The sequence below is a fragment of the Nanorana parkeri genome, unplaced genomic scaffold (genome assembly GCF_000935625.1).
Source record: "Nanorana parkeri isolate BGI_ZX_2015 unplaced genomic scaffold, ASM93562v1 scaffold16, whole genome shotgun sequence".
Classification (NCBI taxonomy): domain Eukaryota; kingdom Metazoa; phylum Chordata; class Amphibia; order Anura; family Dicroglossidae; genus Nanorana; species Nanorana parkeri.
This window is the reverse complement of record NW_017306284.1, coordinates 2,650,148-2,722,236: the sequence shown is the minus strand read 5'-3', so window position 1 is coordinate 2,722,236 and position 72,089 is coordinate 2,650,148. Positions and strand designations below refer to the sequence as shown.

At 44.2% G+C, this 72,089-nt stretch overlaps 1 protein-coding gene across 2 annotated transcripts; it reads left to right on the top strand.

The window, feature by feature from the left end:
- The first annotated feature begins 37,835 nt into the window (after window positions 1-37,835).
- On the top strand, window positions 37,836-69,559 carry AZIN1 (antizyme inhibitor 1). Of its 2 annotated transcripts, none has more exons than XM_018559384.1 (12): window positions 37,836-38,150; window positions 46,987-47,117; window positions 55,003-55,196; window positions 56,655-56,828; window positions 57,765-57,937; window positions 59,919-60,053; window positions 61,199-61,280; window positions 61,883-61,954; window positions 62,056-62,232; window positions 64,077-64,178; window positions 67,414-67,628; window positions 68,911-69,559. In XM_018559384.1, exons 3-12 carry the CDS (start codon window positions 55,095-55,097, stop codon window positions 68,978-68,980), a joined length of 1,302 nt encoding a protein of 433 aa, XP_018414886.1. In that variant the 5' UTR covers window positions 37,836-38,150; window positions 46,987-47,117; window positions 55,003-55,094; the 3' UTR covers window positions 68,981-69,559. The 2 variants fall into 2 exon arrangements, with proteins under 2 accessions (XP_018414886.1, XP_018414877.1); XM_018559375.1 differs by having other exon boundaries at window positions 37,837-38,150; window positions 62,056-62,218; window positions 64,072-64,178.
- The last annotated feature ends 2,530 nt before the right edge of the window (window positions 69,560-72,089 follow it).

Genomic DNA, 72,089 nt, shown 5'->3' with positions numbered 1-72,089 from the left:
CATCACATATTTGGAAAGAACGCCGGCTCAGTGAAGTAAAAAGGTTTTTTGGGAGATTTATGCCCCTTGATCTGCCACTCTAAAGTAATATAGCGTCATTATCCATACTTTACTGTGGCTTTGTCACCCTTTGTGAGGCCATACAACGTACGGATTCCAAAGATAGTCAGACCAATTTCATGTAGAACTCCAACTTTTTATTTCAGTTTGGATAGAGAGGGTCAGATTTGTATTTTAAAACCCACAAAAAAAAAAAAATGTGCAAAAACAATACACAAAAATGAAGACACAAAGAGCAATAATAGCATTTTGCTTCTTTTAGAAGAATGGTGACGTTTTTGTACCTCGTTGCTCCCTTACTTCCATCTAGGTACCTATTCTGCCTAATTCCCGGTGTTGTGTCTAGATACAGCATGGGCAATAGCAAGGGGATGCATTCTGCACAAAATGCACTGTCCTGCGCAAAGACCAGCTACAGGAACCGCTGGCTTCCGCAAACAAAGGGGAAGGACCCTTGCATTGCATAAGTCTGTCCTGGAAAATGTCTGTTGGATGCGGACATGGGGTTTAGGGCAGCCTTACGCAACACCGAGGTCCTTCTCTGCATACCTGAAAGCCGGCAGGTCCCGCAGCAGGTAAGGGCACCGGCTCAGGCTAAACAGATTTCCATTCGTGCCTACAGCAATCCGGCCCTGGTCCTGTGACCTCTTTCACAGGGACAGAAAATGAAGGCAAATCTCTCCAACAAATGCACAGACAGAAATAACACATTTTATTTTACCAGAATGTGGAAGGGATAAACCACTCCTTCTTTACAGCATGCTGGCAGGGGACAGGCCTTTCTACTCAGGCTGTGGCTGCTTTCTGAAGAAAGAAAAACTTTTGCTGTGATGCATCTGGTAAGTATATTTAGCACATTTAAACGAAAGGTTCATGGATCTTTACAGTCAAGATGAACCAAAAAAGTGAATATGTGCCATGTTAAAGGGAACATCTTGAAGTGCCTAAGCAGAGCCCTGAATCGTATACCCTTTGTCTGAAATTCCTCCTGAAAATAGCAGAGCACGTCTTGGTATATGAGTGTGCCTAGACACCCCTGTACCTACAGCTTCATAGCTGTATATCTGCAGTGTTAGATCTAAGGCATCATTGCCTAGTCTCTGGGGATTTGTAGTGAGATTTGATGTCTCCACTGTACTTCTCACTGTTTTCTTTGCTGGAGGCTATGACATGAGGAAGCAAAGCCCTGTCTCTACCAAGATGTGTGACCCCACATAGGGACACAGTGCAGTGCAAGGCATATCAAGTCAGTAATGGGAAAAATATCACCACAGGCAATACTGGTAATAGGTTTTTTTCTTTTCTGTTTCAGGCACAGCTTTCACAATTTGGATCCTTTTTAAACATTAGGATAACAATAGTCCTCGGTACAGGTAATGGGGAGGGGGGTTGCTTAGTGTGAATTTCTTTGTTCCTGCTGCCAAATGTCAGCTGGATGTACTGTGGTGGGTTTCAATGCAATGTACACAATGTTTGGGAGTGCTGGTTCAGGGAGAGAAGATCAAGTTTAATCTTTTTATCATCAAGAAGGATCAGAAGGGCACTGGATACATTTACAGCAAAACGAGAAAACCCATGTAACCATTATTTTCTGTGATAGGAATACTAATTGCCATTATTATTCCTTTTGTCCTTCTATCTGGCCCGAAATAGAACAGTGTGCATTTTTTACAATTGGTGTGGTGCCGGCTGGATACAATGGAGAACTTGTTAGATAACAGATTATTCCCACAGCAATAAAAGCCGAGTTACAGCACAGACTGTACCCTGAAAATGACCTTTTCAGTAATAACTGGCCTAAAGAGCTGTTCAGGAAAAGGGAAACCCATTCCTCCAACACTTGCCTGTGTGTGTTCTCTTTCAGATTTCCTTTGATGATTTTAATCTGAACCTTAAAGTGGAACTGTCAAAGGTAATTTTAAAAATCTCCCATGAATGCAGGCCATGTTACAGCTACGGACTAAGTAAGAGCAGGGGTGTGATATGTATTTAAAGGGACACTAAACTCAGGAGTTAAATCTTAAAAGTTAATTCAAGTCCCTTGACTATTAATAAAAATGTATCTTATTTGTTTATCACTCGGCTGTAGATCATCAAATCATCTCTGAATTGATGCTGACACTGTCCTTCCTTCTGGAGGGTGGCTACTTTAGTTCCTCATGGTCCCTGTGTGTGTTGAAAAGTAGCCACCGCTCCAAAGCTCACTCCTGTGATGTCATACAATCTCAATACAAATTAGTAAACTAAACGTGAGATTGTAGTCCATCACGGGAGTGAGCTTGGAGCGGTGACTACTTTACAACACATGGGGAACAAAAGTATGTTAGGAATGTTAGGAGGGACCCCATTTTTTTTTAAAAGCGGGATATTCCCCCCAAAAGTCATACCAGGCCCTTAAGATCTGGTAGGAATGTTTTGGAGGGACCCATGTAAAAGAGCAAGAGTTGTTATAAATGGAAGTGCATATTTACAGGGCTGAGTGAAATGGTGTCAGTGCATTGAGGAATTCCATCCTATCAATAAGTAAGTTTACAAACTTCTAGATGGAGATCGTTAATAGGAGTAGCATAGAACATATGGAAATTTAACACAGAAACACATATTTATTTGAGATTTTTTACTATAGATACCCTTTAAAAAACTTGTTATTCTTATTCTGATTACTTAATTCTCAATGCTGATATTTCTTACGTGTGTCAGATTTTTTGATAACATTCTACTTATGGCTTTATCTACTGATATACAAGTGTTATAATATTTTACAGCCTGCAGAATAGCATATGATTGTTTTACCTGAATAGTTAAATGGCTTGTTGTGTTTTTAACTCCTCTTTCAAGGAATGGGTTGAATGCTTGCTTCCAGTTGTAAAAAAAAAAAAAAAGAAAAGATATGGAGGAAGCAATTATTAGACATGTGTGATTCATTTTGTTCCGAATTGAAATTCGGATGAAATTTCGAAGATTCGGATGTATCCGAATTACAGATAGAACAAATGCAAACTAATGAATTGCCATTTCGTTTCGTTCGTTCGTTGCATATGAAAAGTATTATAACACCTCTGCTCACAGACCCGAATGGCATTGGGGAGATCGCGAATAGCATAGTAATATTTGACAGCTGAGAATGTCAAATGGGCAGAGCGAGCCGTGATGTCACAGCTCACTCCGCCCATCTGTTTACTTTCGAGCAGGAGATGTCATTTTGCGGCGAGTTTTCATCGGGAGCAAAAATTGTCGCTCAGATTGGAGCCTGATTCTGAGCCTGATGAAGGGGTACTTTCGAGACCCCGAAAGTGCTTGTAACTAAATGGCAATTTGTAATTAAAGGACTTTTTGCTGAATTTCTCTTTGGTGTGCTGGTGACAATTTTTGCTACAAATGTTATTTTGCTGCAACGAACGTACGAAACATAAACATAAGGGCAATTCGTACAGACTACCGCTAACGAATTTCTTCCAAATCCGAATCCCAAAATTAATTGACTTTCGGACCCGAATGCCGAAAAACAAAATAACGCAAAATCCAAATTAAAACGAAACAAATTTTTTGCCGGTGCACATGTCTAGCAATTATTTTGTTGGCTCAGGACACAGATCTCACTGAACAGTTATGCTCTGCTTGCACTGCAAATGATAAATGCTTGTTAAAGTGATATTAAAGTCAAAATGTTCTAAACTATTACAAATAGTGATTAAATCACTTACAATGGAGGTTGTTCCTTGCAGTGTTAAAGAATAAACCTTTTTCTTTGTGTATGACTACTGCTAGCAAGCATATACTTGTGTCTCTGCCGCTCGCTCCCATCTGAAGATCTGAAAAATTCTCGAGCACCCGTAAAGAATCATGGGGCGGGCGCATGCACAGTACAGATCTTCGGCTGGGAGAAGAGGAGAGACTCAGTGTAAGGCCTTGTTCACACCAAGCGCGGAGCAGATCCGGACCAGAGCAGGTGCAGACCGGATCAAAACTGCGTCCAATGTATTCCTATGGTATTTTGACCTCCAGTTCACATCGCAGCGTGCGGATCCAGACCAGATCCAGACCGGATGAAAAAAATGCGGCAAGCCCTATTTTACCTGCTCTGGATCTGGTCTGGAACGCATGAAAAACTCATCTAAAATGCAAAAACGCATCAAAAACGCATGCAAGTGCCTGAAAGCCCATGTTAAACTTTAAAAAAAAAATGTTATTTTTTTTACCAAAACCGGCCCTAAACGCATCAAAAACGCGTCTAAAACGCGGCACAACCCACTACACTGCGTGTGCAGAAACCTGACCGGATCTGGTCTGCATTTGGTGTGAACAAGGCCTTAGTCAATGCACGCAGCCCGGCATCCGTGGGATATGGAAGACACAGCAGTCAGCGCTGGATGAGAGACCGGCACCAACGCTGGAGGGATTCCTGAAAGTCCTGAAAACTACTGCAAAGAAGAAGACGATCGGATCAAGAAGCATCATTTAAGGTAAGTCCTTGTACCAGCATTGGGGGGAGGGGTGGGTTGGGGAATGTTATCCTTTAGGCCTGGTTCACACCTGAACGTTTTGTAGCGCGTTCAACGCTCGACGAACGCTCTACAAAACGCTCAAACATCTAAATCCCATTGTATTCAATGGGTCTGGTTCACATCTTGCCGTATTTCCGCCCGTTCGAACGTGATACAAAACGGCCTACGCCCAAAGAAGTACATGTACTTCTTTGGGACATTTTGGTCTCGCGTTTCCATTGGGATACAGCCAAGTAGCCCATGGAAACGCGCGTTTGTCGCGTCGTGGTAAAAACGCGCGACAAACACGCATATTCAATACGCCTAGGTGTGAACCCAGCCTTAACGTCACTTTCATTTTGACAGCAAATTTAATTTTAGTCTCAGATTTAGTCCTTTAAGAGAGAACTATGAGGTGAGTGCTTTTCACTCACCTCATAGTTCTAGCCGACCTGTGACAATGAGACTGTCACAGGTCGGCTCAGTAGATCGGGAGGGGAGTGAACACATACCTGCGTTCGCTCACCTCTCAATCCTGTCACGGCTCTCTGCCGTGACAGGGGAGGGGCTGGATCCCCCCCTTCCCGCTCAGATCCGCCAGCGCTGACTGGCGGAACGGACAGGGGAGGGGCGGGCGAGATAGGCAGAGCCAGCTGTCGGTCACGCAGCTGGGCGGATCCCGGCACAATTGTCGGGATCCGCTTCAGCTGCGGCGTCTCAGTATACCGCGAGCAGCTAGTTTGTGTCCTCCCGTTACCCTGAGGAGAACTATGGGGAAAAGCCTTAACCCCATAGTTCTCCTTTAACTAAAATTATTTTTTATTTTTAGTCGTATTTTAGTCATCTGAATAATTTTAGTTGTAGTCTAGTTTTAGTCGACTAAAATCGAATGGGTTTATTTTTAGTGTAATGTATTATTTAAGCAATTCTCTAGGATTTCCAAACTCATTTCACTATATATTCCTGGAGTAAACCTCTATTAACCTGTTATTACCTATGGTATTAAGGTTTGAACGTGCAATACGGACACAGATTTAGCCGTTGTGATATAGAACGTCTTCATTTATCTTAAAATTAAAACCAAGTTTCATAAACAAACAAGAATATTACTTTTTCACAAACAGACGTGCAACTTTATATATAAAAAAAATAAAAAACTTTATTGACTTTAACTCCGTCGCACATATTACCTGAATATAACATATTTTTATGAAGGTTTTATTAGGCCTGAAGCCTACAAATTCTAAATTGACAGGAAGTCAAGTGCTGTGTTTGCTGGTGTCCCGCTGGGTAGATCAGTTTGTTGAATTGTGCATGTCTGCCTACGGCCAGGAAAAGGAAGAGCTCAGGGAACCGGAAGTTGTCAGGCAATCGTCCGTCCGATTTCCGTTTTGATTTAGTTCGTCTATGAAAATTTGCCAAATTTTCGCCATCGTTTTTGTCCAATTAACTGCTCTAGTAATTAATTTTCGTTTCCTTTTCGACATACAGAAAAACAGCCAAATGACGAAATAAAAACCAAAATATTTTGTTTTGGCGAAATTAGCACTGGTTCCTTGATGTGTGAGGTTGCTCCTTGATGTTTAAAAATGTTTAGCTTCCTGCAGAATCAGCTGGTCCCCTGAGCACTGGCCCTAAAATCCTGTTGTAGGGTGACTCTTTTATCTTGCAGGGTCCTAGTGAGCCCCTGCATTTTCATTAAATACCCTATTTTAAATCTAGTGATGTCATCACAGGGTCCTTGTGCTTCTCTGTGCAATGCAGGCAGATCATGGCTGGTGGAAGTGGCTAGTAATGTGGAGTACAGAGCTTGTGGAAAACATCACAGGATCATGCCTCAGCACATCTCTCAAGAGCCCTAAACCATCATGCAAGCAGTGGGCTGGCTCTTGGGAGGTTTTATGCTTATACTGAAAAGCCTTGATAGGTGGGTATTAATCTTGGACTGGGGGTTCCATTTGTATGCAGACCCCCCAAAACAATACCAACGTGTGCTGCTGAGCCCTCACGATTGAAGGGGGGGCATTCACTGGATTAAAATCCAGTGAATGAATGGCGGGGGGCATAGACAGTAAGCCCGGGGAACAAGCTGGAAGCTAGATGAAGCATGGGCATCACTTGTAATGCAGGACAGAGGAGCCTGTACAAGTGTGTAAGCCTGAAGGTAAGGCTGGAGTTCAGCTTTATGATGCACACAGGGGGCAACACCTGTTCAGTGCTTCTGTTTTTCATCCAGACATTTCTGTACCGCAGTCGAGCTATTCCCAGACAGAACCATAGCAGGCTTTTCCCTATACATAAGGCTTTATATTAGAGAATTAAAGTGTACGTCGTAAACCAAACTATGATTTTGTCTCATTTGCTCCCTTTTGGTCCATTAAATATACCTTTGTAAGCATTTTTTTATATTTGTTCAATAAGTGGATAAAATACCTATTGATTTACCCAGAAATCTAATGAGCAGATAACTTCCTGTGCTATCTGCCTGTGCACAAGGAGGGGCTATAAAGATATAAAGGGAGGGAGGAGATGGGAATATTGATTGTAGTTAATCAGAAATTAAACAGGCAGGGCTGACACCATGTACATAGGAATTAAGAGTTGAGTTGTCATGTCAAAGAGGAAGGTAGGGCCATACTGCATTTTTCTGTATTTACAGTGAAGAGAATTTATCCAAACTGGAGCAGACGCAATCTGGAGCAGCTGTGCATGGCAACCAATCAGCATCTCTCTTTAGATGGCCATACACCTTACAACCATCGCAAGACTTCCATCTTGTGATGGTTGTAAGGTAATTTAAAAAAATACTATCTGCCCATCTTGGACAGGCAGATCGTATTTGCGAGGGGCGTTCTTCCGATGACTGCAATGCTGAACGGGCAGTGTGCGCTTGCGTACACCTGCCCGTGCGGCATTTGTCTTAGTCTTAAGACAAAAGATGTTCTTAAGACAAAAGATGTGCGACCGTACAGTAGAAACGGTCGCACACCTTCCACACACCTGCCGATTATCGTACAATCGCGGGATTTCCCGCGATTAATGTACGATAATCGGCAGATGTATGGCCACCTTTTCATTTCCAAATCGCAGCTGAACAAACTGAAGAGAGAAGCTGATTGGTTGCCATGCACAGCTGCTCCAGATTTTGTCTGCTCCAGTTTTGATCAGTTCCTCCCAGTGTTTTTAAAGGGATGAAATATATTAGGATATAATGGAGCATACAGAAGGTAGAAGAGCTTACAATCTATTAGGGTATAATGGAGCATACAGAAGGTAGAAGAGCTTACAATCTATTAGGATATAATGGAGCATACAGAAGGTAGAAGAGCTTACAATTTCTCTAAATAGGATTAAGCCTGATGGAGCATTTGTTTCAGGGAGGACACTCCCAGCTACCCTGCAAATGGTGTGTGCTGTGTCTGCAGTGAATTACGGCGAGATTAGGTAACCGGAAAGAACTTTTTGCCTTCAGAATAGTCGCAGCATTTCCAGTATAGCAATATAAGCGTACTGATTGCTTTTACCTGTTGCCTGGAATTTATTTTTAAAGGAAATACAGATGTTGCATAGAAACAAAAACCTGTCCACATAACCCCTTGTAGAGGACCAATCTTTGTAATATAATGCTTGCCTTCTATAGATTCAGGGACTTAGAAATGCCAAAAATGCGTTTACTATAGAACCCCCACCGTTCTGGGTCTGGGTGAGCCTAATAAAAGGGGACTTCTTAAGATGTACCATATGGATTGATTTATTTAAAGTGGACCTTCCAGTAACTTTATATGCCTGCGTGAATATATTTCGCACATGTCACAATATACAGCATCCTATACACAGCATCCATATCATATTAAAAAAAAAAAAGGCTGCTTCTTTTATATTGTTAAAAAGCAGTCCCTGATCTCCAGTCAAGTGACTTTGTCTAGGTTGAGATATCATCAGTCTGCAGCAGACGGAGGCATTTCTTCAGTCTCCTCTCCCTCAGTGATCTGATTGCAACATTGCAACTCTGTAGTGAGTTACAAGGTAAGAGAATGCAGCAGGCAGCTGACTTGTGTCAGACATCTGTGAACACAGCTAGGAACTTCTTAAAGGAGAACTATGGGGTCAGTGTTTTTCTCCATAGTTCTCCAAAGGGTAACGGGAGGACACAAACTAGCGTCCTCCCGTTACCCTAAGCTCAGTATACCGCGAGCTACAGCTCGCGGTATACTGAGACGCCGCAGCCGGGAAGGATCACGACTCTTTTGACGGGATCCGCCCAGCTGCGTGAGTGACAGCTGGCTCTGCCTATCTAGAGGCAGAGCCAGCTGTACCCGCCCCCTCCCCCGTCCGTTCCGCCAGTCAGCGCTGGCAGATCGGATCGGTGAGAGGGGAATGCAGCCCCTCCCCCTGTCACGGCAGAGAGCCGTGACAGGATCGAGAGGTGAGGGAATCCGGTATGTGTTCCCTCACATCCCGTTCTACTGAGCCGACCTGTAACAGTCTCATTGTCACAGGTCGGCTTAGAACTATGAGATGAGTGGAAATCACTCATGTCATAGTTCTCCTTTAAGCGCCAGAATGTATGTGCTTGTGAAATGGCATGCCAGGAAGTAGATCAGGAATAGGCATCCCAAAGCACATGCAAGGAAGTAGATCATGGATAGGCATCCCAAGACACATGCCAGGAAGTAGATCAGGGATAGGCACCCCAAAGCACATGCAAGGAAGTAGATCAGGAATAGGGATCCCAAAGCACATGCAAGGAAGTAGATCAGGGATATGCATCCCAAGGCACATGCCAGGACGTAGATCAGGGATAGGCATCCCAAGACACATGCCAGGAAGTAGATCAGGGATAGGCATCCCAAGACACATGCCAGGAAGTAGATCAGGGATAGGCACCCCAAAGCACATGCAAGGAAGTAGATCAGGAATAGGGATCTCAAAGCACATGCAAGGAAGTAGATCAGGGATAGGCCTCCCAAGGCACATGCCAGGAAGTAGATCAGGGATAGGCATCCCAAGGCACATGCCGGGGCAGGCACGCAATGACATTTGGCATGTGCATGCGCACAGGCACAGACTGTCCCACCAGAAGACCCCAGTATTCACGGGCTGTAACTGACAGCTCACTAGGCAGTCCATTACAGAGCCTGGCTTGCCCCTTTGCAGCTGTGGCCCAGCCACCTCCATAAGGTTTCAGAGAGTCCCATCTAACATTCAGGTGCAGGTCCTCCTTCCAACAACAAAGTCTAAGCTGCTGAACCAGTATGGCTATGATGCTTTGTTCCCATAATTATGTTGCTGTAAACACGGAGCTGGTGCTACAACTCTGGCTGACCCTTGGCCATATGTAGCCTGCCCTGAAGTAAAAAACAATCAAACAAACTGTCATTATTATTGCCAATGCAACAATTATGGTTCAGAAGGTGATCAGAAGATGCATGATACAAATCCAACGCTTCCTGACAGAGCAGCTTCAGAACAAGTATAACATGATAGCCTAGACCAGGGGTAGGCAAACTTTGGCCCTCCATCTGTTGCACCAAAGCTGGGGGGACAGAGTTTGCTTACCCCTGCCCTTTTTGTGGGACATGGACAAGAAAAATTAATTTACTCATATTGGAAATTTTCCAAATTATGAATTCTCATTTTTAAGTCTCAAAGTCAAAATATGATTTAGCCAATCAGCATCTATCTTTTAGTGGAGTGACCATTTACTTCCAGCTTCTATGTGCCTTTCTGCTGAGACACTGATCCCTATGACCGCAGAAGAAAATACTGGTAGTGTGCTGAGATGTCAAGCAGATCATCGCCCAATGTAATCTTACATGTAAATGGAAAAGCTGCACATTTTTACTGTGTTTCAGGCTAGCCAATGTGCCAAAAGCAGAAGCTAGCAGAGATATATTTGTTCCTGAACAACACAGGAGGCCATATTGTAGACCAGGGGTAGTGAATTAAAACTCCAGGAGGTCCGGTGAATAACATTTTTATTGAGCCGTGGTCCAAATCGCGATCCGGACAGAATGGTCACTCTCTCGTAGATTAGAGTAAGGGCCACACTATACAGAGAAGCCTTGACGAGGTAGTGTGGCTTACACGTATTTTGCAAAATACGTGTAAACTTCTGATTTTAACACAAAGTGTTAGACAGTGTAACTTTTTTTTTTTTTTTGCAGGCTAGTTGGTAAGTGTGCTGGGAAATTCTTGTCTTTGTAATGTGGAAGGCCCTTTCATGTGGCACCTTACTTAGAAAACTGGTTACATAGTTACATAGTTACATAGTATTTGAGGTTGAATAAAGACATTAGTCCATCAAGTCCAACCTATTAGGATCTCATTCTAGGAGTACCTGTACCCCTCGACAATTTTTAGATGCAGCTTTTCACAGATTGGTGATCCTCTGACAATCTTTACTTCTGAGACACTGTGACTCTCTAAAGGTGCCCATACACCTTACGAATATCGTCCGATTTTCGTATGAGATTGCGTTTTCGTCCGATATTGGTAAGGTTGATGGGCAGTGTACAACCGCAAATACTGTACAATCGATCGACTTTTGACTAACCGGTAGGTTAGAAAACTTCAGTCGATAGTACGATTTTCACAAGTTTGGTGGCATTTACGTACGTCAAAATTCGTACAATCTACACTGCACATGCGTAGACGAAAATTTGTGCGGTCGATTACCGCAATTCGTCCAGGTGCTTTCTTCTAATTACCGCTGATCCAACCTTGCGATATTCGGGGCAGTATGGGGCCGCCGTACAATCGCACGACGGTTCGATCATCGGAAGAAAAGTGTCGGCCGATGATCGCAAGGTGTATGGGCAGCCTGAGATGCTCTTTTTACACTCAATTATGTTACTGACCTTTTGCCAATTAACCTAATAAGTTGCAAAATGTTCTTCCAGCTCTTCCTTGTTCGTACCAAGCTTTTGCCAGCTTTTTGTTGCCCTGTCCCAACTTTTTTGAGATGTGTTTCTGCCAATAAGGTATGTTTCATACCTTATTTTTTGTAATAAAATGGTACATTTTCTCAGTTTAAAGGAGAATTATGAGGTGCTTGAAACTCACTCAGTCTCATAGTTCTAGCCGACCTGTGACAATGAAACTGTCACAGGACGGCTCAATAGATCAGGAAGTGAGCGAACACATAGTGTCGCTCGCTCACTTCTCGATCTATCCCTGCATAGAGCCGTGACTGTCACTCACGGCTCCCTGCAGGGATTCCCTCCCTCCCCTGTCCGATCCTCCAGCGCTGACTGACGGAACGGACCGGGGAGGGGGCGGGCACAGCTGGCTCTGCCTCTAGATAGGCTGACCCAGCTGTCAATCCCGCAGCTGGGTGGATCTCGACAGTAATGTTGGGATCTGTCCCAGTTGCGGCGTCTCAGTATACCGCGAGCTGTAGCTGGCGGTATATGGAGCTTAGGGTGACGGGAGGACGCTAGTTTGTGTCCTCCCGTTACCCTTAGGAGAACTATGGGGAAAAGCCCTAACCCCATAGTTCTCCTTTTAAACATTTGATATGTTTTCTATGATCTATTGTGAATAAAATACGGGTTTATGAGATTTACAAATCATTGCATTCTGTTTTTATGTAAATTTTAAACAACCTCCCAACTTTTTTGGAATTGGCAAGGATAGGAGTTTCACCTTAATATGGAAAATGTATTAACCTTGAAATATAGGTCAGTGACCTCACTTTATTCTGCTGCAGTTAAGCAACACAGCCTGGTCTCCCTCCTGCCCCCTCCATGTGATTACACAATGAAGGATAAGCAACATACTGATGCAATTATTCTTATTCTCTCCCCTTTCTATATGCATGTTGAAACTGTTGTCTGTCAGCACCGTGCAAAGCTCTTATTGGCTCGGGCATTGTCCTTCCCTCTCCAAGTGTAAGGCATTTCCAGAACAATGATATCAGGTCACATTTAGGTATATACTCTACTTCTATGTAAACATACATTCATAGGCGTCCCCAGGCCAGGTGTCACCCACCGGGACGTATAATGATGTCACACGCATGCGATGACATCAAGCATGCGTGTAATAACGTCACGCACACTAGACTGCCGGCAGCCATCTCGATAATGGACACCGGCAGAGAGAAGAGGGATGTTCGTCCCTCTCTTGTACAGCTGTTTAGAGGGGGTGACACCAAAATGACTCACAGGGGTGACACCCCCTCTGATGGTGCAGTGCAGGCCACACACCCCCGCACCCCATTGTGACACCACTAAATACATTTAAAGTTTTTATTTTTTAATGAATGTATAAGTGAAATAAAGGGTGTTTTATAATGACATGGAGTTCATCTTTAAAGTGTATGTCCCGAGAACACCCAAAAGTTACCCCCAGATCCCCCTGTCCCTCTCTAGGGCATGTCCCAGCAACAGCCTTTTTATTTACTCATCATAATCATTTTATTTTGACATCATCACAAGGCTTGTAAAGTTCTTGCAGTAGCAGCTGCTGGAAGGTCAGCTCCTACTGACAAAGACACCCCCCCCCAGAGCTACATCTCCTAAGAGCCCTTTCCCACAGTGTGTGGGCAGGCTCTTGGGAGTCCAGGCTGTAGCATTGCCTTGCTAGGAAGGAAATCACAGAATACACATGGAGAGGGACAGAGACGAGAGGGGATAGGCAGAGTTCTGTAGTCCAGCAGATAGGGCTGAAAATGCTGGTTGGGATTTTAGAGCAGAAAAGGAACTGTGTTGTCAGCCCAAACAGGAAATTTACATTACATTTCAATTCTAGCAGATGAACAGGTATGTTTCTGTGCATTTGTTAAAGGGATAGACAATTGGAAATGTGTATGTATTACATATATGTACGGAATGTTGTTGTTTCTTTCTATTTTGCCCTGACATGCTATTACATTTATTCATTCATTACAGTATGTTGCTATAGTTTTTAATCCCAGAGACATCAGTAAAACACAGGCCTTCCTACAAACCTCTAAAGAGTATATTTCTAGAAAGTGAGTTACAAGCTGTAACAAAAATGTTTATGTACAATTAATGTTCCTGAAAAACTTTGGATTTCATGTCAGAACAATTCAAGATTAGACTGAGATTACCATACTGTTGCGGCATGCCCCAAATTTTCCTGACCACATAAAAGATTCACCCTCTGTCTGTCGGAATTTCCTGCAGCTTTTTTGGAAGATTACAGCAATTATTCCTGACAGACTGCATTTAACCCTTGGAATAAGTCCCCTAATTGGATAAGTTGAATAAAGATTTAATAACAGGAACAAAGCAAACTTTGTGGTTTTCTTTTTCTTCGCATCATCACAATTTTGTTCAAGCAGCAGAATGGATTCTAAAATGAAATACGGATTTCCTGTAAATGATAGGCCCATAATATTTCACTAAAAAAATAAAGTTTTGGCTTCAGCTGCACTTTAAGGACTAGTTCACTTTTAGTCAAAACTAAATTGCGTCAGCTCACACCTCCTAGCCCTGTAACATAAAGTAACCAATAAACCTCCCATTCAGATGCCCAGATACCTCAGAATGACAGCTGTGCCCTTTTTGGGTATCTCTCTTTCAGTACTGACCACGCCTGCACAGTAAGGGTTAGTTCACACCATAAGCAGTGCGTTCCGGTCCGATTCTGGGCCGGCTCACTTTTTTGCCGGGCAGGAGGGGGTGTGGCGGGCCACTAAAGTGAATGGCACCATAGCCACGCCATCTGGCCGCAATGCGATCGCCTGCACGGGATCGCAAGGCACATTGTGTCTTCGGTCCAGTGCGATCAAAATGCTGCAGGCACTATTTTGATCGCACCGGACCGCACTGCAGGCACAATGTGCCTTGCGATCCAACCTGCCCGGCAAAAAAGGGATCCGGCCGCAATGCGAGGCAGTGCGTTCCGGCCAGAATCGGACCGGAACGCACTGCTTATGGTGTGAACTAACCCTAAGCCCCAAGAGACATACACGTGGCTGTACTCTACTACAGTCCACTGGAAGGGGGATTACAAGAGGCTGATTCCAAGACAAATACAGGCACTTACGCTAGTTACACTTAAAAATACATTTGAAACATTTCTAATTAGTGCAGCTTAAAAAAACATTTTTTAATTGCTGACTGTGTACTTGCTGGAGTGACTTCGCTCACTTCCTGCCCTGGTGACTATATAGGAAAGTGAGAAGAAATGCATGCATTTTGTGAGGTCAGCTGGCATGGCAGCAACTGTTAAGTTGGCCATGCACTAGCAGATTTTCGGGTGAAAATGTTAGTTTCTGCCACAAACCCTCGTTCGAGTATAGCTAGAATACCACATGAAGCACAGTTAAATGTCGTGAATCCTTTGCTCGCCATACTAACCAACCAATTTTGGACAAATGACGGAAATAATTTCCTTTTGCGCATGTGCTGTGTCCTTGCTAACATTTTTGACTAACGTAAACCCCACTGATTCATTGATTTTCGCTTGGTCAGAGAAACATTTTCCAACCTGACTGATCGAAAAATTTCAATCTTAGATTTTTATCCAAGCAGTTTCAGTCAGTGGCGACTCTAGGAACAATATATAAGGGGGGGCACATAAGATACCACAGTCAAAACTGGGGGGGGGGTCAAGCTTTCAGGACTACAAATCACAGCAATACATTATACAGAAAAGCTGAATACCACCAGCTATAGAGGACTACAAGTCCCAGCAATACATTATACAGTAATGCAAAATACTACCAACTGTAGAGGGACTACAAATCGCAGCAGTACATTATACAGTAATGCAGAATACCACCAGCTATAGAAGCCTACAATTCTCAGCCCCACATTATGCAGCCTTGTGGAATAATACCATCAGCTATAGAGGACTACAAATCCCAGCAAAACATAGAGCAATGCAGAATAATAATGTATACATTTGCCACATACTCTGTGCTGCTGCTCTACTCTGGGGTTTTGGCCTAAAGTCTTGGGCAGAGCTTGTCAGGAGGGGTGGGGAGGGTCTTAGTAAGGGGAGATGTGCGGGTGGCAGAAGCGATGTAAGCAGGAATTGTGTGGCTCCCCAGAAGGCTGCCGCAAGGCCCCCAGCAAGTGCCGGACCTAAAGCTGGCCATACACCTTACAATTATCTGCAGATTTTCTAGTCAGATGGAAAAGGTGCAACAGATTCCTCCGTCTACACTTAACTGTGTGTGTGGAGGAATCTCCACCTGGGCCAATCTGTTGCACTTTTTCCATCTGACCACAGAAAATCTGCAGATAATTGTAAGGTGTATGGGCACCTTAAGACACCTAAGTCAATTTGAAAAATGTAAGTGCTGGTATCGGTTTTTAGTATTGGGACAGAGGTCAGTTATAATGCAGAGTGCATTGGTCAATAATGTATCGCAGGGTGCGGAGGTCAGTAATGTAACGCAGAGTGCAGAGGTCAGTAATGTTCAAAAACCATACACACCCATTGCACTCCTGACCGGATAGAAAATCCAAATTGTAGGGTGGATGCTGAAATGACCGCGGATGACTCCACAAAATAAATCAAAAAAATTCAAAAAGGTCACAAGCACTCCAGCGTGTAGAAAAGTCGATGTTTAATGACTTCACAAGTGTCACATCATCAGAGCGACGTTTTGGAACAGCAAAGTCCCTTTCTCAGGCAAAACAGATAAATATACTTGAGAAGTCAATAGACAATTACTTTTCTACATGTTGGAGTGCTTGTGACCTTTTTTGAGGTCAGTAATGTAACGCAGAGTACGGATGACAGCAATGTAACGCAAAGTGCGGATGACAGCAATGTAACGCAAAGTGCAGATAACAGCAATGTAACGCAAAGTGCAGATAACAGCAATGTAACGCACAGTGCGGGTGAGAGCAATGTAACGCAAAGTGCGGATGACAGCAATGTAACGCAAAGTCCGGATGACAGCAATGTAACGCAAAGTCCGGATGACAGCAATGTAACGCAAAGTGCGGATGACAGCAATGTAACGCAAAGTCCGGATGACAGCAATGTAACGCAGAGTGCGGATGACAGCAATGTAATGCAGAGTGCGGATGACAGCAATGTAACGCAGAGTGCGGATGACAGCAATGTAACGAAGAGTGCGGATGACAACGGTGTAAGATAGAAAGGGACTTACAGTTTTGATGTACTAGATCATGTGCTCTGTCATGCCCTCTTCTTCCTCTCCGGGTGGTGGGTGAGGGGGGGAACAGCGATGTTTCTCCCATGTGAAGTCCCCAAGCAGCCTTGATGCGTCTTCTCTGTCCCTACTCTGCTAAAATACTTGAGCAGCCAATGGCAGTGCTGCACTCTCCCTCTTAGCCAATAGCAGTTGGGATGGGCAGAGGAAGATACAAGTGGTTGCCGACTGCCGAGGAGCCCATACACAGGGGTCTCAAACTCCATTTAGTCGGGGGCCACTGGACACATTTTTTAGTCCCGTGTGGGCCGCTGCTATATACGGTACCAGTGTTAATGTCTGCATATGTTACAAGCAGCAACTGTCACCCATTCAAATTAATGATTGGGTGACAGCCGCTGCATGTGCACGCCTGCACATCACATGTAATCATATGTGAAAGGATAACATGCAGTTAGGAATCTGTCACTATCCCTGGTTACACAATTGTGTATCCAGGGATAGTGATTGTTTCTTCAACTCTCTCAGCTTGGGTTCCCTGAACATCCTGTTTGGTACAAAATCACAAGAGACAGATCAGTCTCCAGCAGCTTGCCATCTACTAGCATGGAGAAAGGAGGAATGAGAGCAGGGAAGTGTCTTGCCTTGCTGTGCCTGTGTGTTTGTAGGACACACTCAGCTTACTAGCACACACCAGGGTGGCTCCAAATAACCCTGCAAGGGAAAGGAGCCCCCCCCCCCCCCCTAAATCAGCATATCAGGTCCAGTGCTCAGGGGATCAGTTGATTCTGCAAGAAACTAAAAGCAGCGTCCATTATAACTGATTTCATCAGCATTTGAAATAGCTTAAAAACCTTTAATATCACTTTAAGAATGACTATTCTCAATTGTTGAATAACCCCAAATATATTTACAATTGGAAATTGGAAACTACCCTGCCTGCAAACACCTAATAAATACAACAGCAAGCAGTTTGTACTGCTGAGTAAAAGTGTTTGACCAATTCACCATTACCAGTTCCTTATCTGTTTCTGTATTGTATCTGCTGCCTGTATGGCATCTCTAAGTGTGTGCTCAGCATTTGATCCCAGGAAATGCATACGTAGGTAAGTTGATGCTTTCTGGGTGGGAGGTGACGGTCCAGGAATATTCTAGAGGAAGATCTTCACAGCTCAGAGATTCCCCTTTGATGCGCAGAACAAAAGTTATTGGTACAGGGCATACCCCTGTAACAAGAGCTGGTGAGGCCTGAGCTTTTACTAGACATCTGCTGTTATGTAATCCTGGTATGAGTGACCAGCCAACACTCACAAGTATAGCCCTATCCTTTGTACTATGTAAAGGCTACCACTTATACATCTAGCGTATGTGTGTAATTACATATTTTTTTTATATCTGTGTAAATCAGCAGGCATAAATATTAGTATTCCTGAGCAAGACGTCACGAATCCTAGATGCCAGCTCATAGTTGGCCGCTTGATGTTGTATCTGTATTCCAGGATTTGACTTTACAAGTAAGTGCCAGAAGGGAGCTCTAATGTACTAAAAGCTTATAGAAGAAAATGGCTCAATGCACATGAGTATTAAAGATACATGCTGACTGCAACATTGGGCAATTTTGTGACTGCTGCCTGTGTTGCTCGGAACGATACCACCACGGTGGGCAATCCTTCCTAAAAGAACATGAGGGATAAGGCAAGTGAATCTAAGACATAATAACACACTGTGTGTAACGGGCTGTTATTCCCCTTTAGGGTTTCTCCCGACCCTTTTTTTTTTGCCCGCCTGGGTTATTTTAGGAGGGGTGGGGAAGCTGCAGGGAGAGAGGAGATGGGAAGTTGATCAAGTGGCTGCAGCAGTTTGTGAGGAGTCAAACTGGTATATTAAACCCCTTAAAGGAGAACTATGAGGTGAGTGCTTTTCACTCACCTCATAGTTTTAGCCGACCTGTGACAATGAGACTGTCACAGGTCGGCTCAGTAGATCGGGAGGTGAGCAAACACATAACGGCGTTCGCTCACCTCTCGAACCCGTGAGGGGCTGGATTCCCCGCTCCGATCCACCAGCGCTGACTGGCGGAACGGACGGGGGAGGGGGCGGGTACAGCTAGCTCTGCCTCTAGATAGGCAGAGCCAGCTCTCAGTCACGCAGCTGGGCGGATTCCGGCACAATTGTCGGGATCCGCTTCAGCTGTGGCGTCTCAGTATACCGCAAGCAGCAGCTCAAGGTATACTGTGGCATCTCAGTATACCGCAAGCTATAGCTCGCGGTATACTGAGCCTAGGGTGACGGGAGGACGCTAGTTTGTGTCCTCCCGTTACCCTAAGGAGAACTATGGCGAAAAGCCTTAACCCCATAATTCTCCTTATACTTTCTGCCAATGTTATGGACTTTCTTAGGGGAATTTTTTTCATGCAATATTGATTATATAGCACAAACGGTAAAAAAATACTAAACTGTCTTATCAAAAGGATATACACCTAGAATTTTCTTTTCTCCCCGCTTGATATAATGGACTTTGTATATAATTCTTCATGTAAGTAAAGATTAGTGAAAAGATATATCTGACCGGGCATTCCATAATTGAATGTGAGCTGGGATGGCAAGTAAAGGTTCTATAAGGCTGGGTTACACCTGGGCATTTTTAAGCGCTGAAAAACAATTAAGAAGTGAAATCCTATGAATCCCTATGGGCATGGTTCCCACCTGGGCGTATTTCAGCTCGATCTGTCGCGCTGAAAAACGCCCTACGCCCGAAATAGTACAGGAGCTTCTTTGGGGCGGATTTCAGCGCGTATCCATTGGTATTCCCGAGTGTTGTTAACAAAGCGGTAACCCCGAGCCACACTCGGGAATACAGCGTAGGTCTTACCTTGTCCGCGATCCGCGCCTTGTTGTCTGGCCGCTCCCCTCTTCCGTCCCTTGCGAGCGTCCGCGTTGCAGGGGGGTGGAACCGGCAGGAAGTTTGGAAGTTAAACAAATACAAAAAAACTAAACAAAAAAAAGATAGAGAAAAAAAGGGGAAAAAAATCATACCGCCAGGGAGGTTAAAAAAACGAGCGTTGAACGTAAAAAAACGTGCTTTAAAAACGTGCATAAAACGCTCCTATAGGAACGCCCAGGTGTGAACCCAGCCTAAAGGCCCTTGCAGACTCAGTTGATAAAGAGGGCTGGAGTACCGGTGTATGCCCTTTCACCCTCCATGGGAAAGTTAGAGCATTGAGTGTTCTGTTCCTGGGCTGGTCTATAAGAAGAGTGAGGGACTGCGCTTTGAACGCCATGTGCACCACTAAGTCCCAGTAAGTGAATGGGCGAATTGAATGAAACATCCTATGAATTAAACAGGTTTTTTTAAGCAGAGGCGGAACTACCGGCGGTGCAGCCGGTGCCGCCGCCCAGGGCTGTGGGGGGCCCACTGATTGGTGGTGAGGGGGCGCCGGGCAGCGACAAGCAGGCCGGGCGGCGAACACAACATTGGCAGCTAATAGGGCAGCCCTGGGGCTTCGGGAGTGAGGACCCAGCGAGCAGCTGCCACCTGACATTGCAGAGGGAGACCCGCAGCGCGTCTGACTGCTCGGTCAGTTTACTCACAGCTTCTCCCTCCTTCCCCTCCTCGTGCTTCCTCCGGTTGTGTGTTGACTTAGAACATGCAATAGAACAAAGCTGCATGAGAAAGTTTCAAGTACAACTATGTTCTGTTCTGTGTTCTAATACATCCCATCACAAGCATGTCACCCCCTGCTCCATCCACATCTGCCCCCCTGCTCCGTCCACATCTGGAAAAGCACCATTGGAAAACAAGCGTCACACCATAACAGGAAATGTCTGAATATGGACCTTCATTTCAGGATCACCAGGAATTCTTTTGGTGAAAGCTGCAAAGTGAAGAAGAGTGAGAACTTTTTAAAACTGATTTAACTCTTTAACCGCTTGAAGACCAGGTATTTAGACCCCCTTCCTGTCCAGGCTTTGGCGTAATGGGCGCAATCGTAGTTTTCGCAGGTATGCGCACCTGACGCATGTTTACATGAGTGTATGTAGGGGTGGGGACTTTAAAAAAAAAATTGTTTTTTTTAATTCTTTTTTGTGTAACTTTAAAAAAATTTGGGGGAAAACTTTAAAAAATGTTACATTTTTTTTTCACTTAACTTTATTGCTATCACAGAGGGGGCTGAGAAACCCCCTTATGTGATAGCAAAAGAGGTGACATGTCCTCTTTATGGAGACATCAGGGGTCTCCAAGAGCCCTAATGTCACCTAGGACCCCCCTGAAGAAGTATGGCCGGATTCCCCCCTCCGATCCACCAGCGCTGACTGGCGGAACGGATGGGGCGGGTACAGCTGGCCCTGCCTCTAGATAGGCAGAGCCAGCTGTCAGTCACGCAGCTGGTCGCATCTCGACATCGATATCGGGATTCGCTCCGGCTGCGGCGTCTCAGTATACCGCGAGCTGTAGCTCGTGGTATACTGAGCTTAGGGTGACGGGAGGACGCTAGTTTGTGTCCTCCAGTTACCCTAAGGAAAACTATGGCGAAAAACACTGACCCCATAGTTCTCCTTTAAAGCGTATATACCGTGTTTCCCCGAGTCTTATACCGTGTCTTATATTTTTTTTGCCCCCAAAAACTACACTAGGTCTTATTTTCAGGGGATGTCTTATTTTTTTTATGTGCAACAAAATGTACAACAATCTAAAGTTATTCATGTACAACAATCCAAAGTTATCTGGTATCACTCCGCCTGTCCCAGTAACTGGGGCTATAGAGGAATATCGGCTAATGTGGCTCTGCTCCCTCCGCCGCAGCCTTGGTTTCAACAGCGCCGGCTTCCTTTGCCACCAGGGACAGTGGTACCAGCGGTGCAGCAGTGGGGACATCAGACAGTGGACAGAGCGGTAAAGTGCCTTCAGGGGGACAGCAGTTGGTGAAGTATGGTACTGGAGTGCTTCCTGTCACTGTGCTGTCTGGAGAGAGTCCCCTGTCATCCACTTAATACAGTATGTCCCTGCAGGCTGATACCATCTCTCCTGCAAGTTCCCCCTCACATGCTACCACCAAACTAGGTCTTATTTTCGGGGTAGGTCTTATATTAGAGGAATCTTGAAAAATAGTGCTAGGTCTTACTTTTGGGGTAGGTCTTATTTTCGGGGAAACAGGGTATGAGATTTAAGTGATTGACTTTAGATCTATTTTAAATTCTAACCTACAATGCAAACAGGCAACAATTATTCCTGAGTTTCACCATAGAGCTGCTGCATGGATGAATTGTGTAACTAGCTAATCTATAATTACCTATGTTATAAAAGGATAGGAGAGGCAAGTTTTGCTTCCTATCTCATTGTGCCATGAGCACCAAATTAAAAAGCCAGCACGCACAGGTAATGTAAGAAACAATCGCTGAGGCAACCTACCCCATTGGCATTTATGAAGCATTATGATCCATTGGGTGTTTGCACAGCCCCTTTGCTGACACGTTTATTGTGCATCAAAAGCACGCTTGGAATTGGAAACTTTTCTCAGAATGCTTCACAGACCCCGGATTTGCTTCTTGTCACACATTGCTGCATATAATTAGTGAAGACGGGTTATGTCATGCTTAGGCAAAAAGGAGAGTATTCATGCTACTTCAAGTGTGCGCCTTCACGCTACTTCATGTGTGTGCCTTCACGCTACTTCATGTGTGTGCCTTCACGCTACTTCATGTGTGTGCCTTCACGCTACTTCATGTGTGTGCCTCCACGCTACTTCATGTGTGTGCCTTCACGCTATTTTATGTGTGCTCCATCACGTTACTTTATGTGTGTGCCTTCACGCTATTTCATGTGTGCGCCTCCACTCTACTTCATGTGTGTGCCTTCACGCTACTTCATGTGTGCGCCTTCACTCTACTTCATGTGTGCCCCTTCACACTACTTCATGTGTGCGCCTTCACGCTACTTCATGTGTGTGCCTTCATGCTACTTCATGTGTGCACCTTCACGCTACCTCATGTGTGCGACTTCACTCTACTTCATGTGTGTGCCTTCACTCTACTTCATGTGTGTGCCTTCACTCTACTTCATGTATGTGCCTTCACTCTACTTCATGTGTGTGCCTTCACTCTACTTCATGTGTGAGCCTTCACGCTAATGTGCCTTTGTCTGCAATTCTATGCATGGGACCATGGGCAATGGCCATAGTTTTCTGGAACGCATTGGACTTTTCTTACACAGGGGCCAACTTTTCCCAAAATAAGTGTATGAAAGTAACTATGCAGCTAACTTTACTATTCCTTTTCTTTAAACACACAAAACAGTACTATACTGTATTCATGTTTGTATGTAGAATGAATGACTTCTGCTGCTTAGCAGTAACGCTTCCTTAGCTATTGTGTACTGGCAACGCTTTCAAAATGTTCTATTGCTAACTTGTCTGAAAGTTTGAGTGAAAGTCTACAAGGCATCGAAAGCTGCAACTCGAAAAACCAGTTTTGTGTACGTAGAGATGCAAGAACATGTCATATTACATCATTACTGCACTTTTTATTACCTGTCATAAGCTAATCAAACGAGCGTGTGAAACCCTGGACTCAAAGCTGTAGACATGTCTGAGAGCACAGATCCATTTGGGCATATTGTCAGTATAACATTGAGGAGGATAGCAATGTGCTCAGGAAGAGCCCCACAGCTCTGCAGACACTCCACTGTTCACAGTACATGAAATGATCGGTCTTTGCCATGATGGAGCTTACAGTCCTATCTCCCCATTATAGTGTGTTTGTACTAGAGAACTTAGTAGGTGACCCATACAAACACAGGGTAACATACACCCCATGCAGAATTGCACCTATGTCTTGCAGCACTGGGGGGTCCCCGGTTTAAACACTATCTGTAAGGAGTTTGCATGTGCTCCCTGTGCTTGTATGGGTTTCCTCCGGGCACTCCTGTTTCTTCCCACACTCCAAAGACATGCTGGTAGGTTAATTAGCTCCTGTCTAAATCAGCCCTAGTATGTGTGTTTATGTGAGATAGGGACTTTAGATTGTAATCTCCTTGAGGGCACGGACTCATGTGCATGTGCAGTATGTAAAACGCTGCATAAATTGTCAGCGCTATGTAAATACCTGTAATAAATAAATAATAATCCACATGGGATAAAGACAATAGCCTACTATCCCCTTAGAATAAGGGCGGTCAAGGCACTTATGCTGGACCTATAAACATGCATCCTCATAGCAGTCAGTCATGTATGTTTATGAACTTAATAATTTCCATCTAATGCCCTGATATTTTCTTTGCTTAAGGAGAAAAAAAATCTTTCCTGTCGATGATCATAAACAACTGAATACTAATCATGGCCCTTTCGTTACGGATAGTCCTCTTGGAAATGGTAGTGGTAGTTAGAACATCAGCAAACACTTACTACTTGGGATGCACCAATACTAGTATCGGTGCCGAGTACCGAGTATTTGTGTGAGTACTTGTACTCACCCAAATGCTCCGATACTTGCCCCCAATACCGGAACTTTCGGTCAATCAGCTTCCAGGCCAATCAGCATCGAGCCAGTCAAAAAGATCAGGAACTGCTGAACCAGTGCAATGGTTCAGCAGTGAACCATTGCACTGCTGAATGGAGGGGCTATACATACCAAATATCAGCCTGGGCACAAGAAAGATTTGCAGCATATAAAATGAGGCACATAGAAGATCCAATTACTTTGCAGTTACAATAAGGCTCACAACGAAGGGAAGGGGAGGAGTCCGGTGACGTCACGGACATCGATGTCACCGGACTCCTCCCCCCTTCCCTTCGTTAGCCGACAGAGCCACTTGGGGAATGGGGAGGAGTCCATGACGTCACGGACATCGATGTCACCGGACTTCTCCCCCCTTCCCTTCGTTAGCCGACAGAGCCACTCGGGAGGAGTCCGTGATGTCACCGGAAGACCCGGAAGCCGGCGGAGAGGTGAGTTCCAATCAAAATAATTTTGATCGATCAAAAACAATTAACGATTAATCGAAGGATTAATCGTTAATTTCCGCAGCCCTACTTTGAACATATCTGTCACGATACACCTCTACCACCTAAACCTATATTAATAGTTTATTTCCATCTCCATCAATTATCCAATCAAACCACACATGCTTATGTCAATAAGTGGAAAATAAATTTAAAGGGCACCAGATCAAAAGACTGGCAACAAACTTGGCCCATGATGGCCTTGTGCCCATTCAGTATGGCTACTCTTAAATTGTCCTTACCCACTGGAACATGGTACCCTTGGGACTCACACACCTATACATGTTTCAGAGGTTGTCAGTGTGTTGGAGATGTCCCACACATCTGTTGGTCCTACCCAATGCTCAGTAGATTTAGGACCAGGGTCTTTATACTACTAGAGAACCTGTTTATAATTCGGATTCCAAAAGACCATTGTTGGCATTGTTCAGTTGGCACCTACTTGAATACCACTAGCGTCTAAACAAACAATAGCCTACAACTGCAGAAGTGAAACAAAGTATTAACTCCTACCTAAAGACACTTACAACTAACTTGGATTCAACTCTAACATCTTTCACTCCCTGTCGAAGGTTTGACCTCCATTTTATACTTTCTTGCACAATGACCCAATTGCTATCCCATAAACCAGAGTTATTGAGCTCTCAGATAAAACTACAATATACTATACTGTACTTTTGTAACCTCTTTATTGAAATCCATTGCACCATTTATGTATTACCTTACCTTCTTGTAACCGGCAAAACCTTAAGGGCCAATTCTCAGCAGCAGCCGTGTGTTATGCTCAGAGTAACGCACACCTGCTGGTCTGCATTGTGTTGGTTGAGCTATTCTGTTACAATCTTTTTTTTTCAATAATGAATCCTGATAAAACAAATATACATTGCCCAGCAAAGTATTTCTTAAAACTTTTGCCCAGGCACTTAGTCGTCATGTTTCTGAACAGCTCCAACTCTCTCCGCTTGGCTTCCCTTAACTTCCTGTCCAGTACAAGATCACAATGGACAGCACAGTCTCCAGCACTTGTGCATCTACTAGTTTGGAGAAGGGAGGAGGGGGTAGCAGGGCAGTGTTTTGCCCTGCTGTGCCTGTGTGTATGTGGGACAGCAAAAAGTTTCCCAGCACACTCGGTGCAGTGACACACTGAGGGTCTCAGCTGCTGTTGTGATGTGCGGGGTCCCTTGTGTGTCCCTGTGCCTTTAAGGGAGTTAGGCTGCCTCCTGGCAAACCTGCACCCAATATAATCTTTTGCTACATATGCTCCAAGATGGAGACTCTCATAGGTTAGAGTTAGGACCGCACTATAAGAGGTGCCTTGACGAGGCAGTGCGGCTTCCACATATTCTGCAGAAGGCGTGTATCTAAAACCTCTGTTTTTAACCTTAGCTGTTAGACAGGTTGTTTTTTTTGCAGGCTGGCTGGTGAGTGTGCTGGGGAACGTTTTGCTGTTGTATTGTTTAAAGCCCTTCCATGTGCACCTTGCTTTAAAGCTGGTTATGAGTTGATGAGTGCGTTTGCCATTTGTTTTGCTTGTGTGTTTGTGGAGACACACACAGTTTACTAGCACACACAAGGGTGGCTCCATAAGACCGTTCAAGGGAAAGGAGGATATTAGGACCAGTGCACACGGAACCAACTGATTCCACAGGAAGCTAAAACTTTTGAACATCAAGAAACAGCATCCGTTGTAAGTGATTTAATTAGCATGTAATAGTTTTCAAACATTTTGACTTTAACATTTATTTTATTTATTACAGGTATTTATAAAGCGCCTACAATTGACGCAGTGCTTTACATTGTTGCACATTCACATCAGTCCCTGCCCTCAAGGAGATTACAATCTAAAGTCTCTATCTCACATACACACACATACTAGGGCTGATTTAGACAGGAGCTAATTAACCTACCAGCATGTCTTTGGAGTGTGGGAGGAAACCAGAGCACCCGGAGGAAACCCATACAAGCACAGGGGTAACATGCAATCTCCTTGCAGATAGTGACCTGGCCAGGATTTGAACCATTGACCCTAATATCACTTGAACTAATAGGACATAGGGCAAATTGCCTTCTCTATGCATTGGGACTGCCTAATGCTGCTCAACGCATATGGTGTGAACAGGCCTTGTGAAACACAATAAAAACTATGGAAAATAAAATTCCAATTGGTTACTATGGGCAATGCAGAATCTGGACATGCTGGTGTGTTTCAAAGCAGTATGAAAAATACAAGAACTAGACTTACCACTTAGCAGATGCAGCAGACATCAGCAACCACCAATGTTGCTACCTATTTATTCTGTTTGTTAGATATGTAAATGAAGACACTCATCAAATGGCTTCAGCAATAATGAAGAAGAGATGTTGATTGGAAGTTGTGTTTCCTGTAATTCAGAACTCTTCAGCTTGCAGCCTAAAGATGTGCACTTTGACAGCTCGCTTACTCCAGTAGTCACAGAATGTCACAGCTCGCTTTCCCTGTAAAGTCAGAGTTATGTAAGAGATTGCAAACATGTTACTGCTTGCTCTCAGACCGATTCCTTTAGAGAAGCAGCTGTACAGTAGTTTTGTGAGACAACCACCTGTTTATTTTCCCAAGAGATCAAATAAAACCTCAATTTCCACGGGGAAGTCTGTGGGGGATTGTGTTTCTTTAATAATCTGCTCTCTTTGTTGTCTGAATATTAAATAGCACGTTCTGCTAAACATACCGGAATTAAAGGACAGAACATGATTTGTGACAGGACAAAATATTATTGGATGCTCTGTGACAAAGACGTGCCAGGAAACTCAGATTTATTTAAAATGATGGTACAAATATTTCTAACGCCCCCATCGCCCTTCCCAAAACCACGCAATAAATAAAAAATGCAACGACGGGTAACTTCAGCAGCCCAGCACACCGGATTAGATTATATTGTCCCTCTCTGGGCTGGCTGATTGTAGTACTGCACCCTGTGCTGGTAAACTGCATTGATTTCTACGAGCTGCATGTATTTTACAGGGTTATTCACAAAAGGGTGAAGAGTTTGGAGAAGGCAGGAGAAGTGAACAATCTAGGACAACATAGCTGAACTGGAAAGTGAGCTGAATTGGAGAATGTTTCCAAACCAGCTATGTTGTCCTAGATTGTTCACTTCTCCGGCCTTCTCCACACTCTTTGAGGGTTATTCACAGAAGAGCCAAAGGATCCAGCCGAAGGCAGCCGAGTGGCTCAGCCGAGCTGGACGCATATGCTTCGGCTCGGCTGAGCTGTAGTGACAGCCGAAGCGCGTAGAAAGGTCGGCCGAAGGGCCTACCGTTCTCCATGCAAATGACAACTGGGCAGAGCCAGCCGTGATTTCACGGCTGGCTCCGCCCAGTTATAATGACAGATCAGTGTCGCCAAATGACCTGGGGATGCTGATCTGTCATTAAACAACAACTGGGGAGAGCCAGCCGTGATTTGTGGCAGGCTCCGCCCAGTTGTTTTTTTTTCTGCCCGGGACCTGCTAGAAGACTCTGGCAGGTGCCGGCCAATAGTAAACAGTTGGGCGGAGCTAGCAGTCACCGCTAGCTCCGGCCCATTGTTTATATTTTGCCGCCATCTGTTGGATTCTACATTACAAGGTAGGAGTTCATTACGTGCGTCATTTTTTAAAAATATATATATTCTTAACTTTTTTTGATTTTCCTATTTTTTTTTACAATTATTTAAATAATTTGTAAACATTTTTTTTTCATTTATTTAATTTTTTTCTATTCTGCTCGCTACCTCGGAGGTAGCGAGCAGAATAGCCGAGAGCGGCATTCACTTATTCACTCACTGCCGTTCGGCCCCTATAAGAATAGGGGAGAACGGCAGCGAGTGAGCTGTCGGAGCTACGGCTCAGCCGATCCAGATGTTGGATCAGCTGAGTCGAACTCCTTCTGCACTTCAGCTCAGCCGTACAAGGCTGAAGTGAATAGCGAACAGCGTTCGGCTCACTTCACTTTGGCTGGGTTATTCACTTGGCTACCTGTTAGTCCCTGTGCTGACTCCAGCCTGCGAGGCCGCATTTACCCTTTCTACACATGACTTTGCGTCAGCAGTTTTTGCGCATTCATTGTAAATGGCACCCTAGACAAAGCAAGATGTGCAACAAATGCAACACTGTCAAAATGGCGAAAAACTTGCAGCTCAAAAAGCTTCATGTGCTTCTTTGCCGCAATGACACCTGTGAGATTTGTGTGTTGACAGCGTGGTTTTTTTAAATGTTTGTTGCACGTCTTGCATGCCGCCTTTGGAGTGCCATTAACAAGTTTTCCCATGTTTTGTGAACGAACGCCAGACCGTGAATGTGAATAAGAGTGTGAAATAACAGACACCTGTAGCTAGGAGGAATGAAAATGACTACTGGGCTCTGTCATTTTATGCCATGTTCAACAAATCCCAGGCGCCAGGTTGCCAATGCGACCAGAAATTGCGTCCTGGTGCCTGGGCTTTTGTCAGCCCGTTCACTGCACCTCTTTCATCTCCCACCCCTTCTGCCGCCACATTAACTATGCTGCTCTCCTCCCCGCTGCAGGCCCATCAACAGAGGAGGACCAGAAGAAGAACTTTCTCCTTCAGGTCCCTCCACTGCTGATTGACAGCAGGCAGTGGGCGGGTGCAATAACCAGACTGCTATTGGCTACAGCAATTTAAAATAGTCAATAGCAGGCTCGCTATTGCTCCCAGTCACTGCCTGCTGTGTTTACATTCAGCTGCCTCAGCAGGCAGCTGTCATTCCCCAGCTAAAGCCTATTGAAGTGGAAAGGTGACACCAGGGGTCTAAGAGGCCCCTTATGTCAATTTAAAGAGAACCTGTAATCTCAAATGAGTAAAAAATAGAAGTTTAAAAAAATTAAGTTAAATAAAATTAAATTAAAAAGAGCTAAAAAAGAAAATTAAAGTCCCCCGTGAAACGCCCTTGCAAAAAAAAACAAAAAAACAGGCCCCTAACTTTTTTAGCTGGCTCCTGGATTAAAAGAACATTTGTCAAGCCCTGTTATATGCACAGAGCGTGCATCAGGCAGTAGGAGCAAGTCTGACACTTTTCAAATAAAAGAGCCCCCTGTGAAGCAAGCAATTGATACTTACTTGTCCCGCCGCCCACGCCGCTCCTAGGGGATGGGTTTGTGACGAACCGCACGGCACCCCGACTGGGTGCCTCCGTCACTATGTAGCTTCCTCTCTGCTGGAACCCAAATTTCAGCGTCCTCAGCCGAAACCTGCCTAATTATTGGACGGAACCAATAACTTAGGACAGAAAACGAAACTCCCAAAATAAGATTTACCCCAAACATCAGGCAACACCAATGTACAGTTCTGGAAGTCTAAAAACATAATGCAATCAGACATTCAAACAATCTGCTCTCCGATGCCTTCATCAAAGAGTAGGGAGAGAAGACACATATGATGGGATTATCTCCTGAGTGTCTATCATATGTTAATTCACTGAGATACATCTAGTGTAAAGTTAATCCCATTGTTTACCCAATCCCACAAATGGACCAATAGACTGTAACAAGTTCAGAGTTAACCCCTTTGGTGTTGCTGGATTCACACTCTGTACCTATAATGGGCACAGGGTGACTTAAACATAATGCCAGGGGAAAGACGCGGCCTATCCACTCCACACATATATCTGGGTTAATATTTCCAAGGGGTACACGTACAAAGCAATCCTCAGGGTTCCAGGAACAGTCCCCCAAGTCTTAGTTCCATGTAACCCTAAGAGGTCTGAGGGGGGTCTCCATATTCTTAGGTCCATAGTCACTGGGAAGGAGGCTATCTCCCAGGCCCCTCCAGGAGCCCAGGTCATGGTTGGTTCCGTGACAGGGCTTATCAATGTGCTGCTTCTTCTTTCACTGTCCAGTCAGAGGCTGAGGATGGGTCCAGGATGACCAGGAATCAAAGGAAATGGGTTAAATGATGCTGGCCATCAGACTGAGGACCCCTAGTGGCACCTAAATATTACTGTGGGAAATTTCTGGAATGAAGCTGAATATTGCAGCAGAAGCTGTTTTTATTTATCACAGGTATTCATAGAGCCCCATCAAATTACACAGCGCTTTACATACTACACATTCACATCATTCCCTGACCTCAAGGAGCATACAATCTAAGGTCTCTATTAGGGATGCACCAATACCGGTTTTTCAGTATCGAGCACGAGTACTGATACTTTGCTTTCGGTACTCATCGATACCGAGTACCGATACCGGTGCTTCTGCTGCCATGGAGCCAGCTTCTCGGGCTAGTATTAGTATCTATTACTAGTAGGGATGCACAGATACTTTTTGAGTACCAGTACAGATACTTGGCATTTTCATGAGAACTACCAGGGTTGCAGCGGTTGCAGATGGGACCTGGCTCTGGCACTCCACCACTGTCCTGAAATCATTAGTCTGTATTGTTTTAGAAAAACTGTCACATGACAATAAACAAAAATGTATCAGTACTCGTACTTGTAGGTACTCGGCAAGTACCAGTAATCGTACTCGCAAAACTGGTATCTGTGCATCCCTTTATTTATAGTTATAAAAACAAAATCGTACATTAAAACAGAGATGTACAAATCCCAGGACTCCGTGTGCTCCTTACAAATTACAGCGGCCTCCTAATTTTTGAATTTTTCTCTAGTGTAGTCTTGGAGCTCAAAAGTATCGGTACATGTACTAGTACTTGTACCGAGTACTGTACTTGGTATCTGTGCAACCCTAATTACTAGTATCGGTATTGGTGCATCCCTTGTCTCTATCTCACATGTATAGAACGTGAGGATTCACTGGATCTTAGACGGCTGGAGTGGAGTGAAGGGGGTGCGAGTCTTGAGCGACCAGTCTAGGAGCTAGCAAGGATCGTGGTTCGGGTGAGTATAACTTTCTTATTTTAGTTCCCTAGACAAAACGAGCACTTAAGATTTGATTTGCCCAGAGTTCTTCTCTAAAGTGAGACCAAAATACATTCAAGTACCTTACCTGTTAACAAAAATGTATCTTATTTGTGTATCACTCGGCTGTAGATCCGTTCCGAGCTCGCTCATGAGATGGGCGACAATGAAAAGACAGCTAACTAAAAGTGAGATTGTGGTCCATCACAGGAGTGAGCTTGGAGCGGTGGCTACTTTACAACACACACAGGGAACATGGGGAACAAAAGTAGCCCCCCTCCAGAAGGAAGGACAGTGTCAGTACCAATTCAGAGATGATTGGATGATCTACAGCCCAGTGATACACAAATAAGATACATTTTAGTTAGTAGTTGATGTACTTGAATGCATGTGTAAGATTTACCTCCTAAGTTTCGTGTCACTTTAAAGTGACATTAAACCCTCAGATTTTTAAACATAAAACAATAGTGTAATTTGCGCCTTACTGTAATCCATGGTTGTTTCCCTTCTCTTTGTAAATAGATAATCTGCGCTTCTGGAGAGAGGTAGTAAAGAAGGAAAATTAAGTGAATACTTAAATAATTAAAATGGTAGTATACAAGGAATAAATAAGTGAATAATTAAATAATTAAAAATAGTGAACAAATCTAATAAACCCAGAGCAGCTCTAAAAAGGGGATTAAAGAAATCCCTACGGTAATCGATCAAGATAAAAAGCGCTAAAGGTATTAAATAATGTGTATAAAAAGTGGAAGATAGGTTTTCAGGCGGGTCGGCCTGGAGCCTATTAATGTATATGAAATGTGATTAATAAACCAATACAAAATTGCTGTGATAAAGATAAAACATAAAAACCAATCAAATTGTCCAATAAAGTCATATAAAAATCCTGTGAAACATCAAAAAGTGTTCCTTATGGAGCAAGCTGCGCAGCTTGTGCTCTTCTGGAAGCACTTTACCAACACCGCGTCTAAAAGGATCGATCTCCCCATCCCTGAGACATAGCCAGCAATATAGGGGAGAAAGCCAAGTGTTCGTCTGCCGGGACTCGTGGAGAACACGTTTGCGCTCAAGTCCAACTACGCTATTACTCACTAAGAGCTCTTTTGATCAGCTTCTATTTGGTGAGTACCCACCCGAGAGGGGCAGTTCGGACCACCTTAAATACACTGTTACCTTTGTTTGTACACGGGGTTCACCGTTCACCGAATTTTTCTCCATAAGGAACACTTTTTGATGTTTCACAGGATTTTTATATGACTTTATTGGACAATTTGATTGGTTTTTATGTTTTATCTTTATCACAGCAATTTTGTATTGGTTTATTAATCACATTTCATATACATTAATAGGCTCCAGGCCGACCCGCCTGAAAACCTATCTTCCACTTTTTATACACATTATTTTCCCTTCTCTTTGCTGCTCTTCCTTTTCAATCTGTATCTGTTCTCATGCTGGGCAGAACTTCTATTTTGCAGCAGACTGCCTTGTCTCTGAAAGGGATACATGGCGTCTGTGTGTTGGTTTGAAACCTGAGCCAGCACTACAGGAAGAGGCGCTCAGCTGCAAAGGGAAGTTCTCCCCAAGCATGAGAAGACATGAGGATTTAAAAGGAAGAGCAGCAAAGAGAAGGGAAACTACCATGGATTACAGTAAGGCACACATTACAGTATTGGTTTATGTTAAAAAATCTGAGGGTTTAATGTCACTTTAAGCATATACTGTATCTATGTGAACTGTTTCAGCTAATGCAATCCGTCTGGTTTTTCCCTTTTGTCTTTTAGGAAGCAAAGGTAATCATTCACAAACCAACTTCCGGCAGCAGAGACTAAGCAGATTAAAGAAAGCTCACACTCGTACAGTCCGAACGGATCATTCTACATCCTTTGCAAGTTATTAAATAACCCCGTTTTGTCTCCATGCTTCCTTATGATGTGACTAGTGTTTCAGCTAGATACCTGAAGAGTTGAGATTTCCCGGATCAGAAGAAAATCACAATATTCCAGCTCTTTAAAAGGCGTAGTACGGAGATCACGCACTGCAGGACTCTTCTCTCTTCTTCTCTGTCAATATAACTCCAATAAACAAGTATGAAAGCACAAAGTCACCTGCGTTACTTCACATGAATTTGTCATTTATCTCATGATAATTATTAAAGCAAATGTTTATGTTACACAAATAAATACACTCATGCAAGAAACCACTCTAATGGTATCAATATCTCACAAATTAAAGTAGTATTAAACTCTCAAACCTTTTTTCGATAATGAATCCAGATGAAACAAGTGTATATTGCCCAGCAAAGTATTGCTTTACATTTTCGCCCAAGCACTTACAGTCATCATGTTTCTGAACAGCTCCAACTCTCTGCGCTTGGCTTCCCTGAACATCCTGTCCAGTACAAGATCACAAGGGACAGATCAGACTCCAGCAGCTGTCCATCTACTAGCCTGAAAAAGGGAGGAAGGAGGCATTTGAGGGCAAAGGAGTTTTGCCCATGTTAGCAAATGTAAATACCCGTCACTCACTCGCCTGCACAAGGATGACGTAGGCTCCATTTACATCTATGCGATGCATCAATAGGTAAAAGGTTACCGTGCAATGTGGTGCACTACAATGCACATGTAATGGATAAGTGGATTGGGGTGCCATTAAGAAATAATAGCACTGCACCACACCTAGCATTGCAACATGCGATGTGAGATCACAGGTGGCATCACAACCGCTCCCGCAGTGCATGTTACAATGTTGGTTCTGGGCCGACATCGCCAAACTTGCAACCTTTGAAAAGCTGCAAGGCCAGCTGTTGTCCGTCCCAACAGGCAACATCAAGATTATAGCAACACACCCCCACCACCACCCAGGCTAATTCTTATGTGTATGTTAGCAAAATAGTGGTGCGGCCCATCCCTTCCTGATTCCTTGCCGAAGCAAGGATGATTTAGGTTCCGTTTACATCTATGCAATGTGGAAGCACATGTGATGCCGCATGTTGCAATGTTGGATGTGGTGCCATTATTTCTTTATGGCACTCCAACTAACTTATCCATTCCATGTGCATTATACCGCACCACATTGCTAACGTATTACCATGCGATGTGGTGGAATTTGAAAGGTGCATGCACTTCTTTCAGTGAGATTTAGCTGCGATAAGCAGCCAACCACGGGCTCCACAAGCGCACCCTGCAGCACGTTTGCGATGTCTGGATATCGTTAACCACTTCCCGTCCGGCCGTTGTGATTAAAGGGCCGGATGGGACACTCTTGAATGCGGGTGGATGTTTTTAATTATCCGCATTTTAAACAGCCGGCGGTGGCTGTTTACTCATAAGCATTCAGGCGGCTATAGAGCCGCCCAATCGCTTGCATATGATCTGCAAGTGTGCAGCCCCCACCGCATCCTATCATGGGCTCCGCTGTCCCACACGTCTAGCAACCGGCACGGCAGCTCTCTGTACTGAGATCAGCACACATCCTCTTGCTGATCACAGATCTCTGAATGTAGAAGTGATGTGTATTTCAGCACTTCCGCCTTCATCTGTCATTTCTCCAGCTTCTGTAGCTAGATTGAGGTTGATGAAGCAGATCTCTGCTTCACCAGCTTCTTTGGGGGTCCCTAGGTGACATTAGGGGTCTAATTGATCCCTGATATATCCATAAAGAGGACCTGTCACTGTATATTTGCTGTTGCATAGGGGGCTTCTTAGCCCCCTATGTGATAGCAAGAAAAAAAAGTGTATAAAAGCAAAAAAAAGTCAAATGTAAAAAAGATTTTAAAACACAAAAGTCCCCCGCCCCCATGTATACACACATACAAACATGCATCAGGTGCACCTACATCTAAAAATGATGATTGCACCCATTGCGCCGCACATGTAACATTACCACGAACGTCGGAGTGAGAGCAATAATTCTAGGGACATCAATCACTGTTATCACTTACTTGATGAACTGTAAAAAAAAATGAAAGCGTCACCTATGGCCAATTTTGGGTGTGGCAGCTTTTTGCAAGCGCACACAATTTTAAGGCTTGAAATGTTTGGTGTTGATTTACCCGACGTGACCCCGACTTTTATATCTTACCAAAAAATTGGGTAATAATAAATGTTTCATAACAAAATGTAGGTAAAAGTTATTTTTTTTAAACTTGGTAAAAAATAAAACACTAGTGATCAAATACCACCAAAAGAAAGCTCATTGTGTTGCCACAAGTGATCTAAAATACTGAAAAATGGCCTTGACTGGAAGGGGTGTAACACCTGCAAGGCTTAGTTCACCTTTCTGGTGACCGGTTGAATGCATCGGGACAAGTGTGGTGACTTCACTGCACTTGTAGTTCATTCCTTACCTCCTCCAGCCCCATGCAGGCCAGGCGCTACCGCAAGGCAAGTCAAGCGGCCGCCCAAGGACGCTGATGGGGTGAGGGCGGCACTTTGCAGGAGGTGGCGGTTTCGGCGAGCACAGATTCAGGCAGCCTCGGCTGCAGAACCATCACATTATTCAGCCGAGAGAACGGCCGGGTGGAGGAAGAGGAGGGGCCGAGGCAGGGCTGTAGCGGGCCGAGTGAGATGCGACCCGTCCGCCCCAGGACCGCTGACGGGGCGGACTGATTGTAATTGCTGCAGCGCCGAGCAGCATGGAGGCTCCGGGGCTGTCACTGTGGACAGCGAGCGGCACTTTCCTGTTCTTCCAGTGTGGGCTCTGCAGGAGCAAAGCATCTGACCAGGCTGACTAAGGCGACAGCAACAAGTAGGTAGGTGGACCTGGGGAGGGCTTATCTTAAGGGCTTGGTAACAACAAAAGCGGTGCGTTCCAGAGCGGTAGCTGCTGGAACACACCGTGATCTTCCCCCTGCGTTCTGGGGCGGGAGGGGTGCATTAAAGTCAATGGCACTGCTTCCACGCCCTATTTTTTGCATTTGCAGTGGAACTGAATGCAGGCAAAGTTTTGCCAAGCATCCGATCGCATTGCGGGCAAGGGGGGGAGGGCGTGGAAGCGGTGCCATTTAATTCAATGCACCACCCTGCCCCCTCCCGCCCCAGAACGCAGGGGGAAGTTTTGTGAGCGGTCGCTCTGGAACGCACCGCTTTCAGTGTGAACAAGGCCTTAGTGTTCTTCTGTTTTTACTGCTAAGTCCACTGTTTTCCTGAGTCCAGTGCGTCACTTATTCCTGAGTCCAGTGCGTCACTTATTCCTGAGTCCAGTGCGTCACTAACTCTTGAATCCATTGCGTCGCTTATTCCTGAGCCCAGTGCATCGCTTATTCCTGAGCCCAGTGCGTCGCTTATTCCTGACCCCAGTGCGTCACTAATTCCTGAGCCCAGTGTCACTTACAGAGCCGCTACCATATAGGCAGGTCAAGCAGCTGCTTGACGGCGCCGGCGGGGGGCGCGGAAAGATCCGACTGGGAGGCCTATTTACGATGGCCACGGCGATCACACCTGTCAACGCTCCCTCTCTCTCCTCCAGGACGCTGCAGCTTCAGAGCGGCCAGGAGGAGAGGGAGCGCTCAAGGCCGTGACACACTGCACGCGAAGCAGCGCGGAGCGGTGGCGCGCTGCCTTTGCGAGCAGTGTGTCATATCACTTCTTCTCCGCACCTCAGCTTGCGAGAGCTCGCAGAGCTGAGCGTGCCGAGATGAACAATTTCAACTTCAGCCAATTGGCTCACGCGTATAAAACGGCGGGTTGCGACGTCTGGCCGGTTGTTACAGACGAGCCGATTGGCTGAAGGTGCAGTCAATCATCTGACTGCACACAGCTCACACACTGCACGCGAAGCTCCGTGCCGGAGTGGTTTGCTTCGCTCTGCACGGCTTTGCGTGCAGTGTGTCACGGCCTTTACAGTTGTGATCGTCCTTCGCCTGTGTAGGCAAAAATTCTTGCACCGTCCCTGGCCCCATGACGTAGTTGTGTACCACAATGGGAAAAATATAATAAATGCACTTTTTTTATTCTATTACTTTGGGTGCGTTTTTTTACATTTTTCCAAAAGTTGGCCTATGCTTGTAAACACACCAGATGTGTACATGCTATAGTAAACTCTCTGCCTGTAGAAATCTTGTGTACTTTCTAGGGAAAGCAAGTTTCCAGCGGTGGGTGAGCGAGTGCTGCCCATGAAGAGAGCCCCTCTCACACTTTCCATGTGCTCGCTATCCTGCTCAGCAACACGCTCAGCTCAGAACTTGCCCTCGCACTGCCCACTCCAAACATGGCGATTTCTGGCATTCTGCTGCGACGTCACCAAACCATCAGCCTATGAAAAGCCGCGATGCCCTTTCCAATAGGCGACGTATCTCCGCCCCCTCGGCTAATCCTATATAAGGGAGCCCGTTCGCAGCCGGCCCCGGCTGGCTCAATCCTGTCTGACTTCACCTCCATTTCCACGCAGGCAGCGCGCACAGGCAGTAGACGCTCTCCCGTGCCTCGTTCTTCATTTTTCTTTTCGCTGACGGATTACACAGCCAGGCGCTGCATCGATTCCCGCCCTCGCCGCCACTCGGGCTTATGGCAAAAATCGCCTCTGTCATTTCTACCTTGTGTTCCCACACTCTTTAAAAATTCCGCCAAAAAAGAGAAGACGATTCCCCAAATCCTTTGGGCCGTTGCCTCACGTAAGTACCTTGTGAGGGAAGGAACGAGGGGTGGGGGTTATTGGGTTTGTGTGAATGGAGCTGACATGGCGGACCAGGTTGTAGTGGTTGTCCGTGTATGTGGCGGACGGGCGTATTGTAGTGGCGGCCCCTGGTGGCGGGTTCGCATTTGCCTCGCGCCCTGAGACTGCTGGTGAGGCTGCGCGTGACCTGAGCCTTCTCTGGCCACGCGCCTGTGGCGGAGGGGACCGAGGTCACGTGGTGTCATCCTGCTGCAGGGTTAAGGGGTGGGGCTTAGGTGACAGCGCGGCAAATTTAAATCTCTCCAGGCAGCTGTCACTGGGCTCTGCTAGTGGCAGGCTGTGGAGGGCAGTGCTGGGAGGTATGGGGCTAATAACACCGCTGCATGCCAGCTCATCTCCTTCATAGTATAGGCCACATTTTGCCAAAATATGATAAAGGAAAACGGTGCATTTATTATATTTGCGAATTAAAACATGCATAGCATTGTACCTGTGATTTGTGCACGGGCTCCTACATTGTTTACGTTCTTGCCCCAGGTCTATACAGTGGGACTGACCTTTATGTAGGGATGGAGCTACAGTATAAGCGTGTTGACATCACCACACTTGTGCCAAAAGTGATCTGAGACCCTCTGCATGCTACCAGGAGACGTGCTTTGCGTTTTGGGACCTGTTCACAAGAGGAGCGTTGGGCTCTATGCATAGGGCTCAAGTTGCCTTGTGTTCTATGATGTCAGTTAACAGCTCCACTGCACTGCAAAAAAAAAAGTAGGAATTAGAACAGTATGTTGCAACGCACTACACCGCATCACAATGTTGCAGCAATTCCAAAAGCTTAACAGTGTGATGGACTTTAATGAGCACACTGCACCACTTTATAGCGTCCGCCAGTAGCTATGTGGTAGTGCAGAGTAGTGAACGGGCTATAAGGTGTGTGTATGGGGGAGGGGGTTTGTGACCTTGGCTTATGTTGCATCCTTAGTATGGGTGTAGTATGAAGCCTGCAAAACAGAATAGTCACCAGCACTCAAGTTTTCTTCAAAACAAAATCCTCTGTCTTGAAGAAAACTAGTGCTGGCGACCATTCTACTGCAAGTATTTGGTGGCGCCATCTGTGGTCACTTCAGCACCCCCCACACAATATATGGGGCTTCCCACCCAGATGCTTCTGCTTGCCTTAACTTTGTTCCTCAGCAGCTTGAACGAAAAGCCCTTTGGAAGCCCTAGGTATCTGATTGGGGTTTACGCAGGATGAACAACCTCAGCTCTTCTGTGAGTGGCTGGTCAGGCACCTAGTACTGCATTGTGGGAGGAAGGGAAAAAAGTAATGTGTCCCATTCGTGGAAGTACTGGGTATCTCTGTGCTCAAGAGGGAAGAGGAGTGTATGCAGGGGATGGGAATACACTTCAAGTGACACAAAACTTGAGTTAAATCTTAAAAATACATTCAACTACCCCAACTATTAACAAAAATGTATCTTATTTGTGTGTCACTCGGCTGTAGATCCTCAAATCATCTCTGAATTGGTGCTGACACTGTCCTTCCTTCTGGAGGGGGGCTACCTTTGTTCCCCATGATTAGACCTGCAACAACTAATCGAATCAATAAGAATTGTTAACGATTCTCATTATAGATTAGTTGACTCTGCAACGCTGCGGTTCTGCTCCTCCGCTGGTGCTGGCTGTAGCTGTCTGTCCTTCAATCCCTGCTGCTCTCCCGAGGCAGCGGGAAAACAGACCACTGTAGCAGGCAGGAGAGAACGCTGTTCCTCTGCTTTGTGTCTCTGCTGTCTTCCCTCTCCCCCCCTCTTCAAAACTTGGGCTTGTGATTCCCCCCATGTAATAGCAATGAGGTAAAAACCCTGTCCAACCCTGTGAACGCGCATATACGAACGGAAACACAAGTTGGGTACACCTACATAGAAAAACGACGATTGCGCTACATGTTAGGTACTTGTGGTACTGCAATGCCATGCGTTCCAGTGCAAATGCAGAAAAATTTGCAAATAAGATACATTTTTGTTAATAGTTAGGGTCCTTGGATGTATTTATGATTTGACGCCTGAGTTTAGTGTCACTTTAAGCAGTGAGCAGATATCTTTCATGCCAGCCCTGTATAAGTAGTTGATTGAAGATGACCATTTCCTTTCAAAGAGCCAAGTGCACTTTTTCCTCGTATGTCTGGACTGTTGTGACAATTACAACTGTTTGATTTGTCTTGGGCTGAACATGCGTCCTTCTTATTGGCACCGGAACACATGTTAATGCACTACTGTACATTGTGGGCTGCCATGTTACAAGAAATAGTGCATGCTCCTATTTTTGATGGCAGGCAATTCCAATGCATAAGCTGACGTAAAACAAGGCTCATTCACTGCCACAGCCAGAATCCAGCCATAGAGCAAAAGTTGATTTCGTGCTGGGTGTTTATAAAGTATGAAATACAAAGGAAACATGTCTGGCTAGCTGAAGCTTTTCTTTTGTCTTCTAGATGTGCTATCTAGAGGGCATGGCTCAGTTTGGGGCACCCTTCAATGGGTGATGGATAGGTGTTTGTATCTAGCACAGGGATGGACAAATCAATATGAAATTCAGAATCAAGTCTGTTTAATCCAGGCGCCAACTCCATTGAGAACAGATGACAAATAGAACCTTTTGTCAAGCTCTGTGTAGCTGCAAGCACTGTAAGACGTGTTACCCTCTAAATGTACCAAATTATAATAATGAACTAGAATGAACTTCAACTAGAATAAAAAATCTCTATAATAAGTGCTAAACAACACATGCAATCAAAGTGTTCACAATTGCTCTTGTAAATATGAATCCTAAATATCCCTCTGGAAAGTTCGATCATGTATTCCGTGTTCAGATGTGCACAAATGTGGAATCACACGTATAAAGTGCTCAAGATTTGTCCCAAGTTCTTTATACAAAGTCCATGCACCAACTCCCCTGGATAGTTCTAGTATATCATGATATCAGTTCTGAGCGCTGTGACATGCCCCTGGATAGTCCTAGTATATCATATCTTTTCTGAGCGCTGTGACATGCCCCTGGATAGTTCTAGTATATCATGATATCAGTTTTGAGCACTGTGACATGCCCCTGGATAGTTCTAGTATATCATGATATCTGTTCTGAGCGCTGTGACATGCCCCTCGATAGTTCTAGTATATCATGACATCTGTTGTGAGCACTGATATGCCCCTGGATAATTCTAGTATATCATATCTGTTCTGAGTGCTGTCATATGCCCCTGGATCTAGCATATCATGATATCTGTTCTGAGTGCTGTGACATGCCCCTGGATCTAGCATATTATGATATCTGTTCTGAGTGTTGTGACATGCTCCTGGATCTAGCATATTATGATATCTGTTCTGAGTGTTGTGACATGCTCCTGGATGGTGCTAGTATATCATGATATCTGTTCTTAGCGCTGTGACATGCTCCTGGATAGTTAAGCAAATTCCATTTCACAGCCCAGCCAAGGCCCCATTCACACTGAGCGACATGAAAATTGAGCGATATTGCGCGACGAGCTATATTGAGCGACTTGTCGCAACTTTTTCCTATTGGGCTGTATGCAATCAGGAGCAATATCGCTCGAAAAAAGGGCCATGTAGGAGCGACAAGCTACCAGCGACGAGCTACAAGCGATATTGAGTGACGATGTGAACAGCTCCATTGAAATGGATTGGAGAAGCTACAGAGAGCAATATCGCGTGGAAATATGATCGATATCGCTGGAAAAATCGCTAGATAAATCGATCAGTGTGAATGGGCCCTAAGACTGTCCATCTACTTGAAGCTCATCGGTAATATATGAATCGTCACATCAGTGCGTTTGAGGTTAATACAATTTCCACTGACCTCTTTCCTATAGTCTATCCCCAGAATGTTCTTTTGCACTGTTTGTAGGTTATAATTAGTGTAAGTTGTGTAGCACGGTCATAATTGTGGTAGGTTTAACTCACTGGACTCGCGCTGTTTGCTTTGACGTGCCAGTGGTGGTTGGGTGGTGTGTTTTCAGAGAATATTGGCACATTGAACTTTTTTAATTGAACCGTTAACCATGGCGGCTGCTTATTGTAGCCGGTTAGCCCGCTCTATTTTTAACATGGTTGATGTCTGTCACATGGTAGCGTGTGATTTCTGGTCGCTTTGCTCTTCACATTGGCTTTTATTCGACTCTGTCTTCACTCATAGACGTTTGCTGTGGTGCATTAGCCTAGTTCGAGGGCCGTCTAGACAGTGTGGTAATTGGTTTACTGACAGGTAGCTTGTTATTGCAGGGACATGGTAAGCTGGAAAGGGACTTAGGAGTATGGAAAACGGACATGGAGCTGTCCGGAGTATACCGAGGTGAAGTTAAGATAGGTTGTGCTTTTCATTTTGCGTCCTGCAGTAAAGTTGGCACAATGCAGGTATTCCATGTGCAGGAGAATGCTGATCAAGGAGCAGGATTTGTATCAGTTTTTGACATGAGTTTCCAATAAATCCACGTTTGATTATCCTTGAAGGAACTTGGTGTGCTGGTGACATCTTTCTCAGGTTTTGTATTAGGACACATTGTTGTGTTCTATAGCTTTAGATATCCACACAGGTCAATAAAGTCCATTGAAGGACTCGGACCCCCCATGTATGAGGCCACCTGCAGAAACATTCACTTTTGTATAACTCAAAAACATGAGTGTCATATATTGTCCTGTGGATACAAAGATTCAGATTGAAATAGAATGCTTGAGTTCTGAATGGCAGTGAAAAGGTTAATTGTTATTTGAAGGGCTGGCGATTCCACCCAAGTCATGGCCTCCTTTGGCGCCGGCATTCCCTTTTACCAATCTCTATCATTTTTGGGGTGGTGTGGTGGCAACAGTGCAAATGGAGGGAATGTAGGGTGGGGTGAGGGATTTCTTTCCGGTCTGGGCCAGCCCAAGCTAGTTCTCTCCTTCCTGTCGTTAAATGAACAATATACTCTGCTGGTGTCGGGTCTCACCCTCAGTCCGATGGACCAGCCGAGTGCACGATGAAGTGACAGAGAGAGATGGCTTCTTTAAATGTCCCAGGTAAATGCGTTCGCTTTGTAGTCAGATTGATTACTGTGGCTGTAGTGTCAACAGATGAAAATCTAGACCGACTTTACGTGATCACTTGCAGCAGATAACAGAACATTTCGGTGGGATTCTTCTTGTGAACTGGTCACTGGAAAGAACACTTTCCGATGTGCACAACTTTAATTTCTTCCATGGTCAGAAAATTGGCAGTTTTGGCAATTCCCTAGAAAATAGAGATCCAGCCTAGAAAATAGAGATCCAGCCCCGATTGTAGAGAACTAGTTTGTACCCGTACTGAACTTTACGATGTGATTTTCACTCCATTTGAAATCCTGGAACCTTCGTTGTGTGAGCGGCTACATGTCTGCGCTCTCTTCTCAGAGATCGGGGTTAAATGATCTGCCTGGAAAGAACGCTCTCATAAATTCCATGCCCCTGACGGTTTCCGAATGCTTAATGTGTGTGTTCTGTATCTTAGCAGGTGCGTCTGACAACAATGCTCTGTAATGGCACTTGTACTTAATTTGCATGTATTGTTGTCCTGGGTTCTTCTGTGATATTGGAACTTTAGGTGGTTAATCACATGTGATGAAGTTCCATTTGGAGCAGTTCTGTTGCAACCAAACACATCTAAGATGCTGCATTTTGGTAAATATTAGCTTTATGCTGTAGTAAAATGTGCTGGTGATGTTTACCAACAGCCACAAAGCAAACGCAGAAGAGTTACCAGTTGTTTTTGTATCGGGTTTACTATAAGATTGTATCTTGCTTCCTAAATCCCCATCTGCTGCTAAGCAGTAGCACTGCCGGTGTTCTGTTGAAAGCTCCAACTCGTCGAAAGCTCCAACTACCACACTGCCGGGTACTTGCAAGTTGGAGATTTCGACCAGACGGCGTTAGACTGCAAAACACAAAGACTAACGTAGCTCTGTGCAGCTGCATTTTTAACAATATTCAGCAGATGGCAAACGTGACAGGTATTCTGAAAACGCTATGCGCGCATGCGCACCGCAACTGTGTGTTGTGAGATTGTAGCTCTCTCACTAAATAGTGAAGCTCAGAAGTATACAATCCCTGTTCAGTGTATTCTGTTTGGACCCATGCCTCACTATATATAGGTTTACTGCAAAAAATATTTCTTTAGTTGAATATTTCTGCCAGCGCTTCATTGCAGACAAACATTGCAAAGCCACTGTCCCGCAATTCACAATGCTATTGTCAGCTTGCTTGCTCCAGCTGGTCATGGGGCTGCCTATCCGATGTGACCTTATAGACGTCCCAACAGTCATATGAAGGAGTACAAACGACAGTCTGACCACCAGAGTCTGCTAGTTGTGAGGCTGTGATTTAGCACCATCATGTTACTGGCAGGATCTCAGGTGAGAAGCTTATGAAAACTCCACACTGAGGCATGATTACAAACATGCAATTTGGTGCCCTGTGGCAACACGTGTGATGTGACCTGTGGTATTTCTCTTTCTGCATGCTACTTTGTAACAGCATGCTATTCATTAAGGGCAGCCCAGTGTACGTTGCTGCACTATGCATGTTCAGGTGTGAAAAGACACACGAAAATGTATGATAAAGTACCATGGGGTGGTGTGTTTTGGAAAAAAAGGTGCAGGGACTTCTGGTGCGGTTGCCATGCGTAGCGAAGCCCAATGATGTAAAGCCTCTGCCCTTCGCAGTGTACAAAAACATTTATACAAGTGTGCATGGGGGCTCAGAGCTGGACAAATCCCAGGAGCCAAAATTCACCGCTGGTGCCCAACTTTTGGGATTTTTCTCTTGTTTTCTATGGCGTTGGCTCCTAAATTTGATAGTAAGATGGCCACTTTTGTGGTAGGTCCTCCTATGTACACTGTAATAGGCTCAGCCAGCCCCAGTTTCTTTTGTCTTGGATTCTCCCAACATCTTAATTCCCCCGTACACAATTCTGGGTTTTTGTCCACTTGGAATTTTGGGTTTTCGACTCCAGTATAAAATGAAATAAAAACTCTGCAGCTTTATCGTGTATAGAAGTTGAGAAACGAGACATTAAGTGTTATTTATCGCATCTGTTTGTTTTGGGGAAGTGACACTTTAAGTAGAATAGTGCTGATGTCATTGTATGACAACGCAGCAACTTGTTCTGATAAAGACTAAAGTCCACAGAGTTCTCTACAATCGTTTTGTAATGTTACTGATAAATGGAAAACAATCTCTCCAACGAGGCAGCTTAGGTATCCCCGGGCAGAAGGGAAATTCCTTATCAATTTGTCACAGTCCGGATTACATATTATGCAAAAAATTATGTATGTGTGTTTTTATACTCCCCAGCGTGTTCTCGTATTTTGGGCTAGGGCTGCAGACAACTATTTTCATAATCCATCAGTTGCCCGATTATTTTTTAAACTCAATTTGTATAAAAACAAAAATCTCTCTCTCCCTTTCTCTTTCTCTCTCTCCCTTTCTCTTTCTCTCTCTCCCTTTCTCTTTCTCTCTCTCCCTTTCTCTTTCTCTCTCTCCCTTTCTCTTTCTCTCTCTCCCTTTCTCTCTCTCCCTTTCTCTCTCTCCCTTTCTCTCTCTCCCTTTCTCTCTCTCTCTCTCCCTTTCTCCTTCCCCAACCAACTAATCGATGAGAATAGTTGCCAACTATTCTCATTGATTTAGTCAATTAGTTGTTGCAGCCCTATTTCACTAGTTCATAACGAGTCCGTGCTCTAAGATACTGATTTCTTTTTCACGATTGTCCTGCTGAAAAATCATGTTCTGTCGCTAATAAACATTTAGAATGCCGTTTGACTACCATGAAAGCTTTACGAGATTTGGAAGTAAAACCTCTTTGAATGTTGTCATTGCCCAGAGTGATTCTAAAGCTGTTACTCATTAGAGATCAGATACAAAATGTATTGCACTAGAACACTGACAATTCTTGCTGGTGGCAGGATCCTTAAAGTACAACTCCACATTACATAATGGATATGGCTTCTTCACTGGCTGGAATGCCAGAGTCTTTGCCAGTGAGGGAGCTGAGACAGAGCTACATCGAGCTAGATTGGTCAGTGAGGGAGCAGTGCTATAGGAGAAGGTATGATTGACTTGCAGTGACCATATATGTTACAATCTGACCATACAGTCTTTGCACAATCCACTTTACCAAAACATTGTAATATGAGGACGTATCTAATCTCTCAAATCACTTTGGATCTAATCAGGCAGACCTTTGCAATACATAGTTGTTTGTATAAAGAAGATTGTATAATCCAATTATAATGTGAATTGAGCTTTGATATTGTCGCGGGCAGGTTCTTGAATCACTAGTATGACATGGCTCTTACACTTCAAGCTTGAACTACATCTACCTGATCTGTGTAATATGTGCCTGCTTGAATATCTTCCACACTGGTCATATCTTTACTGTTTAGACCTAGTTTAGGATATCTGTTGTCAGGAGTATAATCCACTAAAAACCTTTCTTGTTAAATATATATTGCATAAACATGCACACCCAGATCACCTGAGTGCAGATTCATGACTGTAAAGTGTGTGACAGGAGACTGTCCTGGGTGCAAACTGATGTAGCTCTCTCAGCAGTCAATGTTATCCTTCATTCTATTGGAATTACTAAACGAAGGACATAGATTATTTGTCTGCTCAGCTGGTTGAGAGGTAGTTTTGTACTTCAACAGTTTACATTGTTCATGGTGACTTTAACTGCTGGATTGTTTGCTTTTCTTGTGATAGTTCAAACTATTTTCAAGCCATTGAAACATTATTTTTTTTTTCCTTTCACAGGGCGGATTTTCTGCATTAAACTATCCAGCGGGGCTAGGAAAGGCGCTCTATAGAGAACAGTTCGACTTCAACGCAGAGCCGCCTTGGCATCCTAGCTGATGATAGGAGGTTCCATCTCCTAACTTGTCCATGTAAGTGTCCATGTTGCTTTTTCTTTGTAGCTGTAATCCTGCAACCTGAAAGTGAAACATCTTCATACATCCTAAAAATGTTTTCTAGAGAAAAACCACTTTCATTTAGAGAACAGCTTAAAATACGTTGGGTACATGATTTACATTGGGTACATGATTTACATTGGGTACATGATTGACGTGATGAAGAGCTTATTCCTTTAACCACTTGCCATCCGCCCGTTGTAAAAAAAACGGACGGACGGCACTGCAGCATTGGCGGGTTGCCGTCTCCAGACGACATTTTTTTTCTGCTCGCGCGTGCCCCCGCACGGGCAGAAAAGACCCGACCAATGCAAACACCCGTTACCGGGTGTTTCACATATAGACGATCAGATCTCTGCTTCATCAGCTTCTTTTGGGGTCCACAGGTGACATTAGGGGTCCTAGAGACCCCTAATGTCTCCATAAAGAGGACCTATATGTAACATAAAAAAGTAAAATAAAATAAAAGTCGCATATAAAAAAAGTGAAAATTTTTAACTCCCCCACGTTTACGCACCTATAAACGTAAATACGCGCCCGGTGCCACAGCGAGCAAAAACGACAATTGCGCTACACATGTTGCATATCGCAGCGAACGTCGCAGTGAGAGCAATCATTTTAGGGCCATCAATCACTGATAACATTAAACTGATGAGCGGTAACAGCTTTTAAAGCGTCGCCTATGGCCAATTTTGGGTATTATCGTTTTTTGAGGTTTCGCGCGCGCATGCAATTTTAAGGCTTAACATGTTTGGTGTCTTTTTACCCGCCTCCAGTGGTGAATAAATACCACCAAAAGAAAGCTCTATCTGTCCCCAAAAAATGGTATCAAATTCATTTCAGTACAGCGTTGCATGGCGGAATAAATGTCAGTCAAAGTACCGCAGCGCTGAATACTGAAAAATGGCCTGGATGGGAAGGGGGTTTAACACCGCGGATGTCAACTGGTTAAACTTTTCATGCTTCCTCTTAACAAGTACAGACGAAAAGTTCCTCTAACATATTGAGATTGGAATTGGATTAGTGGCACTAAACTCAGGAGTCAAATCTTAAAAATGCATTCAAGTACCTTAACAGAAATGTATCTTTGTGTATCACTCGGCTGTAGATCCTCAAATCATCTCTGAATTGGTGCTGATACTGTCCTTCCTTCTGGAGGGTGACTACTATTCTCCATGGTCCCTGTGTGTGTTGTAAAGTAGTCACCGCTCGAAGCTCTCTCTCATGATGGACTACAATCTCACTTTTACTAACTAATTTAATACAAATTAGTGAACTAAACATGAGATTGTAGTCCATCACAGGAGTGAGCTTGGAGCGGTGACTACTTTACAACACACACAGGGACCATGGGGAACAAAAGTAGCCCCCCTCCAGAAGGAAGGACAGTGTCAGCTCCAATTCAGAGATGATAGGAGGATCTACAGCCGAGTGATACACAAATAAGATACATTTTTGTTCATAGTTGAGATACTTGAATGCATTTTTAAGATTTAACTCCTGAGTTTAGTGTCACTTTAAGGAATTTGTGTAAAATGTGGACAACCTCTTAAAAAAATGTTAATGAGAAGTAACCTGGTGTAACACATTACTTCTGGAATTACCAATGTATGAAACTTCTAAACCTGAATGAGGTACTTGGCTGTATAAATGAGAAGCCATCCTGTGTCCTGTCTAAGAGCTCCAATATTGGTCATTGATGTCTGTTGTCTTTTGTGGTAGCACATTCTATTCCCTGTTCTAAAAATTACCCAAGGCTATTTGTCGCATTTGTTTGCTAACAGATGTAACAAATTGTTCCCTATGGCGAAAGTTACACAGTCAGGGTCAGGTCTGTGGAAAAGGCTACATGGGCAGTGGCCTAGGAAAGCAGAGTACTCAAGGTTCTTGTCTGACAGCCAGCTACTCGTCCCTACTTATCTTTTAAAACACAAACCTGTCAGGTGCAGATGGAGAACGCATTTGGCGGCACATGCATTACAGCAGCACATGGTATTTGATCGGGCCCTTTGTGATTGGTGCCACTATTGTAGGATATTTTAGTAGTCCATTGTGGCTTTGAGTAATCTCCCATGTTGCTTGTCATGTCACCTGTCATCATATAAAATGAACTGACGGATGACCACTGTCTGAAAATGCTATTGTCTGGTATTGTTAGTCCTGATGCAATCTGAGTGACAATCAAATACTTTCCTGCAGGCTTGTTCTGAGTCATTTAGGTTGTGGAAACGAGGATTGATTCAGGGCCGGATTTACTCTCCTACTCCAGTGCCAGGTTCCTCAATGCACACACACACACACACACACACACACACACCCCCCATAGAGAATTGCAGGCGCAATACAAAACGGGCGTCAGCTTCCCCGCTGTACATTTAGCTATGCTTGCCCAAAGCAGGGCTAAATGTAAAAAAAACTACCCGCCCCACGCCCAGAACTGCATGTCCCGGGCATCAGGAGATAGGAATTCCACACCGCTGCTGCCCCGAGGCCTGGCCTTGGTTGGCCTTGTGGGAAATCTGACCCTGGATAGACTTGACAGCCAGGGAGCTTGCACCTGAAGAACAAAACAATGACAGCTTCCCGGTTTTCCTTTAATGTTCCTATAGAGCTTGTATCTACTTCTATCTGCAGAATCCAGTTAGAATCCTTCACCGGTTTAGCTTATGATTTGATATACATGTTGGCCCCATCACTGACCAGAGGAGCTTGCAGCTTCATTCCGTAGCTTCCCATTTTTCACTATTGCTGAATATCGCAGCAACTTTTTCCAATTGTGTTCTGACAGTCTGTTTAATGTGTGCTGACAGATTAGAATGTTACAAATGTAAAAAGGTTTTTTTTAAATAGCGTAATATCAATTGTTACCACAAGCAAAGCTCCTGACTTCATCCACTGAGCCAGAGCTCGGAAAAGCTTGTAAATCTAAACAGTTTATACACTTCTCCAATCTGATGTTTATAGATCTGTCTTCAGTGAGCTCCAGATATACATCCATTATTCTGAGATTTTGGATGAAGCCAGTTATTTATAGTAGTAATGTAAACAGGCTATTTTGGTTCACTGGGTCATTTTCCAGTTTGAGCACGTATGGGGCTTTCTTTAGACATGAATTGTTTGAGTTCTTAAACCGCCTAGACACAATATAGTCTGATTGTTAGTCATGTGCCTGTCCTAATTGCTGATGTGTCCTGCATGCTTTTCCATGGCCACTGGGAATAATGAAAGCTGTGACATGTTTAAAATAGAACACCCTGGGTGTGCCTATCACCCATTGTGTTGGGGGGAGACGTGCAGACATTTTGGACTTGATAGCATCAGGCAACTGAAACTTTCTTTGTGTCGATGTCCCGAAAGCTAGCAATTAAGGGATATGCAAGAAATAGCTTATTGTGTCCAAGGCGGCACTGGTGGACTGGCTGCCAATTTCATGGGGCACCATTAGAAAGCTGGGGCGATATTGTCTCCTGAATGCTAATGGAAAACTGTACAGATGAATTTGGGCAGTGCCTGGCCGTCATGTACAGCAACTTTATTGTGCAGTGACTTCATTGCTTTAGAAAGATGACTCCTGTTCAGTGAAAGGAAACCTATACTAAGAATATTGACGCTTTTAGTCATACAAACCCCAACAACCAACAAAGTTTTCTAGCAGGCTGGAAAGACGGATGTCGTACCATTGTACAGTATTTGCGGTTGGAGACTCCCCATCAAACTTATGAATATAGGCCGAAAACGCAATCGAACACGAAAATCGGCCGATATTTGTTAAGTGTGTATGTGCACCTTTAGGGGTCAACACACCTGTTACAATCTGGCTTTTCAATCAACTTTAGATTTACCAAATCTATGTAATATGCGGACCTACTCAATCTATCCAATCGATCTGTCTACAATCAGGTAGGCCCTTGTACTACACACTTGTTGGTAGGTCTAAAGGAGATTGTACAATCAGATTGTAACGTGTGTGGTGAAATTTAGAGGCAGTTACACAAGTCAGGATCAACACATCAGACTGTTCCATGCTTGCTAGATTGTCACATTTTATTGTGACCCTCAATAGGTAAAACAATTCTATATTTGACCAAACCAAGTCTCCATCATAGCCATGGATTTCAACGATAGAAAAAGAATACATGTACACAAGTCATATGGTGTCAAATAATGACTTATTGCAGTATTCGCCTCAAAGTAAATGTTTTTTTTTTTTGCGACTTTAATCACCTGCTGTCCAGGCGTTGTAATTAAACGGCCGGACAGCGGCTTCTTGAATGTGGGTGGGCATTTTTAACGTCCCGTCCCGCTAGCGGCGGGCACCAGTGGGAAATCGGCTTTGAAGGTAAACAGCCAGCGATGTAGAGACGCCCGATCGCTTGTAATGTGCGGTTGTGCGCCCCCTCCGCCACTGCTGCCGATCCCGAGCTCCGATGTGCCTGGTGTGAGCCCAGGACCAGTACAGCAGCTCTGCGGCCGGAGATCAAACTGAGCTCAGTACTCGGAGCTCCGTTTGATCTCCTCCTCCTCTTCGGAATGCGATGTAGATTACATCACTGCCTGCATTCCTCTGTCACTCTCCGGTACAAAAACCATAGAGAAGCTGGTGAAGCAGGTCTCTGCTTCATCAGCTTCTCTGGGGGTCCCAAGGTGACATTAGGGGTCTTTAAGACCCCTGATGTCTCCATAAAGAGGACCTGTCACTGCAAATTGCCTATCACATAGGGAGCTTGTTTGCTCCCTATGTGATAGCAATAAAGTACAGTGGAAAAAAAAGTTTAAAAAAATTAGTTACAAAAAAATTAAGTCACATCAAAGCAATAAAAATTAAAGTCCCCCGCCCCCACAGTCAAAGTAAAGTAAAAAAAACAGTTTTTAAAATGAAATAAAATAAATCTAATAATAAAAAAAAAAAATGTAAAGTACCCCGCCCCCGCGAGCATGCGCGTCGCCACGTAAACACGCGTCGGGTGCGCCTACGCATGAAAACGACGAACGCGCTACACATGTTGGGTATCGCCGCGCACGCCGGAGTGAGAGCAATAATTCTAGGGCCAGTATTTTGGGGTATCTCTAAATTGATGACCTGTGGGGGCTTTTAAAGTGTCTTTTATTGACTTTTTGGGGTACTGCAGTTTTTCGCCGTTTCACGGTCGCACGCAATCTGTAAACTGGGCATGTTGGGTATCGTTTTACTTGTTGTAACCTCATCTTTTATATTTCATTAAAAAAATGGGTAATTTGTTGTGTTTTGGGGCATTTAATTAAATTTGTCACTAAATTTTGGGGTTTAATAAGGAGTTGCGCTAATATTGCGCAACATAAAAATTTTCAACTACCACCATTTTATTCTATAGGGTCTTGGCATTCAGAAAATATATAATGTTGGGGGGTTTTACGTCATTTTCAGGCCTAAAATGTGGAATATAACATGGGTGCAAAAATTGAAAAAAGGGCCTCAGTCATGAAGGGGTTAAAGGCTATGTGTACACCTGACCATCATCCCAGGCCTCTTGACCTAAGTAGCTGACTAGGACTGCAGCAGCTTCCTCCAATTTTTACATCCTTCAGTGAAATCTCACTGCTGGCTGCGACTGTGCAGTGGACTTGTGTAGGGCCAGTCTTCCAAATGCTGGAAGTGCTCAGGAGACAGCCCAATACAAATCCTGGGCTCATTGTGCAGGTGTGAGCAGTGCTGAGAATATTTGGCTGTAGGATGGCATCACTGGACCCGATCGTCCAACTAAAAACAAAACATTCATAAGATTTATTTCGAGTGCTTTGGAGTTGATGGGCTGACCTGCAGAGGTTTTCCCCAGTCATCTTCCAGGACAGCCCATGAGAGACAGAGGCTCCTTCTCTCAGACCGGAAACCTGTCACCATACAGAAATAAAATTGCCTTCCAGAATCCCCCTCACTTGTTTCCTCTGTCTGGGCTCTCTCTGGTATTGTGAGTGTTCTTGGTCCCCGGAGCCCCTCATTCCCAGTACGGAATGGAGGAGGCCTGGTTCCCTGTCCTCTTTGGTGCCTGGTGAGGGCCAGCGCCGGGAATCGCATATCCCCCCTGGTGGGCTAGTAGTTCTGCTGTTGGATGCCTCGCATGTTTCTTTGAGCTATGGTGGACCAGTTTTTTTTTTTCCCGAAGTATGGGATTCATACTTTAAAGTGAATCTCCACGTAACACATTTGCTCTAAATGTTGGACGGCATATTGAATTACATGCTGGATTAAGGTATGTTAACCATAGTTAGGGAATGGTTATAACTGATTTCCCTTCACTTCCTGTCCTGTAAATTCAGCAGGAAGGTGAAAAATATCTTTCCAATCTGAGGAATATCTTGTCTTAGACTAGTGTCCCCACTGGAAGATCTCCCACTCTGTTCCTGTTCTGGTGGCAATTGAACATTTTAGATTTAACCCTCACTTTTGTGACACTGGTGATGAACTAGGACACAGGCAGTAACAATCCCTCACCACTTTATCCAAATCTAAGAAAGTATTGAGTTTAGTTTTACTTTGTCCCTTGAAGACTCCAGTTGGGATTCTCCAGATTACCAGATTCCTCAATTCTGCAGCCACGGCAAAGCCAAATCATTCATGCTGCTTCAATGTGTCCTCAATGGTGTAAGCAAATTGCTGGAAGAGTTTTGGTGGGAGGGGGACAGACGTGAAGAATGCATGAAAATTTGCCCCAGTTTTTATACATTTCCCTCAATAAGTAAAATATCCCCATGCCGAATGCAAACTCTGCAAGAGGTTTCTGCCTACACAATCCCCTTGTCCCACTCCAGTCTATTGTGTGTACAGATTATTTTCTAATGCCGGTAATGGATTTTCATAATGTCACTAGTGAGAAGAGTACCACTCGAGACTGCGAATGTGGCCCTTGAGTATACGTACCATAGGACTCTAAGGCAGAGACGTTGGATTAATCGGCACTGAAAATGGCATTTACCGGTCTTTCCAGTATGGCTTTACAGGATCGTCGGACTGAACTTCAGGCAGACATAAAAGACACATAAATGTAGCTCTGTATTTGAAATCATTTAATTGATTTGTTAAATATGTTGTGTGCGTTTTACTTTACCGGGCCCGGAGAAGGGATCTGGCGACGGCTTTACAATAGAAGCGATTCTTGCGACTCAGCTGACGGCTTTACAAATGTAGACAGAGTCCTGGCGTCTTTAGCCGCCGGTAGTCTGTTTAAACGGGCCTGCTGCCAGTGATGTACTATGGACGTTAATGCATACAGGACTCAATGGGCAGTGGTCTGTAGGGTGCCTGGTCTTTAGGTTTACAAATACAGCTTTCTTAAAACCCATCCTATGGAACTCTACCCCAACCTGTCCGACTATCTACAAATCTGACTGCCTTTAGGTGATCCCTTAAGACTCATCTCTTCAGGGAAGTCTATCCCACCTCAACCTAACCCCTCATCCATCACATTCTCAAACAATTCATCCCCACACAGCTACCTCCTCATATATCACTTGCCCCTCCCTTTTAGATTGCAAGCCCTCAGGGGCAGGGCCCTCCATACCATCTTGTCTTAAATTGTATTGTGATTGTAATGTCTTCCTTATATTGTAAAGTATTGCACAAACTGTTGGCTCTATAAAAATCCTGTATAATAATAATAATACATTTGATTACAGAATTGGATTTTCAGCCACGTGACTAGAATTTTCAAATCCCATTGGACTCAATTGAAAATAACCAATTTTCTTCGAAAAAAAAGTATCCATAACTGGTGTTTTTGTGAATTGAGCTGATTTTAGCATGTGCAAAGCATCTAGATATCTGTTTATACTGTTTTACGTATTAAAGTACTTGCTATATAGTAATTTTTTATTTTTTTTATTTTAGTTTGTTGCATATTAGGACTTGAAAAGACTTGTAGACCCTTTTATTTGACGTTTCCTGGTTTATGATTGTCGGCTTTGCGGTATACGGCTGAGATGAAAGGTTTTAACGAAGATGCAAATTACTCCATTGGCCTACTGGATGATTCTGCAACCCCAAAAGATGTCATTAATAATTACATATATGAGCATACCCTGGTGAGTCCTTCCTCTGCAGGTCTTGGTATGTTGGGGTACACTAAAGTTACAGTCCATGTACCCATTGCACTCCTGACCACTCATCCATTGAGATAAGATGGTGGTCGACGGATGGCCACTGTCTCATTGATGCAGATAAATATGGGCACTGGCACTCCAATGCTAGAATACGTCTATTTAATGACATACGTGCAAAACATACTTATTGCGTCGTTTCGGGGGTCATGTAGGATCCCCTTCATCAGGCAGAACAAGGGGTACACTAAAGATCCCTGCATGAGAAATGTAATCTTTAACTTTTTAGTCAAATTGAAAACTTAGGGATTTGTCACATTTCTAAAGAGCAGCAAGGATATGTAACTCCTAATAACCTGTAGGAACTGAGCAGATTGTCTGGTCTGACATGGTAAACTCACATTTTGCTATGCTTTAGTTTAGGTGGCTTTGCACTGTTGCTGCTTCAATTGACGCCAGCAGTATGATCAAGTCAATAATGTATTTCAGAGGTGGACAAAATAATATGGGGTTTAGGAGCCGGACTGTCCAATCCAGGAGCCAGTAGGCTTTTATTTCAGAAACCGTTCCATTGACAGCCAAAGAAAACCTTAAAAGTTAGAGATGCCAGATGTAATTTTTATGAAGCATTGGCTACATGGCTCCTGACATTTGCCTGGCCCAAGTGTAGTAAGAATATTAATGTGAGCAAAATATTGGTGAATCTCTACTGCTAAAGCTTTGCCAAAAATAAGTCAAGCAGAGGGGTCAATGTCTAGTCACCTGTATTCCCGGCAGGCATTTTCCCCAGATCTGGCTTACCATGGCTGGTTCTCCACCATCACCTTCATGTCAAAATCACCCTTTAATAGGAAAATGGATCAGTAGGCAGGAAATTAGGAAGAACAGATCCACAGAACAAAGTATGAGCAATTAGATCCGTGTGCTATATAGGTAGAGCTTTAGTAGTGACATCCCCAACCACTCAAGAAGGTCATCCAAATCTTGTGTGAATAGCAATACTAGGCATTTGTGATCAGGATATGCAGACACGAGTGCTGGGCGCTGCTACATGCCAGGACATTCTCTGTATTCTCATTAGAAATTCAGTCAAAAGGTAGATTTTAAGATGGCCACAATCAATCTTAGAGATTCCCTACACTACAGCAAGTAGTTACTTTGGGTATAAATGCTCCTTACATTCTTCTCCCTAGCTCCATTTCATTGGTGTGCAAGGCTTGGACTGCTTTACTGGTCCGTCTCGTGATAACGTTTTCAGTAATGGAGGTTACAAAGGGGGGGGGTGCTGCCTTGGTAAATGAGTTAGTCTGGCCTCATATCACAGGAGGCTTGACATTTAGGGATGCAGTAGAAATGGAGCACTTTTCTTAGCTGTCCTAATTCCTCCCATACCAAGGACCGTCGCCCATTTTCTAATGAAACTTTTTTTTTTCTCCCCAACAGACTGGCAAGAATGCGTTTTTTGTTGCGGACCTTGGGAAAATTGTCAAAAAGCACATTGCATGGCAAAATACCATGGGACACATCAAACCATTTTACACAGTGAAGTGCAACTCCTCTCCAGCTGTGCTAGAGATACTCTCCGCTCTGGGCGTGGGATTTGTATGTGCCAACAAAGTAAGTACATTGTGACTTTGGCTAACTAAGAGGACTTGTTTTGTCTGTGTAGTAAGATGCTACAGCCCAGGGGAGAACCAGGATATTGGCTCACAATAAGAATCCAAGAAAAAAAAAGCAAATGCTTCAGTGTTTTTGCCTTATATCCTATATTAGTTGAAGTGACTGCTCAGTCCTGGAACGGACACCCTGAATTTTTATGTTTTTATGCTATAATTGTTGTATTTTATTTTATGTAACTTCATTTTGAAAGTTTTTTACTTTATTGATATGACAGGCGGCTAAAAATCCCCATATATGATGTCACACTAGTAGTGACGGGTTCTCCTTATGGGGTCATTAGGAGGTCTACCAGCTGCCTGAATCGCTTCCACCGTAAATCCGGCTGAAGAAATGTAAACACACTCCCGGCTGCTACAGTGTGTTTAGGGCTAGTTCACACCAGCCCCAGTGTGTTCTGGCACCATTTGGTGCTAGAACGCACTGGATCGCATCCCGGCCGGTTCACTGCTTTCTGGGGTGGGAGGGTCAATAGCTCCGCAGCCACACACCGCGGCCACAGTGGGATCGCCCGCACCGGAACGCGTGGCAAATCAATGCCTGTGTTCCGGTCCAGTGTGATCAGAAAAGAGTGCATGCAGCATTTTTTTCTGATCGCACTGGAACGCAGGCATTAAGGTGCCTCGCGTTCAGGTGCGGGTGATCGTGCCGTGGGCTTGCCTGTGGTTCCATTGACTTGGATGCACCGCCACACCCCCTGCCGCATCAGAACACGTGAGCCGGCTGGGATGTGCTAGAACACACTGGGGCTGGGTTGATCTTGCATAAATTTAAGTGATATGTTTAACAATAATGCTGAATTCATCTCCTTATATTGATGGATGTGTCTTATAAGTTTTAGGAATGTAAGGTTACAAATCCTGGCTTCCTTTGCAGAATGAAATGACAATGGTGTATGACTTGGGCATCTCTATGGAGAATGTAATATATACCAGTCCATGCAAGCAGGTTGCGCAGATCAAGCATGCAGCCAAACTGGGAGTAAACATTATGACTTGCGATAACGAATCGGAATTGAAGAAAATTGCACGGACTCATCCTAGTGCCAAGTAAGTGTACTGCTCATGAAATGTTTATCAATGTGATATTTTGTGGTGAAGTACATGGAATGTTGGACACAAGTAATGCAAGTGTAATTCAGTAGACGGCATGGCCTGATTCAGTAAGTTTGCGGTGTCACCCATTACACATCTGTTTCCTGTTCCTTTTTCTGACATTCCTGTTGTAGGGGTAGTGAAGTCGTCTGGCAATAAAACAATGAGTCATGTGCTAGAGGGTTTCTCTGCTTGCACCTGTTTCCTCTATTCATTCAGCAGAATGCCCGTGTGTAGTGTCACAAGAACGTCCTCAATACTCACTGGAGGAAAAACCCGCCAACAGCTATGATAAAATGTGTGCCACTGTTATTTATATACAGCTAAAGCCAACAGGGTGAAGGCTAGTGTATATGTTTATATTTAAGGATCATCTCCAGGAAAGCTTTTTATTAATCCTTGCAGTGGGGCTACCCCCCACTACAAGAGTTTAGTGCTCGTTTGTGTCTAGGGACAAAAATAACAATGATCTACTCACCTGAAGCTCCAAGCCGGCCAGCTGTCACAGCACTCCCTGCAACCTACCTCCTCCTCCGCAGCACATTGGAATCTTCCTCAGGGTCCTCACGCCTATACACTTTGTATAGACACAATGATTTACTGGGCCTTAGACTGCTGCAGAGGAGGGGGAGAGAAACGAGGACCAGTCTGAGGGTATCCCCACTGCAAGAGTTAATAAAAAGTTCATGGAGTTCTTTAATGCTGACTATTTGGCACAAAGGCAGACATAAATAGAAACCCAAGGTCCTCCAATCTTCCAGTGTTTTACAAGAGACCTCTGTGCAGTAATCTTTTCTTTTAAAAGGCCCTACAAGAGCCTAATTTTCCAGGTAATCTTCCTCTTCAATATAGACTCCCAGAGCAGTGGATTGCTAGCCACCTTGTAAACTTGGCAACTTGTCTCTTTTAAAGAAAACTATATGTAAGTTTTTACATGGTACTATACCAGAGCACTAGGGGTTAGTGGAGCTGCTTACTTTGAGGCACATGTTGCCTGACAAACTTTGACACAGTGGGATGATAGGAGACGAGTCAGAGTTTTTCATCAGCAAAGCAAACCTTCTTTAAAACATGAAATAGTCAATTTCTTCTGCTGGTACAGAGGGAGAAAGCATTGATACACCATTTCTTTTTTACCTGACCAAAAGAATCAAAGCCATTTAAGCCCTGACCAAGATGGTATACACACAGGACATGATATTGCATGCTTAGAGGCTGTTGGCACACAGGGATGACTGAATCGGCATGCTGCTTTCCCTTTATCCAGTCAGCAGGCTAGGGTGGGTCCCGGTAGAAGAGGTTTTAGACCTGGCTGTGCTGCCTGACAGTAGTAGTTCATCTTTGTATTTTGGCCTTTGCCTGGAGTTCAGCTTTAAACTATTAATATACAATGGAAAGCCTCACTTGCCCTTTTCTTCCTTCTGTAGCAGAATAATAGGCTGCAGACTTGCTCATAATTATTAGGTTGGTCGCGGGAATGGTCATTGTTGCAGTCTGTGCTTCATCAAACATTAAATTGTCCTTAAAAATTTTTTGGTTGGGAAGGTTTAGAGTCTTTAGTCTGTTTAATGTTATCACTCCTCCCCCCACGTTAGTTTTTTTGGCCTATTATCCAATAGCCCCAGCATACTGAAGTTTTATTTAATTCAGGACTTGTAGAAGAAAGTGGGACTAACTATTACTGACATTTTATTTACAGCAACCACCTGTGGTAAAATACTAGAACTAAATATGGCTCGCTGTAATTCCACTGTGTCCCACTCGCAGCTCCCAGTTTTGGGACCTAATTGCTAGTTTTCTTTCTATACAGGAATGTTTCTCACTAAGTTCTTGACTCTTCCAAGGATGGCGCTCAAGCTCTGGCAACATACTTCTACAAAACAACATGTGCTGATGTAAACCAACCTGTGCCCCAATCATCTTCCCCTTCTCTTAGGCTATTGCTACATATTGCAACAGAAGGCATCAGCGGTGATGGAGAAATGAACATGGTGTTTGGCAGCACACTGAAGAACTGCAGGCACCTCCTGGAATGTGCTAAGGAGTGCGGTGTGCAAGTCATTGGTGTGATGTAAGTTGTTAGCTACAGGCTGGAGAATCTCATGTTGTGAATATATTCTTCCTTTCCAAATCCACCAGCACCTCCGGTGTATTTCTTAGACACTAACCTCTGTCTCATGGCTGGTCTGTTTGTAGTTTAAATGAAATCTTCTGTTTTAGGTCATGTTTAGACTTGCCCGTGTCCACTGCTCAAAATGGGCTTTGCACTTAAGCAAGGTCTTCTTAATGCTTCTGGGTTCCTTAACTGATAAAAAAATTGCAGCATTTAAATAATAAAGAACTGTGGAGGGGATAAGTTAACAAATGTATTCGGCTTACTCCCCGGACTGCGAGGGTTGATGTCACATTTCTTCCATGGAGATCCTGGGCAATGCTGAGAAGACACCTCAGCACAGTGCAGGAAAGTCTTCTTGTGAAATTTGGAATCCTTGGCATTCCCTGGGATCTTGCCTGAAGGATGTCACCCTCACCTAGGCACTGCGAGGAGAAGCCCAAGAGAAAGGTAGAGATATATTTACTAACCCTTTATGCGGGAGAAGGCCATGATATGTTAAGCAGAACTTTTTTAGTGAAACAATCTTGTCAGCCATTTAGTGTGCGGACCTGTTTTTACTTTGTAGAAATGATTGGGCAGCTGTGTAGCCACCCTGATTACTTCTGATAGTCAGACGGCCCAGAGTAAAGTAATGGTGTGGGCTTGTTTTAACCTTGTGATTTGTCAGACATATAGCGTTTTGCTGGCAGTCCAAGGATGAAGATTTGCAGTATGCCTGTGTTGCAATCCTTTGTCAGTTCGGTCCTTCCATCACATCTTGATACAGCTTAGATACATTTAAATGGTTTGTGCGTTCCAAGGTTGATGGGCAAAGTAGAAGTAACGTTTTGTCCAGTTACTAGACTTGATTTTCTCAACTCATTGTGTAATAGTACTTTAGATGAGAGGAAATGCTCATCCAGGGTAAGAAAGTATAAAGATTTGGAGACTTGAATTTCAAAATTCAACAATGAAAGGGAATTTGTCTTGCATTTATTTGAGGTGCCCATGAAGCCCCATGTCCTATTCATTTTGGTTAATGTCATACTGATGGCTTGCTGCAATTATATTGCATAATTGAAGGTAATACTGTCTCTGAATAGTATTATTATCATCCACAGGTTCCATATTTCAAGCTCCACCAGAGACCCCCAAGCATACACTCATGCTTTATCTGATGCTCGTTGTGTCTTTGATATGGCAGTAAGTGATTTTCCCGGGGTTCCTTCCCAGTGCAGTGAAAGTTTGAGGGTGGAAGTCTGAATTTGTATGTCAAGTGCAAGATCTCTCCATGTCCGTTCTGGGGGCTGTACATTCAACACCAGCACATACTTTCCTGAGGGAACGGGGATCCCAGTAAAAAGAAAACCAATGTAAGCCTTGTGCTAATGTGGTTGGTGTTGGGCCTTGAACCATTTTGGGTTAAATGCATGCATCACCCTGAATTTATACAGGTAGCCTGGAATTCCTTTCTTACTCCTGGGAGTGGGGATCAGGAGATCCTGCTGTATCCAGGAGTTCTATATACTCAGTATATAGATTAATAGGAACTGATGGGTTCTTAACACCGACCATAACATCTGCAATTCATCACATTCTTTTGAATTATAAATGGCCAGGACTGTTGCTGATGTCCTGTTTCTACGCCATGTCTTAGGAGCCAGTCATGGTTGGGCTCATGTGAGGCATTTGATTGGGTTTTATTGAGGGATTCAATCTTCTTTTGGAAATGATGTAGGGCCCAGAAATTGACATTTTACAAATGGCAGGGGAAACAATGCCAAAACACATGTGTTGTATTCTAGGATGAATTTGGCTTTAAGATGAATTTACTGAACATTGGAGGATTTTCAGGGAACGAGTTACATTTGGAAGAGGTGAGTTGTATACGATATATGGAAGTGGAGCTTCAATATGGTTTCTGGGGAGGGTGTAAGTCTAGCATGAGCTAAATGTCTGGAAACGTCTTGTCTTGCAGCTTTATCATGCTGTCAGTCCTCTGCTGAGCGCATACTTTCCTGAGGGATCTGGGATCCGAGTTATTGCAGAGCCTGGAAGCTATTATGTGTCATCTGCATTTACTCTGGCTGTGAACATCATTGCTAAGAAAGTAGTGGAGCACGAGCAGCATCTTTCTGGAGGTAACCGATCTTGTGTTTCTGTAACCATCTGCTGTAATAACCAGACCCTGTCACTGCAAGAAACAGTGTTATGCAAATGTTAGCAAAGTATAGCACAATTTTATTCAGAATGCCAGTTTTTAACATGTTCTGGGCTTTCCCAGTAGTGTTCTATGTATCATCTCCACATTCCTTAGCTGTCTGCAGCATCTTCCTCCATCCAGCGTGGCTTGTCCTCTACAGATAGAATAACCACCAGCATCATTCTACTCATTTCCTGTGAGACCATCCTGTCATTGACACACACACCCCCTGGGAGTATGTCATCATGCAGCCTAGGCTAACTGGCACTCATACAATGTCATGTAGGCAACTCCTCAGTCCGGGAACACTGCTGCTGGGAAAGAGGAGGAAGTATCAGCGGTATCACTGGACCAGCTGGAAGACTGGAATGAAAAATGGGAATAGGGAGTCTGTTAAAGAAAAAAAAAAGATCCTTGAGGTAGTCCAAATCTGTAATTGTAAGGGAGCTCTGCTTTAATATGGGCTTGTCTAGTTTAATAAAGACTTTGTATATAATTTAAATACATGGCACTCCATGAGTCCATTGCGTTATTATTCTCACACCGCTACCATCTAGCTTCGCACTGGAAAATATTTGAGTAATGAATGATCTGAGGGCATAAAGTGTCCACTGCTAAAGTGCCAGCAGTGCCCAGATGTATCCCCTGCACTCACAGCGTTCAGGACCAATACAGTAAATGATGTTGCTCGCAGGTCACTTTCACTCTGATGAAGGGACCCTGCGTGGCCCTGAGACGTTGGTTTTTGCACATGACGCTCCTTTTGAAATATACAAGTATTCGAGTGCTGGTGATCTTCATTTGCATCAACGCTGCTAAAGTGCCAACACCTGGCAGTATTAGTGTTATCTTGAAATTAATGTGTAGTTATGCCTGTGAAACGGCCCCTTCATTTCTGCCCGAGTCTTGCCCTTTAATAACCTAGCGCAAAACAGTTGCCAGTGGAGACTCAACCATTGAAAGTTCAATTGGAGTGATCGGGACGTAGCGTCGGCTTGGCCAGACGTGAAGGCTCTGTGCATATCCCTCGTCTAGGATCCCAGGGGCTCCAAAAAGATAAATCGATTTAAGGATTAGCTGTGACCTTTGGCCCTGACGGGTTCCATTTAAAATGTGTTGGTAGCCAAAGTAACTGCTTAGCTTCTACCTTCACTTAAGCCTCCCGTTTTCCTTAAGAATATTCTATTTCTATCGGATTCTCTAGATCCATCACATGGGCATCAGATGAAGATTTTTTGATAACGTCCCGTGAGACTATCATTTTAATACAAATTTGTATTGAGATTGTAGTCCATCACAGGAGTGAGCTTGGAGCGGTGACCACTTTACACACACAGGGACCATGGGGAACAAAAGTAGCCACCCTCCAGAAGGAAGGGCAGTGTCAGCACCAATTCAGAGATGATTTGAGGATCTACAGCCCAGTGATACACAAATAAGATACATTGTTGTTAATAGAGTACTTGAGAACATTTTAAGAATTATCTCGAGTTTTATTGACCTTTTATGGATAACTCCAAGATTCCACCTTCCCCTCAAAATAGATTTGACCATCAGTGTGCTTGACACTTTTTACTAGAAAACCTTTTCCTCTGCAGAATAAGTAAGCTTACCACCTGCTCTTTTTTTCCTATAGGTCTATGGGTGAGTGGGGTTTAGGAGGGGTCTTAAGTGATGGGGATGTAAGTCATTGAACAGCCTGCTTCTATAAATTTCAAATGCCTAATGTTCTACTGAAGACCTGTTTAAGTTCAAGAACATGATATTTGTATACGGCTTTCTTTTTTTCAGGAAAGCAGACCAGGCCAGCTTTTATTTATTGCTTGAATGATGGCGTTTATGGTTCTTTTTCAAGTAAATTATCGGAGAGCTTAAATACTGCCCCAGTGGTGCACAAGGTAAGCAGTTGTGTCTGGCCAAGAGATAGATTCCAGCAAGAATTTACAAAGGCATCGTGCTCTAAAACCACATTGTAGCTCCAGGATTATTCTAAAGCCAAATACCTGGCACAAATACAGATACAATGCCATTTATATGACCTGTTCATGGACATTGATTGTCGGACTGGCAAGCTTTTGTTTACTGCTGTTAAAAGTACACCTGCTAGAAATATGGGCAACTACCATGCTTGCCTTCCGAAATGAAAGATCAAGTGATTCAGAAAGCTTTGAATCAATTAGCATGTTAGGTAAACAAGCACTTTCAGGAGGATTGATCAAAAATGGCATCCTACATATTTCTGTCATGACATTTGTACTGTAAACAATACAGCTAGGAAATCTCTTTGCGCCCCTGTCATTGATTGGCTAGTTAGGAAGCTTTGTCTGTTCACCTACAAGCGTTCTCCTACTATTAGCATATTCCTTGTCAGCACATGGACATACAGAATACCTGGTTTGCTCCTAGGCGCGTGATGGAAAGTAAAACTGAATCTAAAAAACTTAGTGATATTAAAGTTAAAAAAAAAAACATAAAAAAATCCCTCCCCCAATGTTAATGTCAGCACTTACCTTAACCACCTCAGGGCCGGCCGTTGTAAAAAAAACGGCCGGCCGAGAGGTCTCTAAATCTGAGTGGGCATCTTTAGACGTCTGCTCAGGCACGCCCCCTCGCGCTCAGCGCGCGCGGGAAATGGCCGGTATTTAAAAACAGGATGCCTGTTACCATACAAGCGATCCGCCGGCTGTAGAGCCGGCGGATCGCTTGTATGGTGTGCAGATCGGAAACCCCCTCCCCGGAGTTGTCCCGCTGATCCCGGTGTCAGCATGTTTGTCACAGGGGGTCAGAGAGCTCGGTACACGAGCTCCCTCCGGTCCCCTCTCCTCTGCAAGAATGCGGAAGTGTTTTATAATACATCACTTCTGCATTCTTGTGTCACTCTCCAGCTGATGGAGCAGATCTGTGCTTCATCAGCTTCTTTTGGGGGGTCCTAGGTGACAGGGGTCTTGGAGACCCCTGATGTCTCCATAAAGAGGACCTGTCGCATATTTTGCTATCACATAGGGGAGTTTAATAGCCCCCGTATGTGATAGCAATAAAGCTTAGTGAAAAAAAACCCCACATAAAAAAGAATAAAAAAACAAAAAAAATGTTTACAGTCCCCACCCATACACGCATGCAAATATGTGTCAGGGCGCATACGTGCAAAAAAGACGATTGCGCCCATTACGCCGCACATGTTACATATCGCCGCGAACGTCGCAGTGAGAGCAATAAGTCTAGGGCCATCAATCACTGATAACACTAAACTGATGAGCGGTAAAAGCTTTTAAAGCGTCGCCTATGGCCAATTTTGGGTATGGTAGTTTTCTGCGATTTCGCGGGTGCGCGCAATTTTAAAGCTTGACATGTTTGGTGTCTATTTACCCGACGTGACCCGATCTTTTATATTTTACCAAGAAACTGGGTAATAATAATTGTTTCCTAACATAATGTAAAAAAAAATACTTTTGTTTTTTTCAAAATTTTCTGTAATTTTTCCTTATTATAGTAAAAAATAAAAAACCCAGTGATGTTTAAATACCACCAAAAGAAAGCTCTATCTGTCCCCAAAAAATGGTATAACATTTATTTCAGTACAGCGTTGCTTGACAGAATAAATGTCAAAGTACCGCAGTGCTGAATACTAAAAAATTGCCTGGCCAGGAAGGGGGTCTAAACACCTGGTATTGAAGTGGTTAAATGATGTCTCTTAATCCGATCTTCCTCTTCTTTCCTGATGTTTTCATGTGTCCCTCCAGCGGTGCGGCGGCTCTCCGATCCAGTGCTGACTCCTCTGTCCTTGCTGACACTTCCAAACCCAAGGTGTCTGCATGCGGGTGCACGCGTCCATAGACTTACCTTGCGTCTCTGCTCGTCTCCCGGCCGAAAATCCAAACTGCACATGCGCACGCCCCAAGATGCTTTGCGGCCGCCCAAGCAGTTTCGGATTCTCGTGCGGGAGCGCGCGGCAAAAACGGGGTAAGTTGAAACCGCTGTTAAAGCGGGGTTTGTTTTGTTTTTTTTAACTTTTTGCATATATTGACTGCTAGCAGTAGATATAGGCAAAAAAAACAGGGTTTAGAAACCCTTTAAGAAACATAATTTTATCGCTTTGTTGGTTTGTCACATAAAAGTAATCGGGTGGCACTACAGCTGTCCAGATCATTTTTGAACTAAAAAGAGAACTATGAGGTAAGTTTTTTTTCTCCATAGTTCTCCTAAGGGTCACGGGAGGACATAAACAAACGTCCTCCCGTGACCCAAAGCTCAGTAAATAGAGAGCTACAGCTCGCGGTATACTGAGACCGCCGCAGCCGGGACGGATCCCGACATTACTGTCGATCCAGCTGGGTGAGTGACAGCTGGCTCTGCCTATCTAGAGGCAGAGCCAGCTGTACCCGCCCCGTCCGTTCTGCCAGTCAGCGCTGGAGGATTGGAGTGGGGAATCCCTGCATGGAGCCGTGAGTGACAGTTACGGCTCTCTGCAGGGACATCATTGAGAAGTGAGCGAGCGACAGTATGTGTTCACTCACTTCCCCATCTATTGAGCTGATGTGTGACAGTTTCATTGTCACACGTCGGCTAGAACTATGAGGTTGAATGAAAATCACTCGCCTCATAATCCTCCTTTAAAGCCCTGAGCATGCTGCACAAAATAGACACGCTCCTGTCTGCATTAGCAGGCTTGTTTTAACCCCTTGAAGCCTGGACATACCAAATATATCCAAAGAGTTTAAGGGGTGAAAATATGAGCCCAAAGCGCCCTGAAATGGGAGCTGAATATTTACCTGTCTAGCAAGCAGTGTGAAATCTTTGTACGGTCCAGATCTATGAGCGCTGAGGCTATCCGATGGTTGCACCACCAGCTGCTACATCCGTGTGTCCTGTAGTGACATAACTGCCAGCATGAACCGGGTGGGGGGGCATGCTATCCAACATACCTGGATGTGATCACTTCAGAGCTACAGCTAGCACTCAGGAATTCTTTAAAATCGAACTTGAAGGATACTTAAAACCATTGACCCTTGTGCAAATACCTGCCTTGGTAATGAATGTGAGGCAATCCTCATGGTCTGTCTTGTCTCAGTGACTTTTGATAGCATCATCCTGCTATATAAAAGTGACACTAATAAGACAAATGTTTGTTTTTAGAAATACAACGAAGATGAGCCCCTTTTTGCTAGCACCCTTCTGGGTCCGTCTTATGATGAGCTGGATACAATTGTGGACCACTGTCTTCTGCCAGAACTGAATGTTGGAGACTGGCTTGTGTTTGAGAACATGGGCTGCGGTACAGTGATCGAACAGTCTGCCTTTGCAGATTTTGAACGGCCGTCCCTGTATAACTTCATGTCATTCAGCGACTGGTGAGTTTGTTGCTGGGACTCTTCTAGCACCGAGTACAGATCAATATAAAATATCGACATCTGTTATAAACTATTCAGTTATTAGCAACTTAATGTATGTATATTGAAGGGGGTCCTCACACCTTAAGGAAACATGGCGGCGATGTAGTTCCTTCAATAGAAAATGGCAAGCAGCTCGAACAGATGTGTGCAGAGGGGGCAGCTCCATAGCAGGGGCAACATTCTGAGCGCTAGTTACCCAGCAAAGGGTACATGGGCAAATCTGCCTCACACCTTGCTATCACATGTTAGAGAATACATGCAGCTGGGCCCTTTGTACAGTCAGTTTATTTACCCATTTTCAAATGCCAGGACACATTGGTGGGGAGTCGCGCACTATGCACTTTATATCAAAGTTTCAAGCCAGACGCTCGACCTGCATGATTCTTAAAGCCTTTATCAGCTTTGTGCTAGCTCTAGTTTTTATCCATTTTTCTACTTTAGTGTATATGCTTTATACATGCGTTCTCTATATGCTTTGGTAACATAGATTTCTTAAAAAATAAATTGCACTGAAGACTTCATAAACCACAGGAAAACATGGTGGCGGTCACATGGCTGTTTTATAGTACACTGCTCATATAATGAGGCCTTAAATCTGTGGTGGTTCCAGAATTGTGTATATTGCAGACCTAGGCCCACCACATATACCGTAGGACTGAATTATTTTTAAAATGGGTTCCTCTACACCCAGGGATACACAACCTCGGCACTCCTGCTGTAGAACTACAAGTCTCACGAGGCATGATTCCGAGGTATTTAGATGGGAAAGTCCTGTGATACACCTTGTGCTGAGGACTATCATGGAACCTGTGAGAATGAGGTCGCCATTTCTATCCAAACCTTTGCCGTGGGTACAAAGGGCACTGTGTGAAAATGAATGAAGGAAAAGCAGTTCATTCTCCCATACTCACCGGGGAACATGAACTGTTGCTGCGTTTTTGGGCTTGTCGATAACATTAGTTGAGATCATTCAGAGTTTGACAGGTGCAGTTGGCTGCCTTCTAACCAACATTTGTCTTCAAGTGAGATTTGGATTCCTATAGACTTGTATAGGAAAGCAAACCCTGCTAGAAACAAAAGCCAAAAATACCAACACTAAGGCTGATTCTGTATTTGACACTTGACTGGACTATCCTGGTCTGATGTCAGCTGTACAGAATGAAGTAAATCATCATTGGTCACTATTTTGTAATACTATCTATATATGTAAAGTCTTTTTCCTCTTATCTGTCTGTTGTAGGTATGAGATTCAAGATGCTGGGCTTACATCGGACACCTTGATGAGAAGCCTCTGTGTGCCTTGTTTTTAGTTTGGCAATGACAGTTTCTCCACAGCAGCTTAGTCATAAGACTTCACTCAAATGAAATCTCTACAGGTACAAGTCTTCAGCTTGCCTGGTCAACATTCCAGACTGGAAGAACCGGAGTTCACCTCATTTCAAAACTTGAAGTTCAGTGTGTAGAAATAAAATGGGACCAGGCAAAAGCAGCTAGAAGTAACCCACTGGGGTGAGAATTTAGATAGGTCTGCATTTTCTGTGTGCCAGCTTTCTCCATCCCCTGCACAGTTTCAAGTCCAATATGCAACAAAATGGATGACTTAGTTGAGATGGAAACCATGACCTTGGGTTCCTTGTAAGAGTTTACATAAGTACACAGTTTTTATACTAAGGATTCCTGTTAGTCTTGTAAATTTATTGTCTCCCGTATATAACACGTCTTTGAAAGACCAGTGTGTAACTTAGATTTGTCTAGTGTGTGTAGATTGTGTAAATTTTGTGCTTCGACCAGTAGTTTAATAAATGTAAATTGCATCATATTTTTTATTTTTTTCCTTATTTTGTCCCCAGACTGATCGTAACATGATTGCAATAAACTTTTGTGTAGAACCTACGGCTTTATTTCTACATAGTTTGGAAAGGGGCTGCTGATTATGCTGGGTGGAATGTGTGCTTTTTAATGGAGGTGCCTGTTAAACAAATTACTTGCAGGGTAATAACACTCCGAAGTGTCAGACTGTGAACTAGGCAGTGTCTGGATTTATCTCTGAAGATGAGACAAACTCCCTATGGGTGAGAAATAAGTTTCCTTATACACCAGGGATTCAGGCGCTGCTAATGGATCCGTCTAATCTTCCTCCATCCATGCGTGGGGGTGCACAACTGAAAGTGATGTGCAAAGAAATGTATTGTGTACTTTCTGGGCAGGTAATTCATCTTTCACTAGAAAGGCATCAATACACCTCCAGAGGAGTCACCTGACCCTTTCCGCTTTCAAAGGATTGCATGACAAGCTGCACCCCGGACACTGAAGATTGCGGTTTCATTGTGTAGCTGCTGTTCCAGACACAACCCTACTTACTAGTAATGTCTATTAAAGTGTGCGGTGGGACTCTTTATTTGAAAACACTGATAGGGGTGCTTTAATTCATCTATGTAAAACCTTTTACTCAAAAGGGAAGCCAGTCCAGTTTTCTGTCTAGTGTCCAGGAGTAAGGCCCCAAACTCCGTGCTGGGTATATTACTCCACTTTCCTTTTGCTGGAAGTTCTTTTACTTTTTCTTAAAGACCTTCAACAGGTGAGCTGAGTGACCAGCTGAATAATTTAGGTCCTTGTAGTCCCACCAGCCCAGCCTTAAGGTGGCCATACAGCTTACAACCATCACACGACTTTCGTGATTAAGGTGATTAAAAGTTCGTACGACCTGCCCATCTTGGACAGGCAGATCGTACTTGCGATCACGCTGCCCATACACCTTGCGATTATCGTACGATCGCGGGATCACCCGCGATTATCATACGATCGTCAGGTGTATGGGCAGCTTTAGTTGTAACAGTCCCATCCTGGATCGAAGAGCAGCCTGCAAGATCTCACAGGGGGGGGCACATACTGTATGTCCAAGTGACTTGATTTGTCTGTGTTGCCCAGCCCTCCCCAGGCTCTCTGTGCTCCTGTTCTGTGAGAGGAAATCCCCCTTCATTGTATTGGAATGAGAACACTCCTTTCCCCTCTTCTCCGTGGCCTAGAGTAGTCTGGGTACCTCTTGTCCACTCCCGTGCAAGTGCTTGGCGTGCTATCCTTGTTCCTGCAGCCAGTGATGGAGACAACCATACTGGGGAGTATCTGAGCATGTTTCTGCATTGTACAGCCAGCCATGTCCTGACTTATCTCAGCTTTTTGTTTTTTTTACACTTTTTGGGGCCTGGCCACACTTCTTCATAGCTGTGGCAGACATACAGTGAATGGGCACTGCCAGCGGCCATATTATGGATACCCATGTGTACCATGTTGGCTGTGGTTGCTGACCACTATAAATGGGCAATTGCTGGTGCTCATGTTCTGAATGGGCAGGAACCAGCTGACATGCCCAGTGCGCCTCCTGTTGGACACGTTACAGCTTTTCTACTGACAAGGGGGGATTCAATGGTGAAGACTGCTGCTCTTCTGTCCTGCAGTCAGCCATGGATCCAGGGTGAGGCGAGCCTGTTGGCCCTAGCTTTAGCTCCAGTGTCGTAGCATCCTTACTTCCCTTCTGCTCCTCACCCTTTGTTTTTACCAGGGTCACACAGGGTGAGTTTTGGGGATTGATCTTTTCCTTCTGTGCCTCCTATGGACAGTTGCACAGGACTCGCTATCCCTGCAGTACTACTACTACTTAGGTCCCTACAGTCTGTGGAGGCTTCCTTAGCTCTGTGATGTATGATCCTTGTTACATTTTACCTGGGAAGAGGGTTGCCTACTGCAGTTCTACATGATTTATAAGACAAATTGTGATTTGGTTGTATCACTGCAGAGCCCCTATGAGTGCCGGTGCCTTCCCCCTTCCATCTCTGCCCTGATGCTAACATAGTCTCATAAACCCTTATGGTGGAGGATGTTATGCTGGAAGTTGCTGCTGGCAGCTGCCATTGCTCCATGCCTGCAGTAACAGAACTGCAGCTCGTATTGCTGTGCTCTACAACCTTAAGGCTGGGTTCACACCTAGGCGTATTGAATATGCGCGTTTGTCGCGCGTTTCACCGCAATTCGCAGTAAAAACCACGCGACAAACGTGCGTTTCTGTGGGCTATTTGTCTGTATCCCAATGGAAACGCGAGACCAAAATGCCCCAAAGAAGTACATGTACTTCTTTGGGCGTAGGCCGTTTTGTATCGCGTTCGGACGGGCGGAAATACGGCGAGGTGTGAACCAGACCCATTGAATACAATGGGATTTAGATGTTTGAGCGTTTATCGAGCGTTGAACGCGCTACAAAACGTTCAGGTGTGAACCAGGCCTTAGATGGAAGTGCAGCCTGTGGCTTCTAACCTAGTTCCCTGTTTGGGAGCTCTTGGTGCCCTACAACTACCAATCACTTTCCAGACACTGATAGTAATCGAGTACCAACTAGTTACATAGTTAAGATTGAAAAAAAAAAGT

Coding starts and splice junctions, on each gene's coding strand:
- AZIN1 (XM_018559384.1), top strand. CDS start 55,095: ATGAAAGGTTTTAACGAAGATGCAAATTACTCCATTGGCCTACTGGAT. Junction 62,233..64,076: donor CTGGAGGTAACCGATCTTGT/GTTTCTGTAACC, acceptor TTTTCAGGAAAG/CAGACCAGGCCAGCTTTTAT. Junction 67,629..68,910: donor TTCATGTCATTCAGCGACTG/GTGAGTTTGTTG, acceptor TGTCTGTTGTAG/GTATGAGATTCAAGATGCTG.